This window comes from Lissotriton helveticus, chromosome 2_1 (genome assembly GCF_964261635.1).
Source record: "Lissotriton helveticus chromosome 2_1, aLisHel1.1, whole genome shotgun sequence".
NCBI classification, from domain to species: Eukaryota; Metazoa; Chordata; class Amphibia; order Caudata; family Salamandridae; genus Lissotriton; species Lissotriton helveticus.
The window spans coordinates 891303397-891375485 of record NC_136059.1 but is presented as its reverse complement, the minus strand read 5'-3'; positions in this window follow the sequence as shown (position 1 = coordinate 891375485).

Below are 72089 nucleotides of genomic sequence, written 5' to 3'. Positions count from 1 at the left end.
GGACTTCATGGTCTTGTGACTTAGGTATGTCTCTACTTGTACATGTATTTTCACATGTGTTATGCATTTGAAAATGCTAGATGTATAAAACACAGGTATGCATCTATTTGTATGTTTCTTTTATGTATGATGCCACTAGCAGAAGATACAAACACATAAATACATACATGCTTTTAGGTATATGGTGAGACTGACAACAGTGACATGCAAAGGGTTACTGCTTTATATTTGGCTAGGCCCAACACTCTGAGTAGTTGCTGAATACTGAAGCTGCAAGAGAAAAGTGAGGTTTAAGACATGTTGGCAGAGAGATTAGCGATTAGGCTACTTTGTATGAGTCTGTGCAAAAGTAGACTTGAAGTAAGACGTATAAATTTAGCTGTCTGCTTCGAATGGGAAGTGCAGTCTGGCAAGTTTAAAGGACTACATGGTCTTATGCCTGAGGTATGTCTCTACTTGTACGTGTATTTTCAGATGTGTTATGCATGTGAGGATGCTAGACATGTGAAACACAGGTATACAACTATTTGTCTGTTTCTTGTATGTAGAACGGCACTAGCAAAAGCCACAGACACACACATGTAAGTTTTCCGGAATATGGTGAGACTTACAGCAGTAAAATGGGAAGGATTGCTGATTGAAATGCGGTAGCTGTAACATTCTAAGTAGTCGCTGAATAGTGAAGCAGCAAGAGAAAAGTGAGGTTTAAGACATGTTGGAAAAGGGATTAGTAATTCGGGTACTTTCTATAAGTCTCTGGAAAGGTATAGTTGAAGTACGCCGTATAAATTTAGTAGTTGTCTGCTTGAAATGGGAAGTGAAGTCAGTCAAGTTTAGAGGACTTCATGGTCTTGTGACTTAGGTATTTTTCTACTTGTACATGTATTTTCACATGTGTTATGCATCTGAAAATGCTAGCTGTATAAAACACAGTTATACATCTATTTGTATGTTTCTTTTATTTATGATGCCACTAGCAAAAGATACAAACACATGCATGCTTGCTTTCATGACTATGGTGAGACTTACAACAGTGACATGCAAAGGGTTGCTGCTTTATATTTAGCTAGGCCCAACACTCTGAATAGTCGCTGAATAGTGAAGCTGCAAGAGAAAAGTGAGGTTTAAGACATGTTGGCAGAGGGATTAGCGATTAGGCTACTTCGTATGAGCCTGTGGAAAGGTAGACCTGAAGTAAGATGTATAAATTTAGCTGACTGCTTGAAATGAGAAGTGCAGTCTCTCAAGTTTAAAGGACTGCATGGGCTTGTGACTGAGGTATGACTCTACTTGTTCATGTATGTTCACATGTGTTATGCACGTGAAGATGCTAGACGTGTTAAATACGAGTATACAACTATTTGTCTGTTTCTTTTATATATGATTGTACTAGCAAAAGCCACAGACACATGTATACATGTTTTCAGGAATATGGTGAGACTTACACCAGTAACATGGGAGGGATTGCTGATTGAAATTTGGTAGCTGTAATATTCTGAGTAGTCGCTGAATAGTGAATCTGCAAGAGAAAAGTGAGGTTTAAGACATGTTGGCAGAGGGATTAGCGATTAGGCTACTTCATAAGAGTCTGTGAAAATTTGCACTTGAAGTATGCCGTATACAGTTAGCTGTGTGCTTGAAATGGGAAGTGCAGTCTGTCAAGTTTAAAGGACTTCATGGTCTTCTGACTGAGGTATGTCTCTACTTGTACATGTATTTTCACACGTATTTTGCATCTGAAGATGGTAGACGTATAAAACACAGGTATACATCTATTTGTATCTCTCTATATATATGATGCCACTAGCAAAAGCTATAGACACATGCATGCATGCTTTCAGGAATAAGGTGAGACTAAGAACAGTGACATGCGATGGGTTGCTGTTTTATATTTGGCTAGGCCCAACACTCTGAGTAGTCACTGAATAGTGAAGCTGCAAGTTGTATGTGCATTTTATCTAGCTCTAAATGTGTCATATTGGGGAGCCGATACAGTAAGGGCCATTTAATGTTGATTTGTAATTATGTAACTTGCACTTGCATTTTATATTTAGGACCACAAATAAGAATATTAGTGTATTTGTATGATATTCTCCAACAGCACAAACACTTTCTTTGGTACAAGCACTGGTACTTTTTATGAAACAACCATGTAGTAGGTGAGTACCATAATAATTTTCCCCGAATGAAGACTCTATAATATGTTGAACAGGAGCACTCGCACTTTAATCTGCAAGAATGCATATGCACTTTAGTATCATCAGTTTGGAGAAGGTAAATGGAAAATGGAGTAGAGAAAATACCAGATAATATGACATATTGCATATCTGCACTTGCACCTTAAACTATTGGATAGCACTTGCCTGTTATCTAGCACTAATTAGAGTTACGGGTATAATGGTAATAAGACAAAAAGAAAACAAGTTGCTTTGCACTCATGGGGAATTTGGAGAAACCATGGCACAGTGAGATGGTTAATAACCAATATGACATCGGGTGATTGTGGAGAGAAAAAGAGTTTAAAGTGACTTTGAAAAAATCTTTCCCGTAGAGTTTTTATAGCATTGATGGAGCACAAGCATGCTTCTGACATTAAGGTTTTGCTGATAGATGCACTTGCGAACAAATAAAACGAATGTTAATGCTAATCCAATGAGATAAACTGTTTTCCTAGAAGAATCAGTGAAATTCAGAGAGTAATGTTTCACATGGATGTATGCTGGCACATTAAGAAAGTATTTATATAAATTATAAAAAACTAAAAATATTGCAATTTTTAAAATGTAAATAACGGTAAAAAAAATTTCAAAAATGGTATTAAAAAAAATGAATGGCTAAAGAAACAAATAGAAAAAACTGTATGATATTCGAAAGGAAATTAGCACTAGGAGGAGCATGTCTATTATGCAATATACCTTTGTGTCCCATGTACGCAACTGTAAACCAAGCACTTTTGTAGTATGGTGTCTATATCAGTGGTATCACGTGACGCAATGCTCCCAACAAAGAACAGGAAGTAATGACATGCACTCATGAGCAGCCGCGGTCGGTAGTGGGAGTGCCTTCCGGGCGGTGATGTGGGGAGGGGGAGGGGCAGGGTGGGGGGTAGTGACCTATGGATTACGGAGGTTTACAGGTAAGTAAACATATAAATAAATAAAACACATTAGTTTGCGCGCTACGCATTGCATTTGGGTTGCAGTGCACACAACAAATTTTTGATTTTTTTTTTATGTTTACTTACCTGTAAACCTCCGTAATCCATAGTTCACTACCCTCCACCCTGCCCCTCCCCAAGTCACCGCCCAGCAGGTACTCCCTCTACCGACCGTGGCTGCTCATGAGGGGTTACAAATTCTTCGGGTTTTTTTTCAAATTCATGAAATGCTTTTCAGACAACATATACCATGGAAATGTGTACCCTACACGTTTCGGTATAACACACATATCCATATGTGTATATAAAGTTGGAGACGTTTACCATTGGCGCAACGTGTGTGTGTGTGTAAACCTTTCCATGGTGTATGCTGTCTGAGAAGCATTTCATAAATTTGAAATATATATATATATATATATATATATATACATATATATATGTATATATATATATATATATATATATATTCCAAACAGTCACACTCACGTCCTTTAGATGCAGGGACAGTGCGAAGTACGGACACCAAAATAGCGTGTTCAAAGTTTGTTTAATCAGCAATGGCAAACAAAAACAATGTCTCTCGATGCGTTTCGGGGCTCCTCCCCTTGGTCACGAGTAGTTGAAAGAATGATAGGAGCAAACATGTTATAGTGTGAATCACATGGTGTGCTACAAAAATAAACATAAACAAAATACTAACGCGTTCCCCGACGCGAAATAAAATTAATTTACCTTGGGACGGTATAATGTAGTTACATATTGTCATGGAGCAAATATAATTCAATCGTGCTTCATAGAATACAATTTATCTCATTTGCAATCACCGTATCTTTCTAAAAACCTTAATCAGGTCTAAAGACATAAATGACAGACTTGGATTTTCATATGCATGAAAGAAAACAGTGTACTTGACTCAAAATATAGCTCATTGCTCCTCGTAAATTTGTACATTCTGACATAATTCGCAAAGGAGGTCACTCCCCATGTGGGCAAATTCACCATAAATTCATCCTTTCAAAAAATATATATTAAAGCATGTTTGTCCAATATGTTTATGTTCTGGACTTCAATTAATCCATTGCCCATGTGGGCTGTCACGAATCTACTGTGGTCTAAATATGAAAAGAACAACAAATTCAGCCCAAGTGGGCTTTTCATTCGTACGTGCTGGTCAATAATCATTCAGTTCCAAATCTGATCATTATTTTATATATTAAAGCTGGTACTCCCATTCAGTCAAAAAAGATCTCATATAGGCCGTCCCTGTAAAAAAGAGAAAAGAAAAATAATAATAATGACATGTGATTCTTAATTAAAAATTCCCTTGTACCCTTCACAACTCATGTAAAAGGACACTAGAAGTTAAAAACAAGCTAGGGCAATACATCTTAAATACATATTATCATTTCATACATTTCCCAAACAGTTCTCTTACTAGACAAGGACTACAGAAAGCTCAATAAAACTTGTTATCCTCTGATACATAATCCTAGGTGCACTTCCATCTCTTCATCGCAGTTATGTCCATTAGGGACCATGGTTTTATATTGAATAATCATTCTTGACTCTAGTCTGCGCAAATTCTGTACACGATTGCCGCCCCTCTCATCAAATTTCACAGTACATAACACACAGAAACTTAATAAGTTCACATTCTGGTTGTGATGACTATAAAAATGTCGCGCTATAGGATAAGATTTATCCATGTTAGTGATAGCACGTAAGTGCTCAAGCACTCTCAGTTTGGCTGGCTTAATGGTACTGCCTATGTAGGCTTTATTGCAGGGACAGAATAGTGCATAGTCCGCATGGTCACTGGTACATGAAGTGTGTTCTTTAATAACCAGAATTTTGGATGAGGGTGAGAGTCGTACTTTTTTCAAATTACGACTGTTTTTGCAAGCTTTGCAATTTCTGCAGGTGAAAAAGCCTTCTACCCCTGTCGTTTTTGTTTTTTTCGGAATTACTGCTGTACACAACTGATCTTTCAAGGACCTCGCTTTCCTGAAGGAAATTTGGGGGGAGCCATTAATGTATTCTGCTAAATCAGAATCATTTAACAGTAAAGGCCAAAATTTATTAAGGCTCTTCCTAAGTAGACCTGCTTGGCTACTATAGGTAGTAATGAAACGTGTCTTGTTATCATTCTCATTGGATAAGTCATTTGCTGTTGGCTGCAGCAATGACTCCCTTGAGCGTTTCTCTACTGCTTCCCGGGCATCAGCAATTGTCTTGGTGGAATAGCCTCGTTCAGAAAATCTTCCAATCATGTTTTGTTGTTCTAGCATAAAAGCTTCTTTTGTGCTGCAATTCCGCTTCGCTCTTAAGAGTTCACCCATCGGAATACTCCTAATTAGGGAGTTGGGATGACAGCTGCGCGCGTGGAGTATACTGTTCCCTGCGGTCTTTTTTCTGATCAGAATTGTTTCCAATTTCCTATTCTCCACTTTAACATATAGATCTAGAAATTCTAAGCTGTCTTTGGACCAATTACTGGTGAAATTTAAATTGAAATCATTGAGATTGAGTTCGCTCACAAACATGTTTGCCTCTTCTTCTGTCCCTCTCCACACTACCAATACGTCATCTATGTACCGCATCCACTTGATAACGTGTTTGCGATACATAGGTGACCTGTATGTCACTGTTTCCTCCCAGTACCCCATATAGAGACCCGCAAAGCTCGGAGCAAAGCAAGTCCCCATAGAGGTACCAAGAGTCTGCTTATAGATCTTACTGTCAAACAAAAAATAATTCTGTCTGAGACATAACTCCATCATAGTAATTAACATTTTAGTGTGGTGTAGGTACGACACAGATCTTCTGGACAGAAAATGCATACACGCATCAAGTCCCAATTGATGAGGGATCGAGGTGTACAAACTTGTCACATCCAGTGAGAGAAGAGAAAATTCTTCATCCCACTTCACAGTCTCGATCTTCTTCAAAAAATCTCCCGAATCTTTAACATAAGATGGCAACTGGTGGACAAAAGTCTGCAAAAAATAGTCTACATATTGAGAAGTGCATTCAAAACAGCTCCCATTGGAGGAAACAATGGGTCTGCCCGGGGGATTAGTCATGCTCTTATGAATCTTGGGGAGGAGGTATAAAGCTGGTAATTTAGGAAATTTACAAAATAAAAATCTGTATTCCTCCTCCTCAAGTAGCCCCTTAGTTTTCCATTCCATGAGTTGTGTGTGGAACAATCTTGTCGAATTTTCGTACTCCATCCGATTACTTCTACAATAGCTGTTTGTATCAGACAGTTGTCTCAAACCTTCTGCTATGTAGTTCTCCCTAGATTGAATCACTATATTCCCACCTTTATCACTATTTTTGATTACGATGGTATGATCCTTTCTCAGATTTTCAAGTGATTTTAACTGTACTTGAGTGACATTTCTCCATTTTTGGTGATATTTCTTATTCTCAATCTTGATCAATTCATTTGTCATGCATTTCTCAAATACCTCAATGGTATCATTACGAATTTGGGGTAAGAATATTGATTTCGGTTTGAAATTAGTGTTAGAACTCATTTCCAATGATACATTAGCAGTAACAAGATCTTGGTACGGGTCATGGCTCTCCTCCCATTCCCCACTTAATACATTAAGGGAGTGTGCTAAATTGACCTCCGAAATACTCAAATGATGTGGTTGATCTCTAGTAGTAGCGTTATCTTTCCCTGCTTTAGTCGCATACCACTTTCTTATTTTTAATTTTCTTGTAAAGAAAAACAAGTCAATCTTACTCTGGGTATGATTAAAAATCTTGGATGGACAAAATGTCAGTCCCAAAGATAACAACTCTACCTCAGTGTTGGTCAGAATACGATCTGACAGATTGATCACTGTATGAAATATGCAAGTCACAATGAAATGATCTTAGAGTTCACTGAATTCTGTCTGACAAGGAATATTTTCCTCTTTGAGGACCAGCTGTATATACAAACATCTGGGACGGCGATGGGCACCTGCTTCGCTCCCAGCTACGCGAACCTTTTCGTTGGCTGGTGGGAGGAGCAGGTGCCCAGGAGCTGCACGGTTGGTACAGACACAGGGCAGGTAAAATGCTGGTATCGTTATATTGACGATTTGTTTATCGTCTGGGATGGAGGTATGAATACAGCAGAAGAATTTATCAAAATTCTTAATACCAATGACCTCAATTTGCGCTTTTCGGGATCAGTTAGTCCGGTGGCAGCGGAGTATCTGGACCTGAGGGTGTATATTGTGGGTAATCAACTACATACCACTCTATACAGAAAAGAAACTGCTGGCAATTCGACACTCTTTGCCAGCAGCAGCCATCCCATCCAGCTGAAAAACAGCATTCCCTATGGAGAACTACTTAGAATCCGTAGGAACTGCTCTAAGGACTCCGATTTCGAGGCGGCTGCCTCGGAATGCCTAGTGAGATTCTCCATGAGGGGCTATGGTAACACCTTACTGAAAAACACTCTGAAGAAGGTAAGGAAGATGCAGAGAGATACATTGCTGGCCATAGAAGATCCTACCGTGGGGAGAAATAGAAAATCCAACAAAGAGACTGGGAAATTTAGACTAATCACCCCGTATTCCAGGGGAGCGAAAGATCTGAAAGCCATGCTAAATAAGAACTGGCACATACTGAAGACTGACAATGTATTGAAGGATGACCTACCCGCTCATCCTCTAATCACGTTCAGCAGGGCAAGGTCATTAAGTGACATGTTGGTCTCGAGTCATCTAGACAAACTACCTCCTAAAACCAATTCTTTAAAGCGTATGGCAGGCTTCTTTCCCTGCGGCCACTGCAAGGCTGGTAGTGGCAGTAGACGTGTGCTGTCTTATGATATACCAGACACCGGTAATAAAGTGCAGATCAGGCACTTTATTACATGCAGCACCCAGTTTGTAGTTTACTGTTTAGTCTGCCCCTGTGGCCTGTGCTACATAGGCAGTACTATCAAGGAACTCAAACTGAGGATCCTGGAACACCAAAGGGCTATCGAGAAAGTAGACATCTCATATCCGGTGGCCCGGCATTTCGCAGAAGAGCACAACAAAGATCGCACTAAACTCCGATTCTTTGGATTGGACATTGTTCCACCCAATGTAAGAGGAGGCGACCGGCTAAGGAGACTCCGCAGACTTGAGTCTAGATATATCATAGACCTTTCCACCAAACACCCGGGAGGGATGATTAGCGGAGAGGAGTTATCATGTCTCTTGGGAAAATAAGACCATAGGAGCAAGTAACTCCGACAGGCGGCTCTGCCTGCAAACTGTCAGTCTAATGACCACCTGTATATATTGTGTATACCTTGTACATAAGTGTGAATACTGTATCTTGGCAACACTGAATTTCCCTAAATCTTGACTTTTGATGTTGGAATGATCTATCGAATGAAACTGCGTTGAAGAACACTCTTCTTTTCTTTTCTTTTCTTCCCTTATCTTTGATATCTACCTCTTCTTCTCTCTTCTCTTTCTTTTTCCTCTACTCCCTCTTTTTCTCTCCCGTTTTTTTCTTCCTTTTTTTTTTGTCTACCCCCCCGCCTGAACCGACAGGTTAAAGGAAGGATGTAATTATGTAGATATGTATATAGAAAATGTGTAGATATAGTAGTAGAATAGGCCAATACGGAATCTCGACCGGAAGAAAAAATTATGTCTTATGATTAGCGTTCCTTATTATGGGTTTTGCTAAATTTAAATGAAATGAAATCCAGAGTAATCTAGATCTGTATTGCGACAGACATACAAGTTTCTGATATATCTTAGTTATGAGTTTTCGAGGTTCCCTTTGGACATCCGGGCTACACCATCCATATATATCTACACATGTCATTATTTTGTCTACGCCCTTTCTTTGAATGTTTATTTTAAACGTTTACTGTTTTTTGCACTGTTTCTTGCACTGTTTTTTGCACTGTTTATCTGTAAATATGACATTGTACATTCTATCATAGGACACCAGCCGATCCACGGCTTTATTCTAACGTAAATACTCACGGGTGAATCAGAATGTTGCCCCACAGGGATAGAACACCTTTCCAACATGGCGCCCATAGAGGCACATAGGGGTAGAGTCCTATGTTGATGTCAATGTCCACTGATCTTTATAATTATATGGGATGTTTGAAACCAACAAATGACACACTGACGAAGGCTAACGCCGAAACGCGTCTGTGCTTTTCTGTTCCCTAATAATTAATAAACTGGACACCTCTAAGGCTGTGAGTGCTGCCTCTTTCTTACAAAAATTGAAAAGAGTTTCGAGCGTAATATATATATATATATATATATATATATATATATATATATATATATATATATATATATATATATATATATATATATATATATATATTTCATATATATATATATATATATATATATATATATATATATATATATATATATGAAAAACGATGGTTTGGCTAAAGCCAACTAAAGCTGTCTTAAAGGTCATACTGAAAAATGGTGCACTGTAAACAGTGTAACCATTTTCTTACATTTTGTAAACCGGGTAGTACAAAATAAAAAATGAAAAATACCTGATTTGTTTCTATTTCTGTCTGACCCACATTTGGCACCTCACAGCCTCTGTAACAGTACATACAGTACCATGAGAATGTTCTCTTGTTTAGAACATTGTTTTATCAGAGAGGAGCCCGGGATCTTGGAGCCTGACAAAAGACATCTCCTAATTGGTTTCTTCTTCCGGAGCTCTAACCTTCCGGGTTTAGAGGGTGAATGCCAGGTTGTTTGTGACTACACTGTCTGTTTAAGTAGGCCTCTTGAGGATTTTGATTAAATCCCGACAGAAGCGACCTCGGATGCTTCTGTGGAAAAATTGGGCGACTTTGTGTCTTTTATAAGAAATGCTTCGTCTCCAGAGGGGGTCGGCAGTCCTATTTCAGAAGCAATATTATCGGTCTCTCTGAGACTTTAATAAAGTTATCCGCAGGGAGGCATCATTGCACCGTGTTTGTTTAACTAGCCCTTCTGTGTTGTATTCAAAGGATCAGTGTAACACTTGCATCAATCTGACTGAATGACATTTTTCTATGTTTAAAGTTAGTTGTGTTGGAACATGCTCTGTTTTTATGATTTTTTTTATTGGGTTGTTCAGTTGTACAGACATTTTTATTCCCACTCCACCAAAGCAGAAATTGTTTCAATACTTCATTTTACTCTTGAAATGGTTATGCGCCCGCATTCAGATTTCAGGCATGGCCGAGTTCGACAAACATAAATACTTCCACGAAAAAGAAAGTTAGATACGTTCAATAATTAAAGCTGAAGATACATTCTAAAATCATACATCCCTTGGCATAATAAGAAATCCTATGAGGTCAATTCCAAATAATAGTGCCTTATCACTGTTGTTTTTCTTGATATTGGAATTGTTGCTTTGCATCCAAATGGAAAGATGAAAGAAGCACATTGTGGTTTGTTTTTGTTCTTATTGCCTTTGTCTGTTTTTGTCATACTCAAACAAATGCACACCGAACATTTACAAATCAAGTATGTTAAAAGATTCAGACACATCACAAAATGAATGTTAAGAAATGGGCTTTAATTCAGACTTAGAGTCAAAGTAGCCGGCACTACTCGCCATTAAAGGCCAGGTCCAGCGTCACCGGGCCGCGCTGAAGGCGAGGGCCTTTAACAAGTGAGCGGTCCTTTATGGTCAGTAGACCAGGTGCGGTGACTCTATCCATAAACATGGTGCCTAGACGGTGCACATGGATTGGCAATTTGACCTTTAAGTGTGTCCACTGTAAAAATGTGCAGACTTGCAAACTTTTATAAAAAGAAAAGGTCCTTTGTGAGCTTCAGTGTGGCCTTACACTATCCACATGGGAAAGTTTAAAAACAAGGCAGTAAAGCTACTCACCATTTTCTTACCATGCCCATCTAAGCTTCATCACTTACATGTCCAAGTGAAACTGTTTTTGGCATGTTTGGGTCTACTGCTATCATTAAAGATATAAATAAAGTGTGTATTGGACATGTGCAAAGATTTTAAGTACAAATGGCACTAAGATGATTTCTAGAAAATGTATCTCTGCTTAAGTCCTGAAAGCCACCGAAGTGGATATACTAGGCTGCCTCCTCCTGCAGTGTCTAAAATTAGATCCACCCAAAGAGCGCTTCATGATAAACAATATGAAACACAATCACTAAGTACCTTGTCTGGAGGACACTAGCCCTTTTGGTGCACCAGTCCTGCTGGCAGTAAGGCAGTTGAGAATTAATTACTAAACATCACTGTAGGGTGCAGTCTATTTCATGGTGTAACCCCAGGTTTCTGCCCTGTTTTTGCCAACCGTAGAATAGTTAAGCACCTATGCTCCCACTTTTAACATGGTTGAATTGGCATAACCTTAATTGGCATATTGAACTTACCAATCATTTTCCAGTATATTGTATATAGTACAAGGTGTACCCAGGACCTGTAAGTTAAATGCCATTTGTGGCCTGTAGCACCTGTTGTGCCATCCACTACAGCGGAAGTGCATGGCAGTGCAAACATGTCTTTAATACTTTTTATTGTAGTCTGACTAGAGCAGTTTAAAAACTGCAATTCGACCTGTCAAAATAAAACCTTTTGACAGGTATAAACTTCTATTTGACATATTGTTAAGTCACCCCTAAGTAGACCTTATCATCCATGATATTTAAAAGTAGTACATGTAGAAATTTAATTTTAAATATGTCATTAAAGTGACTAGCACCCACAAGCTATTTTCACTGTAGCAATGTTGGCTGATCCATAGAGAAGCACTGGGATGCACTATTAAATTTAATAATGCTATCTTTTGCTATGAAACCTCTAGAAACATGATTCTCGGACTCCAAGTGTCATTTATTACCAGGCTAATTCAGTATTGAAGTTAGATTTTTTAATAGACATAAAAAGGTACTTTTAGAAATGTATCTGTCCCAGCCTATACCGTCTGAAAGCTAATTTACATTAGCCTCCAGCTGCAGTCCTCTGAGTACTCAAGTCCTAAAGAGATGTGAAAATTGAACCCAGATCAGAGATAATGGCCTGGGTGTGGGTAGATGTCTTGCTCCTCTGGCTGGATGACCATTAGAGCAGTGTTCAGAAACCTATTTAACTTCAAAGGGGCCTCCCCTGTCACAGGCAGATGTCAGATATGTTGTTTACTCAGTAAGACAGGAACCAATCCCTGAACCTGTTTAGAATGACCACAGAGGAATATGCTGCTCATTTCCATGGCCACAAATCTGAGTGGGCACACAGGCTATGCACAAGGGGCGAATGGTGTTACCATCCTGTATTTAGGTAAAGAGAGAGACATTGTGGGATTGTTTGAAGTAGGTTACACAGGAAATGTTGCAAAAGTGGGTAGGTTAACTTCTGGTCAGCTTTTTTTTCCATTGATTAGGGAGAGGCCAGGAGTCTCCACCACCCACCAGCTGGTGTCAGGCTTAAAGGGAACATTTCCAGTAGCCTCCTTAAAACACTACTGGACCTGAGAAGGTCTGAAAAGGACTGAGCCTGCTGTTTGTGAAGCAAGAAAAGCCCTGAAGGACATGGCCCGCGCTCTCTCTTGCATCCAAAGACAAAGAAGTGGACACCAGGGGTCATAAAGACAACCTAATTCTCAAGCTGCAGAGACACAAGAAGCAACAAAGTACCATTTCTGAAGATTTTCAACTGCCCAGTTCCAACTGGCCCTGCCCTGGTTCCTTCTGTTTGCCCCTGCTGGAAAGATTCCTGACCCTGAAGTGCTGTTCCTGAGTCCCTATAAGTCTTGGCTGGGTCTGGGTGGACTTCACCTACCATTCCTGAAAATCTGGGACTTGAAAATGCTTTGGTTCCAAAGTCCTCTGGACACCCAAGACTAACATGCCAAGCCGATCTGACCAAGGTGTGTTGCTACTAGGCTGAGGCTTCAGTATTTTCTGCTTGGAGCTTTTTTTGGAGTGGCAAATCCTCATTGGAGCTAACTTGCAGAGATGGCATCTGGCCTAGTGGAACCCTCTTTGACTTCAACCTGCAGGTTTGTCCAGCTGGTGGGATTCAAGCTCCAAAGAGTGATTAAGGGCCAAACATTTATTTTGTATCCAATCCACACTGCATCACGGTAGGCCTCAAATCGCTACCACAACCAGTTGATTGCAGTTGGCTCTCAACTCGTTTGGGCAATATTTTTCATTAAAACTTAGTAAATTCATATCTTTAGTTCCCCTTATTGGATTTGTTTCACTTTGCTGTGATTCTATTTACTAATATTCATTCTATTGCTCAAAACTGTTTTGGGATTTTCTTTCATTCTGTTTTGACTTTATTACTGCTCTGGTACTGCATGAATACTGTACTTATTGCCTCTCAGTTAGGCTTGTATGCTATTTGCCAAAGCTACCAGGAGGTTGAACTCAGGTTAATTTAGTGACTTTAGTGGCTCACCCTGTCAATGTTTGTATTTGTTGTTTAAGTTGAATAGTCACACCCTTTTAACTAAGAACTCATTTCTTATGATGACACTCTTAAGAAACATCAGCTTGGACTTATCAGACAATATGAGGCGAAGGAGGAAAGATGAGACCAACTGACCCCACACAAAGACGGAATGGCTGTGTTAAAGGAAAAACACAGTATGAGCAAACGTTTGAAGCAGGCCTTCCCATAGACTTACTGGCTGCTCTCACCCAGGGTGATACAACAGAATGTACCACGCCCTCTGCAGCATCTTTGAAAAGTATAGCCTCACAGTATACCATTGACCTTTAGGGGCCAAATACGATGTTGTTAGGAAGGGCTCCGGATGGGGTTTAGTATTGTCGAATTTGATTCGGAACCCTTGTTTAGTACCATATCGGTGACCTTTCTGGATGTCCGAGTATGATGCAAAGAAGCTCTCCGGGCTGTCCAAATTGGTTCCGAATGGGACTGTGGCAGCCTGAGTCATTTAGAGCTGAATTGTGCAGCCCAATGACGACGGTTTCTGAATGAGTGAGTACGATGACCAATTCGACAGCCGTTCTGAATCGGTTTGACCTAGGCAAAACAGCTTTTGGAATTGGTCATTGGAGGCCCGTTGTGGGCCCTCCTTCACCTGGAGGCGACCAAATGTTGCCTGTGGGTGCACCCGAGGGACCCCTCTTCCCAACCATGCACAATGTGGCAGTCACCATGGGTGCACACCACAGGGTGCAAGGTTTTCCCACCCACCCCTTTTTCTAATGGGAGCCAAGCTCCCATTTAAGTCAATACGAGTCCGCCCAAACCGAGTCCGTAAGCATCCGGACACATCGTAATCAGTCGGTAGGACTCCCCGAATACAAATCGTTCGGAAAGCATTCCTAACCGGATTGAGTGGGAATGCTTTCCTAACGATATTGTAATGGGCCCCTAAGTGTCCTAATTGTTTGTGGCCACTTTTGTCCTTTCTTTAAAAAATCATAACTACTGAGTCCTATAATTAGTTTGTGTTCTTTTGATGCTGTTTCGATAATTCGTGTTTTCCATTTTTTTTGGTATTTTTAAATTTTATTAACATTTTCTTTGCAGCGTTTCACTTAAGTCACAGATAATTGACGGGAGCGCAGGCATTTTCATTGAATCTTGCATTTACTCTAAAGCACTAGGGGGCATATTACCAAGGAATTGCGATATTTATCTCAAAATGCGCTTAGCGCATTTATTTTATCACTGACTATCGCTCGATATGTTAGCGGAGAAAACATGCTATTAGCAACGCTTTTCTCCATTGTGCTAACATATCCAGCGATATCAGCGACATGCGTGAATATCGCTGAGAATACAGCGATATTCACGCATTAGCGACAAAATGCTCTTAGCCATGTTATCCACCTCCCATTGGATAACATGGCTAAGAACTGGTCTGAGCAGGTGTTAGTAGTTGGAGATATTCGCGCTTAGCGCGAATAATTCCATCGCTACGCCTGCCTTGCTGATAGGCGGTAGCAACGTTAGCGACTGCTTTCAGTCGCTAACTGGTTGGGTATGCCCACTTTGCATGTCCTTAGCGACAAACATCGCTGACATGCAAAGAGGGCCCCAAACCGCTCGCTATCGCCTAAAAGCTGTCGCTAGCTTGCTAATAGGACGATAGAATTATCGCCGCTTAGCGGGCGAAAACGGCCGCTAAAGCGGCGACAATTGCCTATCGCCCTGCTTGATAATATGCCCCCAGATCCTTAACTTTACGGCGGTTCATCCACTGCTATCCTCTGTGGTTAATATCACAGATTCATAGAAATTACAATAGTGCAAAAAGTGGGACGCAGTAGGCCTGGAACATTAGTCATATTTGCTGATGCGTCATCATCGGTAGGTATGTTGTGATTTTTCCCTTTAAAATATTCTGCTTGTGGCTGGAGGGTAGAGAAGCTCCTGCATCAGAGGAAGCTGATGTGTGCATGGAAGAGAAACAATACTTTAGATAAAACTGTCTTTAGATCCTTCTTTTCCCTGTGCAACTTACCTGCTATTTCTGGAGGGTGCAGAGGATCCTGTGAATAAAGGACATTGTTGCCGTTGCAGAGAAATATAGATGGAAATCGACACTTTGCTGTGGGCCTGTACTGGAGTTGTATGTGTGGGGGGGAATAGAACTGAATGTTATGGTCTGAAGATTTGCAAGCCCATATTGAAAATATGATACTTTTCATCAAAGCAGCACTGCCACAGAACATTAATTGTGAAAGTTGGGGCTGAGAAAATCTTTGTCATTTAAGGTCTTGGAAAAGGTGCAAACATGGCCAAAAAGATTTAATTTAGGCAAATGTTCTAGCATGTGTGTTTTCTGCGGGAAGGTTTGAGTTTACAACGGACACATCTGAGCTCGTGGAATCTTTCTCAACTTGAACCTTCGACCTTTGACTGGCCCAAACTGCGACGGTTTACCTGCCCAAAGTATATTGTAATGGAGCCAGGTCACAGTCTACCTAACCCTATAAATTAACATTGGAATTATGGTTTCCTTTTATTTGGATTGTGCAGTTTTTGTTGTTACCGTAACCTTTGATCTCAGCATCAGCGTCCATTTTCTTCAGCAATGGAGCATTATACTGTTTACATTCTGGGTGTCTATTTCTAACCTGTATTGTTAATTTGATGAATTGCTGCTCATGTACCGCACGCATGTCCCAGAGAAAAATATTGTCGCGTGTCCTTGTTACTAACAGTTGCCAGGGATGTCTCACTGAAATTAGTTTACCTATTAGAGGTCAGATCGTTTGGCTCCTTTGGGAGCTTGGTCTCAGCTCACACCAAAGCTGGAAACGCTTTCCTTCATAATTTAGCAATCTGCTTCTCTTCTTCTACTTACATCTGTAGCAGTAAAGGCAGCTTTGCTGTACACCACTCAGATAGACTGCAGTTCATTCTTCCTAAATACTTAAGGAATAATATGTTAAGGAGGTCAGAGGATCTTTTTCTTGGTCTGAATAGTGTCAGACATGGTTTACAGAACACTTCCAATCTCTATATTCCCAGTCCTGAGTTTTTTCTAAAATAATTCATTATTTTCATGTGCTTTACTCCTTTTAGTTGGAATGGAAGCAAAGCAAGTATGCAACTCACATAATTCATTGGTTTCTGAAATGAAAGGGGAGGACTGGCAGCATAAGGACACTCAATCTGATTCTTGCAGCAACTGTTGTTATGCATACTATGCAAGTATCAAAAAAGCATGTGCATTTTGGTGCACAGCAAACTGTAAGTGTCATAAATTATATCAGCCAACCTGTTGGCTATGTTTTGTGCTTCTCATGTCATTGCAATACTAACTTTGTGGTCCCAGTGTCAATACCTCTTGCCACACCAACTATGCATTCTGTGGGTAAGGTGACTATGACTTTCTCCATCAAGTCATCAGGACATGAAATCCGAGGGACCACCTACCAGTGGCTCGGGCATACTTATAGGAATTTGGCAACAAGGAAATAAAAATGGCCGATCAAATCATTTTACTTTCTGTTCAGGGAAACTGTAAATTCAAACAGCACGGTAATCTCGACCTTTCTCCCAAAATTGTGGGTATACACATTAATGAGCTCATCACCTACTAACTGAAGCTCATTTTCATTTCCATAAAACATGGGTGCTCAGGCCTTCTGGGATAAATATTCTTGCTCTCCTTCCTATGCCAAGGCTTAGGGCTATTGGATCATTCCAGTTGCAGCATGGGGCACTGCTTCTTTGATGTGCTTTATTACTTATAAATATTTGATTTGTGAGGGATTTCTACCACTGGAGCAAATTCTACCATAGTGTAGAGGCTTCATCATCTGTAAACCCTTGGCTGGTAGTAGTACCACCATGCAATTGCAGTTAGACTCCTGATGGTGTGGAAACATCAGTACCATGATGTGTGGAGTGCCAACTGATTTGTATTTATGCAATGGATAATGCTGCCCAGAGGTAAAGGCAGCGACACAATGGATGACAAATAGACTCCTGATGTTCTGCTACAATTGTGAAGAGCTGTAATTTCCACCACAATGATGTATGGAGTTTTTTACACTCAATCTTCATATCAGTCTACTGAAGCTAACTTTGGTTACCCCACCAAGCTGAAAAACACTATCCAACTGTTGCCTTTGTGAACTTTGTCGTTTATTGTCCAGCTGTGTAAAAACAAAATTTTACTTTGCTGAACAATGTACACACATAGCACATGGCCTCACTTATTACATAATTCATGACATGGTTATGATATCAACAATGACCTCAATGTTGACAACTCAAATGACTTATTTGATGACATCCTGGAAGACATCATCCAAGCTAGAGCTATTCAATTTATTTTACAAACCAGTACAGCTCTTAAAGAAGAGACCACTCCCTCATGACACCCAAGCCCAATTAGGTGGCCAGTCCCATACTACCCACAGCCTTCACCCTGTGGACAGCTCTTCACAGAGAGTCTAATCCACTCCCTTCAGACACCCGAGCAACATTAGGTGGCCAAACACCTACAATGCACTGGGATGGTAGGCCTTCGGATAGCCATGTGCTATACAAAACAGTAGACTACACTAGACTATGCACAAGCTTTACCCTGTGCACAACTCTTCACAGAGAGCCACTTTCTCTAGACATTCAAGTTTCATTATCTGGCAAAGCCCCTACTACACACAACCCACAACTCCCTTCAGGCTCCCAAGCTCCATAAAATAACAAAGCCCCTACTATTCACAATATTTGCCCTGTGCACAACTCTTCACGGAAACACACTTCCTTCAGACAGCAAAGCTCTATTATGTTGCCAAGCTCCTATTATGCACAGCGTTAACAGAAAGCCACTTTCCCAAACAACCAAGCCCCATTAGGTGGCCAACCATGTTTCAAAAACTTACACCTATTAACAGTGTAAAAGGTAGAGTAAATTTGCTCTAAATGTAACTTACTCAATACATTTGAGGGTATAGCAAACATCAAGCTATCAATCAGGATTTGTATAGCGTGGCTAATCATCCGTGAGTGTATGCAGGTGCTGAGAACACTGCTGCGAGGGGGATGTATGACGTTACAACGCATACTTTTACAACGCATGCCTTTACAACACATTTTTTACAACGCAAAATCCTTTACAACGCATTCCATTACAACGCATGCCATTACAACAAATTTTCTAAAAAATACCATTTCAACGCATTCCATTACAACGCATAATACCTTTACAACGCATACCATTACAACGCATACCATTACATTGCATGTATGGTAAGTATTGGATAGTATAGGGGTAAAAATTACTATTCTAACTCCAGGGGGTGCAACAGTAGGGTAAGTGTTGGATAGGGTAGGGGTAAAAATTACTATTCTAACTCCAGGGGGTGCAACAGTAGGGTAAGTGTTGGACAGTGTAGGGGTAAAAAATACTATTCTAACTCCAGGGGGTGCAACAGTAGGGTAACTTTTTGATAGTGTAAGGGTACTATGCGTTGTGATGGTATGCATTGTAATGGTATGCGCTGTAATGACTGCGTTGTAATGGCATGCGTTGTGATGGTATGCATTGTAATGGTATGCGTTGTAATGACTACGTTGTAATGGCTTGCGATGTAATGGATCTTGCATTGTAAACGTTTTGTTGTAATGGTAGAGCGTTGTAAAAGTTGCGTTGAAAGGTTGTTTCCCCTGCGAGTGTGGTCCAGTTGAACAACCAGGTTTTGAGTACTTTCCTGAATTCCAGCAGAGAGGATGAGGTCCGGAGGTGAAAAGGGAGGTGGTCCCAGGACTTTGCAGCAAGGTAGGAGACTGCACATCCTCCACTGTTGCTGCAACATATGGAGGGGTGTGGACGAGTCAGAGGGAGGTGGAGCACATGTGTCTGGAGGGAAGGTGGAAGTTCAGGTGGTGGTTGAAGTATGCTGGTCCCTGGTTGTGTAGGGATTTCAAGGCGTGGGTCAACATCTAGTACTGACTAGGGATTCTGTTGGGCTTCTTGAGGTCGGGGTGATGTGGGTCAGTTTTGGGAGGTCTAGGATGAGTCTGGCCACTGAGTTCTGTATGGTTTGCAGTCTCTTGATGAGGTGCAAGGTGGTTCCTAAATAGAGTGTATTGCCATAGTCCAGTCAGCTGGTATCAAGGGCATGGGTGATGGTGTCTTGTGTTGATGGGGAGCAACTTAAAGATCTTATGGAGTGCAAAGTGTTAGGAAGCTGGTGGATGAAACTGCATTGATCTATCATTTCATGGTGAGCTTACTGTCCAGCATGATGCCATGGATGCAGACATGGTCAGTCGGAGTGGGAGAGGGTCCTAGTTTGGTAGGCCACCAGGCATAGTTCCACAGGAAGGTGTTGTTCCTGAAGAGCAGCACTTTGTTCTGTCTGTGTTGAGTTTTAGGCAGTTGTCAGACGTACTGGATGATGTAATCAGTGATGTCATTAATGATATATTTTCAGATGTCATCAGTGATGTCATCAATGATATCATAGAACATGTCATGAGTGACGTAATATGTGAGGACATAACCAGATCATGGCAGGTGCACAAATTATAGTTACTTCACTTAATAATAGCTACTGAATTTCTGCATTTTTGTCAGTCTACAATGATATTTTTGACAGACATTTTCACCTAACTATTACATCACTTCAACCTTTGTTTTTTTTCTTGCGACCAGATCCAACACTTGCTGGCGCCCAACTCACAACCATGCATAGCTTCCAACCTATGGCCATGTGCAGAGTGGGTTGGGTGCATATTGGAGCTAGCCCTCTCACCAGGGTCACCCACAAATATTTTGCCTTTACCCTCTAAGTTTTGCTGAATTTGTTTTTGTTGGCCTTAAGGACTCTGTGTACTTTCCCACTGCTAATCAGTGCTAAAGTGATTGTGCTCTCTTCTCTAAACAAGGTTGGATTGGATTACACCCAATTGGCATATTTTATTTACTTGTAAGTTCCTAGTAAAGTGGTACTACATGTGTACAGGGCCTGTAAGTTAAATGCTATGAGTGGACATGCTGCACTGATTGTGCCACCCACTTAAGTAGCCCTTTCAACACATCTCAGGCCTGTCCTTGCAGCTTATGTGTGGGGGTGTAAAGTGCCCAGCCAACCTGGCAAAATAAACCTTTTGCCAGTCCCAAACCTTTATTTTTAATACATATACATCACCCTTAGAATAGGCCCTGTACAGCCTAGCGGGCAGGGTGCAGTGTATTTTAAAAAAGTAGGACATGTACTTTTAGATTTTACATGCCCTAGTAGTGAAAAGCTATTATATTCATTTTTCACTACGGCAAGGACTCCCTCTCTCAAAAGATAACATTGGGTTACCTTATTACATCTGATAAGTGATAATTTCCAATTGGGAGCAAGCAGCTGGTTTAGTTTGATGTATAAAGAATGTAGATTTTCCTAGTATGTTATGACGGAAAGTCTTAATTTTTATTAAAGACACAAGGCTACATTTTATGGCAAGACTAGAGGCTCATATTATGCTTGTTTAAAGCATATCAACAACTAAAGAATCAGCATTAACAACCGGTTTACAATAAAACATTCGAAAAACATTATCATTGGACCAATCTGCTGATCTCAGAATGTCCTCCAACCTGGAGCCTGCCCAAAAAACTTTAGAGGCTATGGATACCCTGGTGGAAAGGGCCCCAAAGACCGAAACATCAATGTCAGGGACATAACCCAGCGAACCCAACGATCAAGGGTGGCAGAAAAACAAGGGTTATGAGGTTTGCGGAAAGAAATGAGAAGCTGGGAACGAGAGGACGTTCTGAGATCAAGGGTTCGTTGTTCATATATTTTGAGACATTGACCTACACACAATTTAGGTTGGGAAGGGAAATAGGGATAAAAAATAGAGTTCAAATTTGTTTTTGTACGTTTGTTCATATGAAACATCACCCCAGAGGGGGTGAACTGACGAGAGGAAACATCCATCACTTTGACATCAGAAACACATTTAATAGAAACCAAACATGACAACAAGTTTAGCAGAGAGCATTTTTAGTGAAAGTTCTGAATTATCTGGCCAATCAGAAATGCGTTTGCGAACTAAATTCACATCTCAAAGATTAGAATACTTAGTCAACGGAGTTTTACATAATTTCACTCCTCTTAACAGACGACAAATCAAGGGATGAGCACCCGCCTCCTTGCATTCAATCAGAGAATGATTTAGTGAAATCGCTGATCTATATGAATTGACAGTTCTGTAGGACTTACCTGAGCTGTCTTCAGATGGCAGACAGTTCACAATATGATTTAAAGGCATGGAAACGGGATACATAAATTTTCCCGCACACCAGCTTCACCATAAAGCTCAAGCAGATTTGTAAGCCTTAGTCGTTCCTGGAGCCCAGGCCCTGCTGATGAAGAGCGAAGCTTCTTGCGAAATGAGAAGGTCAGGTTGGGAACCCCTGAGACGTTCCACGCGGACAGAACCAAGGGGTTGTCCAGAATGAGGCTGTGAGACTGACCCAAAGGATCCAGAAGAAGATGGTTGCGCACAGAAAGAAGGACTGGAAAGTCCACTGCCATCTCCAACAGAGATGGGAACCAAATCTTAGACTGTCAGAAGGGGGTCACTATCACTAGAGAGGCCAACTGGCATCTGACCTGAGCAAGGACTCTGTTGATCATGACAAAAGGGGGAAAGGCATAGTTGAGAAGAGGCGTTCAATCTTGGAGAAAAGCATCTGTTGCCAGGGCTAAAGGGTCCGGCGCCAATTGAAGAAACAAGGAAGTTGGGAATTGAGGTCAGAGGCAAAAAGATCGATCTGAAAAGGGCCCGATTTTTGACAAAGAGATAGAAAGCTGGATGGGAGAAGCTTCCAGTCGCTGGAATCCAGCGGATAACGAGAGTGCCAGTCTGCTACAGAAGTGAGATTGCCTGGGAGATTCTCTGCAGTGAGAGAGATCTTGTTGAGAAGACAATATTCCCAGAGACTCTTTGCCAACTCCACTAGGGGTTTGGATTTTGTGCCACCGCGATGGTTTTTGTAGCAGACGGCAGAAACATTGTCCATGCAAAGAAGAATGGAACAGCGCACTAAGGGTAATATTCACAAGGAGCTATCGCTGAATTAACGGCACTTTATCGCAGCCAAAGTTGTGATAAATGTACCCCCATTCAAAAGCTGGTGCTAACAGCCCACAGCACCAGTTATCCCGCGATAGCACCCACAAAGAAATCGCCATAGAGGAACACCGCAACTATCGCTAATGAGATGCAGAGTAGGCGATCCCGTGCAAATAGCCGCAACAACACGACACCTCAACATTAACAACGACCAGCCAGATCGGCGATAAGAACACAAAACACATGATAAGGTGCGTTAGCAGCAGGAAATTAACACCTGCTCTGACCTTGTGAAAAGTCAGACCGCAGTCTGCACCACGAAAGGTAGCCCAGCCCACAGCCACAGCTGAAGACAAACAGATGCCATGGAGCAACTGAACATGCAGCATGGACACCCAAGAGGGCCACAACACCCATCAACACTACATTCAGGACCACATCTCCCTGCCACCCCCCGACCAAATTTATTTATTTATTTTTGAGACTTATAAAGCACGCAAATGCCCAGGGGCGTCTCGGCGCTGCGGACAGTGGCAAAGTGATAAGCAGATTATTGATTAAACAGCCATGTCTTTATTTTTTTCTGAAGGCCAGCAAAGTTTGAGAGGATCTGATCTCCAGCGGGAGAGAGTTCCACAGTTTTACGACCTTAACAACAAAACGTGGATCACCCCAAGACACAGTTTTGGTCCGCGGCACTGACAGGAGAAATGCATTGGCGGATCGAAGTGGCCTATTGGCGGGATGTATGACGTTACAACGCATACATTCACAACGCATACCATTACAACAAAACTTTCTTAATGCAGGATCCATTACAACGCATGCCATTACAACGTAAGTATGGGTAAGTATTTTTTTTTTAATTAATGGGAATGTAATAGTAATGTAAGATAATGTAGGGGTTTAAATTACTATTCTAACTCCAGGGGGGTGTAATAGTAGGGTAAGTGTTGGATAGTGTAGGGGTTAAAATAGTGGGGGAAGTGTTGGATGGTGTAGGGGTTAAAATGTAATTAAATACCCATACTTACGTTGTAATGGCATGCGTTGTAATAGCAGCTGCGTTATAATGGCATGCGTTGTAATGGCATGCGTTGTGATGGATCCTGCGTTGTAAAAGTTTAGTTGTAATGGTAGTGCGTTGTTTTAGTTGCGTTGTGATGGCTGTTTCCCCTATTGAGGATGTGGATGGCTTGGCATTTTATTAGGAACTGAGGACCTACATTTCGGGAGGCTTTATAAGCAATACATAATGCCTTAAATTTAATTTGGTTCGTCACCGGGAGCCAGTGGTATCTTTTAATTACATGTGGGATGGGCTTGAGTTTAGGGGTTCCTGACAGCATTCTAGCTGCTGCGTTCTGCACAGATTGCAGTTTCTGAATAACCCTTTTCTGTGCATTGGAGAAGAGTCCATTACAGTAATCCAGGGATGACATCACCAATGCACCGACCAAAGTCCTTCCTGCATTAAGAGGGAGATATGGTAAGATCTTTTTAATTATTCGAAGTTTATGAAAAGAGGCTGAGACAATTGCTGGCCATCCAACTACTGATGGGGCCAGCATGCCTTTTTGGAAGCTGGCTGCAACCCTTTCTCCGTTGTCATTTATAGCGAGCACCAGCTGTGTGTCGTCAGCGTACGATGTTAGGCCCATCCCATGTGCCTTGATGACTCTGGCGTCGGACTTAGGGATGAGCCCTGCGAAACACCGCACAGTCGTGTCATCTAGGCAGAGTGGAAGTTGCCCAGTGTTACAGTCTGGGTACGGTTAGTGATAAAGGAAGACAGCAGGTCTCTTGCTTTGTCCTGAATGCCCCTCGCAGTGACACGGTCGATCAGAGTGTTATGATCGACCGTGTCAAATGCAGCGGAGAGGTCCAGCAGATAAGAACTGCCGTCCCTCCCTGGTCAAGGCTGAATCTTATTTCCTCTGATGCCTTGATTAACGCAGTCTCGGTACTGTGACTTTTGCGAAATCCAAACTGGTTATCATCTAGCCATTGATGATCCTCTATAAATTTAGAGATTTGATAGTTCATTACTTTTTCATGCACTGTGTCCGGGAAAGGCAAACTGGCAATAGGCCTACAGTTTTTGGTATCCTCCGGATCCAAATGGGATTGTTTCAATACAGGTTTTAGTACGGTGTTTTTCCAGGCGGTCGGATATATCCCAGAGGAAAACATTGCATTACATATCTCTGTTAGTACAGGGGCTATTATTTCAGTGACGGGTACAAGAACAACTGGTGGACAGGGATCATTAGCTGAGCCGGATTTGATGGTAGTCATGGTATTAGTGACTTGGGCTATACTGACTTTTTTAAATTGCACTAGGAGGGGATCTGGAGCATTTGAGGATACACGTTGAGCAGACGAATTTCTTTTGACAGAGAAGTTAGCATAAATATTATTTACTTTGTCGTAAAAATAGTCTGCGAAGGAATTACACAGTGTTTGTGACGGTGCAGGGATAGCTTCTGACACTTGATGCGATATGTTGGTGACTACTTGGTAGAGTTGTTTATTTGTATTCTTAGCCAGTTCAATCTGCGCTGTAAAATATATGCTTTTTTCTTGAATGATCATTAATTTGTATTTTGCTAATTCATTCTGATACAGAAGTTTTTCTTCGTTGGCATAAGATTTTCGCCAGTGTCTTTCCTGATTTCTACACTTTTGCTTTTGTTCTCTAAGTGCGTTAGTGAACCAGGGAGCTGATGGAGAGCTTCGATGTTTAGATATAATTTCAATTGGCACTAGCTCATTCATTCCATTGAGAAGCCAAATGGTATAGGCTGTTGAGGCTATGTTTGGGTCGTCCAACACCTCAGGTGGAGGGAAGACAGATGTCTCATTAGCTGTTGATATCTAAGTTTTTCCAAGCCTTAAATGCAACCGTTCCATTCACAGATGCATTAGTGGGCAAGTTGTTATCAAGTAGTATGTCAAATATAACAGCATGGTGGTCAGACCATGCTAAGGGTAGAATGTATTTTATAAAGATATTTTTGGAATTGGAAAAGAGACCGTCTACTATATGACCGGCAACATGAGTGCTATCTGAGACTAGCTGTGATAAGCCCACCGACTCAAGATCTGCTAATAAAGTTTTAGTGTCCTTGTCATATAGATTTTCTAGGTGAAAGTTGAAGTCACCTAAGATTGTAAAGGTGCGTTCAACTGCTATAGACTCCAGCACATCACTCAATGTGGTCAGAAATTCCATCCTAGTTCCCAGAGGTCGGTAGAGTAGAATGCCGTATGAAGTATCTTGGTGGGGAATTTGCTGCGCGAAATTATTGTTAACCCACCCCCTTGACATGCCACATCAGCTACACCTAAACATGTACGAAATAATCCACCTGATGTCACACAATCACAACTGGTGACATGCATGTGTCGTCACAGAAATGAGCATCACACATTCACTTTCGAAGCAACCAATGAAACTTTATTGGAATTAACACTGAAATGAAATGAAGACACATGGCGGCTCCCCTCGGGACAATCCGTAGGTCACAGCCTGCAAGACAAAAAACATGATGACAAGGTGTGTCCTGCGCACATCAAAGGGCAGAGAGAGAGCGAAGGAGAGAGAGAGAGAAGAAGAGAGGGGTAGAGAGAGAGAGATGAAGAGAGGGGGAGAGAGAGAAGAAGAGGGGGGAGAGAGAGAGAGAGAGAAGAAGAAGAGAGGGGGAGAGAGAGAGAGTGCCGCCCCTGCGCACCCAGGCCACACTGCTCACCTGCTGCCACTGGTGTGTCTCCAACCACTTGCCGGTATGTATAGCAGTACACCAGGTCACACATGAGAGTCAGTGCCGTCATCTGAAACAGAGTCCAGAAACATGACTGGTGTAGTACACACACTTGCACAAGACAGCATCGCCTGCCCGCCCATGCACACCCAGGCAGAGGCATCCCAGTGACTCCGGCCGCCCATCGGAGCATTCCCGCCCATGCACACCCAGGCCTCACTGCTTACTTTCCACCACTGGCGTGTAGACAGCAGGTCCCACCACGTGCCTCTGCAAGCCGTGGACATGGCACGTCCACACCATGCAGCCACACTGGGCATGCCACCAGGTCTCTCGTCTGGTGCTGGGTCTTGATTACAGCCCAAAGGGTGCCACTAACTCTGTGATCCCGGAAGCGAGGCCACATGGTGGTAGGCCCGCCCAGCCCGCTGGCTCATCCTACACTGCGGTCCAGCAAGACACACAAATCCTGAGCAGTCCGGAATGCCGGGATGGGGCATCATCGCAGGCTGCACACCCGCTCAGCAGCTTAAGGTGCCAATGACTCAGTGCACCCAAAGTAACCGTCCCATGGAGGGCTGCCTGTGTCGGCCCAAATGCATCTTATGCCACAAACTCTGTTCAACCCCAGTCAGCGCCACGTGGTGGTAGGCCTGTGCCAGCCTCAAGGCCTTGGGTCTATCATCTAGTCACCACCGGCAGAGGGGTATGTGACATTGTTGGGCCCTTATATTTGTGGGGTCACATGGCCTGTGACGCCTGTGCCGGATGGGTTTGATGTCTGTGCAAACCTGCTCTCAGGGAGTGGCTGTGACAGGCTGACAACTAGACCATTTATCTGCACACCACCAGCGAGTACGCCTGCGACGGGTAGCAATTAGGCCCCCACTCGGAGCGTAAGTAGAGTGGTCTGGCCTGGCACACGCCATACCAGTAAAGGGCCTGCAACATTGACTCGGGGGCTCTGGGCATGGTTCAGCCCAAGTCCGGACAAGAAAGTGGCTGATGTGTGTGTCCCTGTTGTGATGTCCATGGCACCCGTAACACAAATTGCTATCTAGCACCCTCTGACTGGCATCCCATAGGATGAGCATCATTGACGCAAGGGAAATCACTGTCCCTACATTCATCCACACATACATACATGAATGATGAAAGACATGACACAGCAGTGCGTCACTGGATGTTTATTGCACATCCAGTGCAGTTCTGCAGCTGGAGCGGTACAGAATAATGCCGAACACACTACACAATATGGGCCCATGAAGGGCCAGCCAGAGTCCATCTGGGGATGACAAGTACTGTGGAAGAGGAGGGGTGCAGTCCGCTGTCTGGTCGCCGTGTCATTGGTCATCAAACAGGATGTGGCAGTCCATGTCGTAGTCCAAGGTGAGTGCATCTGTGTGAATCGGGGGTCAGTGGAAGGTCATGAGGCGATGTGCAGGACCGTGGGAAATGAATGCTACTGAGTCCTTCTGATCACAGGCACATCCACGTCCTCATCCCCGGATGTGTGCTCTGCCCCACCTGGGGGTGTTGCTGTACCGGCTGCGGCACTGTGTGCCACTGACATATCAGGGGACGGAGGTGGATTGTCGGCCGCACTGTGTGCCACTGACACATCAGGTGCAGGAGTAGTTAGGCCAGTCGCACTGGGAGGCAGAGACACACCAGGGGGCAGAGATGTGGATGGTGTAGGGGCAGCAGCATTCATCATTGCCACGCCTTGAGGCAGCAATGCCATGTGTTGGACTTGGCCCTTTTGGCAGATTCACCCCTGAACTTTTTGCCTTAAACTCTGACATAGTGGTAGTGATTTTTGGTCTCGGCGCACTTTAGCACTGTGGCCCAGTGTAAAGTGCAAGGGCTCTCTGAGTGTGTGTGGTGAGATTGGCCTGCCCTCCCTTAGGAATGCATGGGGGATATGTATGTCCATGGTAATTCCTGATATGAGAGGAGTGCATGGGCAAGTTTAGTATGTGTGAACTCGCAGATTTATGGTGACTGGTGGAGAAATGCTACTTTTAGAAGTTGGCATCTCTGTGTACTGTGTGTCTGCCTGCCTGATGTGAATTGCATGTCTGGCTTGTGATTGACAGGAGCTGGATGGTGTGGTTGGCTCCAGGAGCCAGGATGAGTCTGCCCAGTGGTGAATAGGGAGATCTGCATGTAAATGGGAGGAAGGAGTTGCTCCTGGGACCTGAATAGGACTGTGCCTTCCCTCCACAATGCCGGCTCCGCCTCCTGTGGTGCATCTAATCCCTGAGCCCCCACATGACAAAGGAGAGAGGAGCTAGCTGAACAAAACAAAGTGCTCCAAACTCCCCTATACCAGTTCTAACTGGTATCCCTAAACCCTGTGCTGTGACACAAAGGGAGTTGCTAATATAAATATAGGGGCTGTGTCCCAATGAAATTGTTCAGTTGTTCACTTGACCGGAGGGGGGCTCGCTGTTGCTGGGGCCCAGGAGGGACCGCCATTTGGGCTGCCTCCCTGCTGGAGGGTCCTGTGTGCTGGCCCCTGGGCCCAGCTCTGCCCCTGAACCCCTTCCTTGGACTTTGCCTGTTCCTGTTCTGTTCTTAATGGAGGGGGGAGCTTGCTGCTGCTGGGGACCAGGAGGGACTGCCATGGGGGCTGCCTCCCTGCTGGAGGGCTCTGTGTGCTGGCCCCTGGGCCCCGCTCTGCCCCTGCAACCTCTCCTGGACTTTGGCTTCATCTAGCACCTGGGAGCGCTGAAATTGGGCTCCTGAAGGAGCACTGGAGCTCTGCAGCGCGCCGCAGCATATTGCCTGAGGTAATCCCCACTGAAGGGATTCCCCCGTGATGCTGCTGTGAGCGGGTGCCCACCCCACCTATTTTTATATTTTACTCGCGGGTGCCCACCCCGCTTACACTTTTATTTTAATAGCAGGAGCCCACCCGGCTTTATATTTTAAACCACGAGGGAGCCTACCCCTCATTACCGCCGAAAACAAATTACCGCCGCCGGCCTGATTCGGAGCAAAAATCGGAAGTCAGGCTCCCGCACCTGACTATGGGCGGGGCCTGCAGAGGATGTCTGGTGATGCGGGGCTCCCGTGAGGAAGGAAGAGCCCCGCGGTATGAGGAGTGATGATGCCCCGCCACATTTAGGAAGAGTCCCGGGTCCCAGGAGGGGGCCCGGGTGAAGCAAGGCAGAAGCAGAGGGGGCTTGAGGCACATTGCCAGTGCCTGTGAGAAGACCTGCCCCCCAGGAGCGGGAACCAGCCACGGCCGTGGAGGGAGTTTCGGTGGGGCAGAGAGGTGGGGCGGGGGAGGGGCAGGGTGGGGGTATGGATAATTGGAGGTAAGTAAACAATTTAATGAATAAAACGAATTTCGTAGCCCACCCGGCATCACATTTTGCGATGCAGGGCGCACTACGAAATGTGTTTTAATAATTAAATTGTTTACTTACCTTCAATAATCCATACTCCGGTTTTTAGCACCACCCACCCTGCCCCTCCCCCACCCCGCCTCTCTGCCCCACCGTAACACCCTCCACGGGCCGCGGCTGGCGGGAACGGGTGAAAAGGAGACCGGAGCCACACTGAAGACTGGAGTCCTGCTACGAGGTCCCGGTGAGTGGGGGCTCCATGATGTTGGTGCCCTTTGAGGCACAGTGCCATTTCCACATTTTGAGCGGTCCGGCTTGCATCGGGCCATTCCAACGAGGGGTGCATCATTGTTTTTAGAGTCCCGTGTGGCTCCAGCATGATGGGCCTGTTTATTTTCATCAGGTCGCTCAAACGTGGGGTGCAGTTGTTTTCAGAGCCCCGTGTGGCTCCAACGATGCCCATAATTGTTTTAGGAAGGCTCAGAGGGGCCCATGCTATTATTGTTTGGGAACATTTGTCTTCAGGGCACAGTCGATGCCAGCACCCCCCCTGTTGACATTCACAGTTGTCGCATTTCTGCCCATTTGTTCCAAGGGCACATTGAGTGCCCAAGCCCCATTCGAGTTTCCCAGCTGCCCAGCAAGTAGTGGGCAGCTGCATCGTTTAGGCCTCAGTGCTTTGGGGGGCATGTCTTTTTAGTTAGGAGTGAGTGGGATGCACTCTTTTGCCCCTGACTTTTCCAGCTAACCAGCAAGTAGAGGGCAGCTGCCACATTTAGGTCTGCGCCGTGGCGCAACCTGGACTTCCGCTGCATTGGCAGCGTGCCCTGACATACAGGGCATTTGAGCCCCTTTTTGAGATGGTCAGTTGGCCCGGGGGACTATTAGGTTTGTAGGGCGCCAGGCCCTACTGTGATTATGTGGTGCTAGGAAATGTAATATATGTAGTATGATTGACGCACCCTGTGTTATACCTCTACATGTGTTTTTTATGATATGAGGTTGTTTTACATATTATGGTTTAAGCCAGTGAGATTATGTTTCACTGTGTGATTTATGACCCTAATGTGAGTTATGCTTAGGAGGTTAGGGTCTAATGTATTTAGACTTAGGAGAAGATTGCATAATGTGTTTATGCTGGGGAGTTTGGTGCAGAATGTAATTCCCGCCTGATGTGGTACTGTGCATAATTTAGTTCAGGAGGAGTGTGGCTCACTGATTAGAGCAGCAGACCCTGATGCAGAGGACTGGCCCGGGACCAGGGTTCAATTCCCGACGCGGCAGGGTCCTGAGCACAAAATGTCCACGGACTCGATAATTCTCGCCTCGGTGCCTATTCTAAGCATGGGGTCCCACGCTGCAACTCTGGGCAATAGTTGCTTAATCTCCACTACGGCAGCCCACCCGCTGCGGGATGCCTGGCTTTCACCCTGAGAATACCCAGTAGGGGTTATCTCACAGGGAAAAGCCAGGACGGGTTCCCAAGGCAAGCGCCTTGATGCCTTCGGGTGATACGTGCGCTATATAAGTCGCAATACATTACATTACAGGTGGATGCTAAGTACAGTGATTACCAGTGGTTACTGGTCGTACGTTTATGATCTGTTTTACTTTTACTAAGTTTGCTTTGTGATGATTCTGACAGTGGTCCAGTGGGCCCTGTCATGTGTAAATAATTCCCTTGTAGATATGACCTAGTGCCAAGTGTATTAGGTGTTTACTATTCTAATGTATCTTGAGAATACAAAGGCTATTTTTGATATAACCTTGTGTGGAGTTCCTTTTGTAGTGTGCCTGGGATGTTGTTGCTGCGTGCGTGCGCAAATGCTTTACACCTGGCCACCGGGATAAGCCTGACTGCTCGTGCCAAGCTACCAAGGGGGTGAGCAGGGGTTATCTTTGGCATGTAACTCCCTTGCCCTGACTAGAGTGGTGGTCTCGGCCTGGCTTTGGCGAAGCCTTAGCCAACCAGAGATCCCATTTCAAACACCATGATGAGGATCTGCAGGACATGGTAGATCCCAGCTACATTCTGCTGATGTGCAGCGGTGGCTGCCATCCTTTCCGCCTCCAGACACACCATTTCCTCCATGAGCCTCTGTTGGTTTCGCTGGAGCCACTCTGAGCGGACAGGTGTTCTTCTCTTCGCGTCATTACTTCAGCAATGTCAGTCAGGGCATTTCTGTGAAGGAATGTTTTGGACTCTGTGGGGAGCCACAAACTTCCACCCACACAGCATTCCCCCAAGTTTCCCAATAAAAATGCCACCTCACATGTGTCTGTAGGCCTTGTGCCAGTGACAGGAAATGGCCAAAAACACAACATGTGCACATCACCTTTCTCCAGTGAAAACAAACCCTTTTTTGCAATGTGCCTAGCTGTGGAGTTTGGATCTCAGCTCAGCCGGAACCTGGGGAAACCCAGCAAACCTGTAAATTTTTTAAAACTAGACACCCAGGGGAATCCAGGATGGGGTGACTTGTGTGGCTCCCACAAGGTTCTGCCACCCAGAATCCCTTGCAAATCTCAGGCTTTGTTAAAAAACCAACATATTTTCATCATTTCTGTGATGGAAAGTTCTGGAATCTGTGGGTAGCTCAAACTTCCACCCACCCAGCATTTAACCAAGTCTTCCGATAAAAATGGTACCTTACTTGTGTGGGTAGGCCTGTGCCCGAAACAGGAAACAGTCCAAAATACTACGTGGACACATCAGATTTTTCCAACAGAAAATGTTTCTACCTGTGGATTTTGGGCCCTAGCTTAGCAGGCACCTAGGGAAACCTAGCAACTCTGTATATTTGTTTTTACAACAGACACTCAGCGAAATCCAGGATGGGGTGACTTGTGTGGTTCCCACCAGGTTCTCTTACCCAGAATCCCTTGCTAACCTCAAACTTTGTAAAGAAAAACACATTTTCCTCACATTTCTGTGGCAGGAAGTTCTGGAATCTGCAGGGAACCACACACATCCACCTACCTAGTATTCCTCCAATCTTCCAATAAAAAAGGTACCTCACTTGTGTGGGAAGGCCTAGTGCCATCGACAAGAAATGGCCCAAATCGTACTGTGGAGACTTAAAATAATGGATCAATATCCCCTCAATCTCTACATTTTTTACCTTTCCCAGTCACAGGACCTTGGCCCACCCAAATATGTGAGGTATCATTTTACTTGGGTGACCAAGGAGAACACTGTTTGTTAGGAAATGTGTGCCAGCACAGCAATTCCCCACATAAATGTGAGAAAAATATGATTTGTTTTAGCAAACTTTGAGGTTTATAGGGGATTCTGGGTAGGGAAACATTGGGGGATCCACGCAAGCCACATATCCTTCTCCCCAAGTTGTCTTGTTTTCAGAAATGTCTGGGTCTGATAGGTTTCCCTGCATGGCCGCTGAGCTTAGGACCAAAAACCAGGTGACTCCCTCGCAAGACCATGTCTTTTTGTGATTGATAATTTTCAAGTCTCCACAGTAAGTTTTGGGCCATTTCCTGCTGCGGGCACTAGGCCTATCCACAGAAGTGAGGTACCATTTGTATTAGGGTACTTGGGGGAATGCTGAGTGATAGGACATTTGTGCTGGCCTGGTGATTTCACAACTTTTCCGCACACAAATATGAGGAAAATGGGATTATTTTAACTAAATGTGAGGTTTGTTGGAGATTCTGGGTAGGAAAAAGTTGGAAGATCCACTTAAGCCACAGATCCTTGGACTCTCACCGGGTGTCTAGTTTTCAGGAATGTCTGGGTTTGGTAGGTTTCTCTACACTGAGCCCGGGACTAAAAACGCAGGTGACCCCTTTGCAAAACCAGGCTGTTTTGTGATTGATAATTTTTGATGCCTCCATAATATGTTTTGGACCCTTACAAAGCAGACACTTAGCCCACCCACAAAAGTGAGGTACCATTTTTATTGGGAGACTTTGGGGGATGGTGGGTGTTAGGACATTTGTTTTGATCCAGTGATTCCACAACTTTACCGAACAGAAATGTGAGGAAAATGAGATTTCTTTCAGCAAAATCTGAGGTTTGGAGGGGATTCTGGGTCAGAAACCTATGAGGGATCCATGCAAGACACACATCATTGGACTCCCCCGGGCATCAAGTTTTCAGAAATGTCTGGGCTCGGTAGGTTTTCCTACATGGCCGCCGAAACCGGGATGAAAAACGCAGGTTACCCCCTTGCAAAACAAGGTTGTTTTGTGAATGATCATTTTTTATGCCTTCACAATACTTTGTGGGCCCTGCATGGTGGCGGACACTTGGCCATCCACACAAGTGAGGTACCTTTTTTATCAGGAGACCTAGGGGGAATACTTCTGGAAGAATATGGCACTGTAATGCAAAGGTAAATGTGTGACTGTAGACACATAAAGGGTTGGAGGTCATTTTGGGTAAGAAAACTTGTTGGGATCCAGGCGATTGACACCACCCTGTACTCCCCAAGGTTTCTACTTCATGAAATGTTGAGAATTGGTATATTTTCCCCAGAGACAATGTACTCCCTGGCAGATAAAGCCAGAAAATGCAAATACTACTTCACAACTAACTATTCCTTAAGTACGAGGGTGAGTTAAGGTTCAGAGCTTAACGTTTTATTAACAAGAGATTTCACAAAAAAGGAAATGCACTGTTAATAGTTAAAAGATTTAAAACCTGAACCAATAACTTAGCTCGGGAGATGTAAAGCCATGACAAGGCATCAACATCTTTAAAGGCCATTCACAAACGTTTCATAAGTGATGCATACAAGACCATTCACACTGACAGCCACGGGCCCAGCACATTACAACACTTACATCAACAGGCAATGTAGAGACAATGTACACCCTGGCAGAGAAAGCCAGAAAATGCACATTTTACTTCACAACCCAGTATTCCTCAAGTACACACACATACTGGTTGGATTTGGCAAGCGGGTAAGTGAACGTTCAGAGTGTAAAATCTTATTAACAAGAGATTTCACACAAAAAAATGCACTGTTAATCGTTAAAATATTAAAAACCTGACCAAAGACAATGCACCAATCTCTTTACGGGTCATTCACACACCTTTCATTTGTGACATATACAAGACCATTCACACTGCACAGCACATTACAACTCTCACATCAACAAGCAGCACCATTCAAGGGCCCATCACTTTCATACACCCACATGCTTGACTCAGAAACCTCACTGGCTGACGGAGTGTGTGGACTGGCATTTGGCTAGCATTGTGTGTAGTGACCAGCAGCAAATCACTACTCACACACTTCCAGCAAAGCGTCTGTCCACCCACACTGTCAGCCAAGCACCAGTCCATGCACACTACCAGCCAAGTGCCAGTCCAGGCGCACCACCAGACAAGCACCAGTCCACACATACTGCCAGCCAAGCACCAGTCCACACACACCACCAGCCAAGCACCAGTCCACCCACACCACCAGCGAAGCGCCAGTCCACGCACAATACCAGCCAAGCACCAGTCCACACACACCCCCAGCCAAATTCCATTCCATGCACACCACAAGCCAAACGCCAGTCCATGCACTCTGCCATCAAATTTTTTATGCAAAAAAGAAAGCACATACCACGTGGCAATAGATAAAATGCTATAACTACAAACACAACAGCTCTAACTAAATACATCACACTTATGCCAACCATGAAATCTGAACAAAAAATATAAAACAATACAGAACAGTCAGTTGACTTTTAAGCTCACTTTTGCAACCAAAAACTCTGTTGTGTGTGGTACAATTTAAAAATGTGTGGCTACACACAGTCCAGGATAAGAAGGAGAATAGGGGAAGTACATACGCTTCTCCTTCCGCACACCACTTCGGGCACAAACTCTACATTTCTTAGCAGAAAAGTCTTTTTTGGCTGTGGGAGGAAGGTGATCAGGAAAGTGGCTATCTTTCAATCTAGGCACATCCTCCACCACTGCTTCTTTAGGAACTCCTGCCGGTTCCACTAAAACAAGCCTGCCTATCAGAGACTGTGGAAACTGAAAAAATGTCATCTTTGACTCAGGAGAGCAATCCTTAAATACAACAAAGGCATTGCAGCCTACTAAATGGAATAAATGGATAGCCAACTTCTTATACCAAACAGACGCCTTACAAACAGTAGTGTAAGGTTCCAATCTCTGATCTACTTAATCTACACCACCCATGTGCTTCTTGTAGTGTAAAATGTACACAGGTTTGCACACCTTAGCAACCTGACCCCAAACAGTCACAAGTGAAGTACTTTCATCATGGTTGGTAGTTGGCATATAGACAACTATCCTGTCAGAAAATTTCACAGATAGAAGCTCATCACTACACAAGGCACTTCACAAGTTTATTACAAAGCAGCTTTATGGGTACACTTAAAGGTTAGAGCGGTTTGTGCCACAAGCAACAGTGTCCACTTTGAACAATTTCCTGAACAATAGTACACAAGTGTTAAAGTTATTCACATATAAATGGTGACCTTTGTTAAAAAGTCCTCTAGCAAGGTCCTACACAATTTTCTGTGTAACTCTTAAAGTGGACGGACAACCAGGAGGGTTAATACTGGAATACCTACCAGTGTAGACCCTAAAAATTATTGACATATCCAGTACTACTCTCAGACAGCATATATATCTTAATTCCATAACTTGCCCTCTTGCTAGGAATGTACTGCCTAAAAGCCAATCGGCACCTTGAACAGGACCAAAGACATATCCACATCTATTTCTCTCCCTGGCACATGGATCTCTGAAAATAAATCGATCTACAAAGTGATCAAGAACAGGCCAAACCTTAAAAAGACGGTCACATTCAGGGTGATCCTAGGGCAACACTAAAGCATTATCAAAAAAATGCATCATCCGAAGAAGAAGCAAATACGATTACAACTCTTGGTTGCAGGAAATATAGCTGCTGCCATCAAACGATTAGTAGACCAATATGAACCCATTGCAGCTTCCTTATCAGGCACGTCAAAAAAGTTAAACCCAGGAACTTCTTCATTTCATCCAGATTTGTGGGAGTCCACCAGGTAGCTCTAGAGTGGGGCTTAAGTCGGGCACCGTTGTCCTTCAAAAACTGTTACAAATTAGTCTGCTCAACAATCTCAGTCAAAAATACATTGTCCATAAACAACTGAAAGAAATGTATAGGCAAACAATGTTCACAATTCACTCTACACCTTGCAACACCCCTAAAGACAGGCAACACTGGCTGAGCCATGTTTGGGTCAACCCAGAGTCCAGCACTTCCAATGGAAAGCCCTGGGCTGCAATCCAGATGCCTCTTGCTGCACTATCGGCACATCAGTGTCCTCCTCTAAAACAGGCACTTGTACCACACTGAGAGTAGCTTCATCCACACTGAGAGAAGGTTTCTCATCAGGCAATTCATCTCAGAATGAAAATTCACTGTCTGAATCCTGGCCTTCCTCCACGGCCTCACATGCAGAGTCAGTCCCATAATCATGGTCAGAAGATGCACGCAAACACCTATATACTAACAAACAATACAACTCACTTGCTAAAGACAGCTAGACTTACCAGCACCTACTCTGCACAGACACAGCAAGCACTAACAAAAACCCACTAGAAAAGAAAAACAAAAAGAAATTTACACACAAGGCAACACAATAGACATTATGCACAAATATAAGGAACATTTCACACACATTCAACAAGAAACTAAAGAGGTAGCTGCTATTACAGCATTTCCCAAAAACACATTCATGCAGGTCATCGATGCTAATTTGGAGTAAACAGTATGAAAAAAAAGAATTCTTACCAAACACTTGCAACTACACAAACTGCAGATCAACCAATGCCGAAACCGCAACAATGATTAAAAAAAAGCTTTGCACTAGAATAGAAAGGAGAAAAAAAACATTAATGATGACAAAAAGTAGTTGTTAACATTATCAAACACTATGAAGCCTGTCCATCACCTTTCAAGCGTCAGCCACACACACTGCCAGCCAAGTGCCAGTCCACACAGATCCAGCCAAACACTAAAACGCTCATCAGCCAAACTACATATAACACACAAACGTTCATTGGTGGTCTAGTGGCTTCTGCAGATGAGCCGAAAAAACCCTTGCCAGAGGGGTCGCTCCAAAAACATTTTGCATATATAAAAATAATCGTTGGTGGTCTAGGGACTTCTTTCCCCCTTGGGGGCAAATGGGCCTAAACATAAACAACTGATCTGCCCCCAAGGGGGCCAGAAATGGCCAAATTATCAATGCCCCAAAAGGGGGAGCAACCTTTGCCCAAGGAGTGGCTTCCCCTAAACATAATACACAAAATCCCTGGGTTCTAGTAGGTCTCAACCACCCCCAGAGGCTAGATCGACCAAAAAATGGCTGATCTAGCACCAGGGGGGCAGAGACACAGGGAAACATGCTACCACTAGGGCAGCAACCCATGCCCAAGAGGTCGCTCCCTTCAAAATATATTTTAAATAAATCCCTGGTGCCAAGTGGATTTTGACCCCCGGGGGGCAGATTGGTAAAAAAAAAGGCTGATCTAACTCCAGGGGGGGCAGAAACACAGGAAAATATGCTGCCAGCAGGGCAGCGACCCTTGCCCAAGTGCTCGCTCTCTTAAAAATATAATTTAAAAAACTCCCTGGTGCCTAGTTGGTTTCGGCCCCCGAGAGGCAGATTGGCCAGAAAAACAACAGAGTCAGCCTCACAGGGGGCACCGAAACATGGATTATTATGCCCCTGAGGATCAACCCTTGCCTAATGTATTGCTCCCCCAAATTCCCGACCCCAAAATAATCTAGTGGTGTGGGTTCCTGCTCCACAATCGTGGCCCCAGGCGTGTTCGTGGAGCAGGAATCCACTCTGTACAGATTGGGGAAGTCCTTTCCCCCTGCTTCTGTGCTCCTGAAACCCACCAACCCCCAGGGAGAAGGACCTACCAAACACATCCTCACCCTGGACACGCTGGAAGGAAATGGTTTCCAGTGCGTCACCGACTGCACTTGATGACTTTGGCGCACCGTGAGAGCGCCAACGTCATGAGATCACCTGGGGGAGGGTGGGGTGGCAGTGGAAGCACTTCCGCAACCATCCCCATTGGAGCCATGTGGGTGGGTACCCAGTGCCCACCCGTGGGGCAGTGCCAGGACGTAATGGTTACATCCTCAGCACAGAAGAACCGCTGCCGAGGTCATAACCAGTACATCCTCTGCACCGAAGGGATTAAATAATCCCGAAAACTTAAATGTTCAAGCATTTACCTAAAATTCCTGTAATGTGGCTCCTGGCTCCAATCTCTTGGGTACAATGTAGTGCATTATAGACCCCTGGATCTTTCGGTGGCATTTGAGTGACTTGGTGACATGAACTTCAGTTGGAGGGTCAAGTGTGAACGGGCAAAGCTGAGTTCCCTGGATGGCAAACAGTGACAAGATAACGTTTACAGATGGCATTTTACCTTGCCACAAGAAGCCTTGCTCATGGCAATGAGTATATTTAGTGTATTGCTTACCTCAACTGGACATCAATGGAGAGCATTTAGAAAATGTTTCATGTGGTCACATGGTTTTAGTTAAAGCTATTTCTGGCTGTCTGGTTCTGAACTTGACAACTGTCACTTTTTGGTTTAAGCACTTCAAATGTTTTTATTGGCTTAATTGAAAATAAACTATAACAACGAAAATGCAGCAATGAGCCATTGCACTAAACTTTAGGTGTGACACACTGCTCCAGCTGTCCACGGTGAAATACTCAGGATACAAAGCTGGCTCGGACATTATTTTCGAACGCAAGTAAAAAAATATGTTTTCATATTGGTCTCATAGATCAAAAGCAAATTTGAGAAGCTAATCTATAAATAGCATTTGATCTTGTAATTAGGATAACATCTTACCTTCGAAAATGTAAGAAAACAACATTACTGGTTACATGATAGGCAAGAAGCAAAATCAATCTTTTAATGAACAAGGGTTTGCAAAACAATTGGTAAGAACAACTTTTGTATTTAGTGTTTTATACCTTTCTTGTAACAGAACAGCGTTCGCAATAGGAACACTTGTAATTCAATCAATAATTCAACTGCAATACATTTCTGTGGCAAGCATTAGAAACAGACCAAAAAGAATCGCCACTAGAGGATACATAACTAAAAAGCGGCCTATGGAGAGCAGAAACAAGTCAGTTTTATTTTGGAGACTTGCTGTGCAAAGGCATTACGGACAATTCAATGAATAGAGGCAGTTACACATATATTCAAATGCTCTATTACTTACAGGTAATCTTCATTACTCCGGGTCCCGTTGTCCACGTCCCATTCATTACAAAGTGGAGATGATCATATCCCGACAGAAAAAAACAAGAGGAATGCTGGGACACTAATAATGCCCCTACCCCCGGGAGTACATAAGCAGTACTTACCCAGCAGCCCTCCTGTACTAACAAGCCCAGACAGGAAGGCCAGCCGTCCGGGAGGGAGGGGCATATGAATGGGACAAGGACAATGGGACCCGAAGTAATGAAGATTGCCTGTAAGTAATAGAGCATTACCCCCAGCTCCCTTATGTCCTCGTCCCATTCATTACAAAGTTGAGAATACCAAAGCAGAAAAACCGGCCTTCCGCACGCACAAGCACACCCAGGAAACCACAACAAAACAGCAACCCAAGGGAGCACTGAGAAGGAGGAAAGGAAGACCACAGGAAACGGGGAACATCCATTACGAGGAAACTTTAACAATGCGGTACTGTTACCACGCTACTTTTACAACGCAAGTCGTTATGACGACTTGCGCTGGGGGGCGCTCCAGGATAGTAAATAGTTTAATTTACTATCCAACTCCTTCCCTAGAGTCCACGGGGACTGGAGTTGGAATAGTAAATAAAACTATTTACTATCCAGCGCCCCTCAACGCAAGTCGTTGTAATGACTTGCGTTGTAAAACTAGCGTGGTAACGGTATGCGTTGTCAAAGTATGTGTCGTATCATCATACATCCGCAGGAAACAACCGGCCCGCAACCCAGAACAAGACAGCAGGGACAAGGACCGGAGACAAAGAAAAAGCCAGGGCTCCAAAAGAAAGGAGGCCGCCAACCCGAGAAACTAGCAACCGGGACTGGGACCAGGACACAAAGGACCCGCCAAAACAAGCCACCGGAGAAGGCCGCCAAGCCCAGAACCAGGAGGAAGGCACACTGGACCCGGTACACCCACAAGGAAACCGAGACATCCCGGAAGAAAGCCAAAGAAAGAAACGGCCAATGGAGCGCAGGCACAAGCACCCAGACCAAAAAAGAAAGAGAAAGCACAGGCCAGAAAACCGGCCAGCCTCCCAAAACCAAAGGACACGACCCCAAGAGATCAGAGGTGGAAACCCGGCCGAGGAGGCCCAGGAAGCAACAACAACCCAGGAGCCGAACAGGATCGAGAACCCGTCCCGAAACACAGGGAGGGGGAAAGAACCCCAAAACCCAGCCAAAAGCCCACCAAGCAAGGAGAGGCCAACAAGACCGTAAACCAACAACAAATAAAGCCCTAGAAGGGCTGGTACAGAGACATCGACCACAACCCCAGACAACCCCAACCCCAAAGAGAGGGAACACAAGGCAGGAGGGAAGCACAGAGCAACCGGGAAACCCCAGCAGCCGCCCAACGAGGCACAGAGGGCAGCACAAAAAGAAGGCGTCCGCACGGCACAGGACCGCCCAGGAACCCCACACCCAGGCCAGGCAAGCAGCAACGGCAGGAGCAGCGGAAAAAGAAAGCCCCAGGGAGCACAGCACCCAGACCACAACTACAAGGCCCGAACCCAGCAACACCGGAGAGGAGCCAAGCAAACAGCAAAAAAACAGGGCAACAAACACCAACAGAACCAGGAAGCCAAGACCAGAGCCAAGCAACCCGACCACGCAGGAGGAACAGCAGACCCAAGCAAACCCCAGAAGGAGAGCAGAGGACCAAGCAGCAGGAAAACCACAGACAACCCGCAGCCAGGAGGGAGGGACCGCCGAGGCAAGAGCGCCACAGAACCGCACCACAACCAGAGAGGAAGGGGGGTGGGGCACCCAAATAGACCCACACCGGGAACAACCCCGGGGAAGCAAGGGAGGAAGAAGCAAGCCAGGACCGCAGAACCTGGAAAGAACCAGGAAAAATCTGGCAACAAACCCCCAGATCAGGCCGAAAAAGGACAGCACAGCCCGTAAACCCAGGAGGCACAGACCGAGGCCAGGAGCAGCACCAGCACACCATTCAATCTGTCGACAGTTGTTTTTTTCTGTCGGGAGATGATCATCTCCACTTTGTAATGAATGGGACGAGGACATAAGGGACCTGGGGGTAATGCATGTGGTACAGCAGTCAGTGTCACAGTAATAGTTGCAGTAGAGCAATTTACAAAAACAGGTAATGTGCTACTTTTGCTTACCTCGAGATTCAAATATCTCTGGGTGACTAATTGGAATAGCAAAACTATCTCATGTAAAAAAGATTGAGTTAAAAGGATATGGGAAAAAGGGAAACTTCAAAAGTGAGGGGAGTTATGCACACATTCCCATTATGTGTATATAAAATTAATTTAAATTAAATACCATATAGCGAAGTGTAAAATAAACTAAGCATTGGCAAAACCAATATGTCTCACCTTTGAGACCTGTTGGCTCTGCTAGTGCCTTTTGTTTATTCTGAACAGCATTGGCAGAAATGCAGAAAGGATAAAGCAAGAGTAAAAGAAAAGTGTAATGTCTATTTGTAGGTACACATGCCTCATGGTGTATGCAAGTGCATGTGGCATGAGATGGATAAGTGAACATTTTTATAAAAATGAAGTAGTACGAATGTGCTTTTATTTATAAAGAAGAAGGGCCGGTTGCAGTTTGCAGGCTGGCCCTACTAAATAAGCTAACAGTAAAAAAACATAGGGTAGCGGGGGGGGGGGAAATGGGACAACTGAGTGGTTAAGGTAGTGGGTTGTGAGCAGGCTGAGAAAAGAAGCACATGATGGAGGGTGCAATAAAGACTGCTGGGGGGTGGAAGGGAAAGATTAGCAAGGGAGACAAACATAGAAGAACACGGCCTACTGCAACATGGAATGGGGTGAAGAGAGAAGCACACTGGCAATGGAGCAACGGAAAGCGTGTGAGAGAGAAGCACCAGATGAAAAAGATCAAAACAGAGCACCAGGGGTAGAGAAGCACACAAGAGAGACAACTGGAAAGCACACCTACTTTAATGGTGTGCTTAAGCAAAAAGATACAAGTAGTTCTCTTAAAGTGAGAAATGGAGTGACACAAGCAGCTATGGTCCAGGGAAGGGACAAACACAAGATGGACAAGGCAACTCATTCAAACAGGAAGCAAGCACATGAGAGTGACAATAAAGCCAACCAATGTTAAGCAATTATCGGCTTTAAGTTCATACGGAGGAGACACTAGGGGGGATATGTACAATAAATGTCAGAGCACAGTGTTACTTCAAAACTGGTAACGCCACGCTCCAACATTTTTTAAATGCAGGGATGCGCCGTATTTACAAAAACACTGCGCTCCCCTGGTATCCCCTAGTACTAGCGCCAACAAAGGCACCCTTGCGCCATGTTGCAAGGGTGCCTGCACTGCAGAGGTTATTGTTCAAGTGTAGGAAGGGAACCTCCCTGCACATAAACAATCTTTAAAGGCGATTTGCTGTTTCTATGTATGCTGCAGAATGCAGCACACATAGAAAGAGAAAAATGCACCTTGTATCGCAATCCTAAGATCAGGTTTTAGCTGGCCTTTATTTTTAGCGTGCCCCATCCATGTAAATTTAGGGCAGTGTCAAAAAAGAATGGGTGTTGCGGAGGAAGGCCAACAGCAACACTCATTGCATGCCTCTTTCACGCTGTGAAGCGTGAAAAGGACCTTATTTACAAGGAGGTGTTATCCCCTTGTAATATGCCCCTAGGCTTGCTGTTGTAACCACTAGTAGGCATGACCTAAACATGGGTGCAATAACAAACACCAAATTATGGCTAGCTCAACGCTGCCATCTACAATGTAAAAATACATTGCATGAAGACAATTACAATTATCCAACATTATTACAAAAACAGAATAAAACATAGGGTCCCGCAATCAAATACCTTCAGATTAATATCACAAAGTTAATTTCAAAGCGATTAATAGCACAGAGAAAAACAAATGAAACGCACACAACTATATAAATCAACTCATTTAAAATAGAAACAAACTTGTTAGACAGACATTTACTTTGATACACCATTTCTTTGGTATATTATGTCAGTGTTTCAATCCTATACAATACTTTGACACAGTCCTCCTCAGGATAGGTAGTATTCAGTAAATGACGATTACCATTCTATTACAAAACCACACAAAGAGAGTTAAATTACAGACCTCAGCTATGAAGAAATAACCTAAAAAACACAATAAGAAATGTGTACAATATGCTCTAATAGTGGTGGATTAACTTCAGTGGTATATAGAGGATATACAAGTATACTGGTCACCAATGTTACCCACATTTCAAAGCATTTAAACTTTGGCCAAGAATGATGAGTAGTAATATTAATATAGCATAAGAGAGGTATATCCTTGCAAAAAGGCACCACTATTGAAGTGCTTTGTGCACACTGCATTCATTATACAAATCTGATAAACCATTAGGAATAAAAAGTGAAATGAAACTTTGCTAACTATTTCGGACTGGAAAGAAGAACCGAGTCCTATAAATAACCACATGACACAATTGTGTCATGTCAAATTATCAATGTAAGAGTTGGAGGGAATATCAACTGTTGTGGGCTATACACACAGCGATGACACATTTACAAGCCCCTATTGCCACCACAAAATCACTTTCAGTGACGTTGTGATGGTAATAGGGGCCTCGTCCCATTTACAAGGCAGCGAGGCTTAACGCTGCCTTGAGGCTCAACGCTGCCTTGTAAATTAGACACCCTTTCACGCTGTTTTTAGCGTGAAAGGGGAGGGTAATGGGTGTTACGGTGGGCGTTCCACAGCAACTCTCATTGATTTTGACAATGCCCCTATTTACCAGGGCACTAACAACCACAGGGGCAACCCACCGACCTGAACCAGGGGTAGTAAATGAATAATCCTAACAGCAGTTCAGGAGACAATTAACAAATAACAAACACTGAATAACTTATTGTAAATGAATTAACATTAGTAGTAAAAAAAGAGGGGAAAAAAGAGAAAAAGCAGATGAGAATAAAAGGGAGGGAAGAAACTAAGGGAGGATACATAAATCAATTCAAATACCACTAATGTGTAAAAAAATATATTTCACATTTATTATAAATATACACGCTCAGGAAAAGAATAGCTGGTTTACATAACAGTATATCACATAAAAGACCAGACAATGGCAAACAACAAGTAGATATGTTGAAACATGGGGGTACAACATATACTGAGATTATGTGTCCTCCTAGAGCTTTAAAAGCCACATCTGCGTTGACGGCATTTCAACCGCTAATCAATTGCGCGGTCATCATTAGGACCAGGTAAGTCACTGAGCATCATAACAGTCTTTCAAGGACTCTTTCCATAAAAAACGGAAATTCGAGGAATTCGGCAGAAGGTATAAAATTCAAACCATATTAAAAGCGGTATCAATTCCGCTCACACAAGGCTGGCTGAAACCATTTAAATAGGTGCCAGAAATAAAAAATTTGAATCCAATCTTCAATAATGGATTGTAGTGGCTTGGCAGGGGGATATGATACACCCTGCAATAGGCTATCAGTGTCCTGGTGTACTACCGAGTTGAAGCAGTGTCGGTAGTACACCAGGACACTGAAAGCCTATTGCAGGGTGTATCATATAAGACACTGCATTGATACATCATATAAGACACTGCATTGATATGCGCCTTCCCAACCAGGCCATTCAGCGTGAACGTCACCTAACGCCGACCATGGACAACATACTAGCCGATTTAAACGGATCCATTGGTTTTTGAAGTTTCATTTGAATGTGTGGTACCATCAGCTCGTGCTTGCAAAGGAGGGCCGATATATCACCACCTTCAGCACCCACCTCGGACTCAGGAGGTACGAGCGCCTAAATTTTCGCATATCATCTGCCGCCGAAATCTTTCGAAACACAATCAAAGAGATCTTGGTCGGATTACCAGGGGTGTTTAATGTGAGTGACAACATTCTCATTCACTCACAAACAGTGGAAGATCACTACAGACATTTGAAATGACTCCAGGACCACGGTGTCACCCTACACAAGGAGAAATGCTAGCTATTCCAACAGCAGGTAGAGTTCTTTGGGTACACGTTCACGCAGGTTAGAATACATGTCGACCCAAGGAAGTCGCAAGCCATCAAGAATGTGCCAGCACCCTTCACAGTAGCCGAAGTCCATAGTTTTCTAGGAATGGCTACATATTGTGGACGTTTCATTCCAGACCTCGCCACCCTTGCAGAGTCACTTCGCAACCTCATGAGGCTAGACGCCCGGTGGCAATGGGGCCCTGACGAGGAGTCAGCATTCATAGCAGTCAAGAGTGCCCTCCTCGATCTCACCATGCTGGTATACTTTAATCCCGCCAGATGGACTGAAATAAGTGTGGATGCCAGCCCGGTAGGGCTAGGAGCTGTCCTCGCCCAAGAGCAAGAGCCCGGAAGATGGGCTGTCCTGGCATATGCCAGCAATGCCCTCACACTGACGGAAAAGCGGTATGCCCAAATCGAGAGGGAGGCCCTAGACATCCGATGGGCGTGCCGGCATTTTCACTTGTATATATGTGGACACCCATTCAAAGTAGTCAAACATCCCCAACCCCTGGTACCACTATTCAAAGGATCTGCACCACACCCTCCACCCCGTATTGAGAGATGTGCCATCGGACTCCAACAGTACGAGATGGACATCACATATTGGCCAGGCACCAAGAACCCGGCTGACTTCCTGTCAAGACACCCTACCACACCAACAGACAGAGAGGAAGGTAAAGAAGAAGAACTCGCTGAACCCCATCTAGACATAATATCTGCGCTCACATGCCCGCAAGCCCTCACCCATGAGGAAGTAGTGGAGGCCGCCGAAACAGATGCCGTGATTGCCAAAGTCTGAACTGCTGTCCAAGGGGGCCATTGGCGCCAGTTCCTACAGTCATACAATGCCTGGTTAGGCCCTGAGAGGGAAAGTCTAATACAAATGTGGAGAGTAAGAAACGAACTTAGTGTCACCCAGGGAGCCATCCTGCTTCGAAGGTCCCGCATCGTTATGCCGGCATCGCTCCAATCACGAGCGACACAGCTAGCCCACAGAGGACACCAAGGGATGGAAAAGAGGAAGACCTGCATGAGGGAGAAGGTCTGGTTTTCAGGGATGGATGCCCGAGTTGAAAAGACCGTCCAAAAGTGCCCATATTGCCAGGTAACGAGCTGCCCTGAGAGGCCTGCACTGATCCTCACCGAAGAATTCGGAGAAAGCCCCTGGGAGAAACTAAGCGCCGACTTCAGGAGCTTCCCCGACGGCTGTGTGACACTAACCCTTATCGACAGCTACTCAAAATAATCTCTGGTGGAAGTTGTTAGCTCACCGGCTTTCTCACATGTGGGCCCTGCCCTGGACAAGATCTTTGCAATGTTCGGATGTCCCAATGAACTCAGAACTGACAATGGGCCCCCATTCCAAGGGCACGAGTTCCAGGAGTTCATGCAACATCAATGGCATCCGACACAGACGCATCACACCGCAATGGCCCTCAGGCAAACGGCAAGGTAGAGCACTTTATGAGAACCATCAATAAGGCACTCCGCATCGCCATAGCTGAACAAAGGGATCCCGAACAACACCTCCAGAAATTCTTGAAGGAATACTGAAGCACCACCAAAGCTCCACATGCCACGCGCCCTGGGCGTTAATGTTTAATAGCAACCACCGGGATGGCCTCCCCACTGCCCCAGGATGGACACCACCTCCATTTGACAAGGATGACGCCCGCAGGAGACAGGCGAGATGCAATGACACCGTCAGCCAAGCCAGGAGAGCTGTGTCTCACCGACTGCATCGGGGGGACACCGTCATCATCAGAGACCGGCGGTTAGGAGGGAAGTTTCGAACTCGCTACGAACAGGGATATTGGACAGTGATTGACATAAAAGGAACCATAGTGACCATCTGCAAAGACGGGGAGACTGTGACCCACAATGTCTCATGGTTCAAGCAAGTGACCAACCCCGACCCCCCCCACCGAAACTGCCATCAACCCCGAAGAATCAAGCAGTAGCCCAGCTGAGCCCCCGGAGCCCGAAGGTCTGCATCAGGAGCCCTGCCACCACCGAGGGCTCTAGAAGCAGCTCAAGGACCTCCTGAGGTGGTCACCCACCCCAGGGTACCGACTCCTTAATCCAGCTCCAGCATGGCCAACCCAGGTATGCGCTGAATGGCAACCCCCAGCAGAGCACTCATCTGTTAGATACAGCACATTTCTGTCCTTCTCCCCAGTGCCGGTGCACAATAGGCTGCCGTGCGCCAATAAAGGCACCTTTGCACCATGGTGAGAGGTACCTGTGTTGCGGGGATGATCATTTTGTGCAGGAAGGGAAACCTTCCTGCACAAAAACCATCACAAGAGGATTTTTCCTCTTTCTATGTGTGCAGTAGCACACAAAGATAGAGGAAAAACGAGGAGAAATAAAGATATTTCTCCTCGTTGTGCCTCCCTCAAGCCTCCCCTGGGAGGCGTACATTTTTGGCAGTGCCTCAGACTTCCAATTTCTCATAAATCTGGGGCAGTGTCATAAAGCCATGAATGTTGCTGGGAACTCTCCCAGCAACACCCATGGAACCGCCCGTTCATGCAGTTTTCTGTGTGAAAGGGGCACATATTAATAAGGCCATGAAAAGCCACGTCATGTGGCTTTACGTGGCCTTATAAATATGCCAGTTGCACAGTGTGCCAAAAAAGTGACATTTCTTTGGCGCAATAGTACTAGTAGAGCCTCATAAATGAAGCCCTTAATGCCTGCCACCCGATTGTTTCCAATGCCCTCTTCTTTCTTGCTCTTTCATAATCATGCTCATTCAGTGGTCATTTTACTTATAGGTCGTGAAGGTGGCAGTCAGTCACTCCTGTTTGTATCAGTCAACAAATCTATGCATGCTTAGACTTAAAGTTTCAATGTATGTACTCTAAATAGTTCTGCATCCTCAAATCTATGAATTGGATAAGCCTCCCTTGCGACAAGAGGCATTTTGACAGTTGTAAGCAATAAACAGTTAGTAAGAACCAAAGGGAATTTTTAAGACCAAGCTCCAATATGTTCCCTATACACTTATAACAACATGTATATCAGAGGGTCTATAGGAAGGTTTAACGCACAATATATCCTAAAAGGGTCCTCTAAGACAACCTCAACCTATGTGTGTCTGGCAAGGTTCATCCCCAAAGATGGTCAAAGACGGATGCCCATCAGTCACCACACGGAACCGCCCTTCATCATTTGGGATTCCGTCAAGACCACCACTGGTATAGCCAGTCAACTATCACGGTCGGGGGTCCAGATGTTGGAAAACAACTCCACCGCCGGTCAGTAAGGTCTAACAGTGGTCTTGCTACTCAAGTTCTGAGGATTTAAGTATCAAAATGGAGGGACTGATGTTGCAGTGCTCAAAAAAGTTATAAATTAAACAAATTAAGTGATCATAAAATAAGATGGGGGGGTTACTCATAACTTTATTCAGGTGTTACCCACCCTCCCAGAGTTAAAAAGTAGTCAGTGGCAGTCGCACAAATATATAGACTGTCTGAATGTTCTATGTGGTCGACATGTTTCAGCAATTTTCTGCCATGAAAACCGTGGCTGAGCGGAAACTCGTACTAGGCTTGGCAGGACCGCAGAAGTCTGCGAAACATATTGCGGCATCAGGACTGCTATGTTACAGCCAGGGAACAGCGGTTCCCTGGCAGTTTTGGCGGTCCCAGGTTTTCCCGACTGCCACCTTACTCATAATAAGTCCCTAAGGCACTCCTATCAGCCTTTAAAATGCAGCTCCGCGGGCCAGCCGCCGCAGGACTGCCCCCCTGATTATAACTTGTAATCTAGTGGGCGGTCCACGGTAGAGTTTGGTGGTGTGGGAGCGGGCGGTGGGGGCCCCCCTCTCCCACACCACCAAACTCATAATCAGGCCTGAGTCTAAAGTACATGTTCATTGTAGGAGCACACCCGGTCCGTACCCAGAGCCAGAGGACTTCAATGGTTGATTCTCTGTGAGCATGGGATCCTTCTCCTGCCAGCTGTTAGCACAGTGCACTCACACTCCAGGAAGCGAGAGATCAGTGAGTGCAGTGTATTCTTCCAACCGGGGCATTATTAATTTTATCAGCATGGCTTTATATTGCGTCCTAACACCTGGACAAACACTGACATGGTAAACACTGAAACTAGTTATTGGTTTATCATTTACAATGCATGTCTGTCCTTTTATTTTAAATTGTTGTGCATGTCTCAACAATGAAGGATGTTCCTGGAATGTTACAATTAAAGTTCTGTGTAACTTACTTTGAAAAACGTCATCATTAAGCAAAAGTGTTCTCGTGTGAGCAAAGCAGAATGGGTCCGAGAGAAACCACAGATAGTATTGATTTCACCTTATCAGGCCTTTAATATATATTAATGACACTTTTAAACGCACCTCTTCTATTATTGTTTACAATGTGTGCACATCCCCTTTAAGAGTGCCAGCGATTTATCTAGGGAAAGCAGCAAAATCCCTGTGTATACGATGGCTATCTGTGTGTGCCTCAGAAATGATTGCAACAGTATGTACAGCCTCATGTGCTGCAGCAGTTGCATTCTCACGACATCACTATTTTATACCTTATCACCAAAACCTTAACAGAAAGTCAGAGGGCACAATGTAAAGATTTGTGAAATACAGGGAATTTTACAGCTCATCCAAACAATGGTTAATGCAGAACAATAGAATGAAAGCAATCAAGGGACAGACAAAAACCCACTCTCTACTCCTCTTTTTGTAGTTTTTGAACAATTGATAACATGAACTCTGCCAAAAGCCACAGCTCTAAGTGGCCAGATATAAAAAAAAAGCTAGGGGGCTTACTTACAAGCCCCTTGCCCCACCATGCACCGCAAATGTGTCACTTTTTTGATGCAATGGTGCTTCATTTGCTCCATATTTACATGGATGCAGATACACCACTTCTGTTAACGCTCTGTTGGTTTTTACCTGCGTAGGAATAGGCTGCACCAAGTTAGATGTTAAATTATGCAAGGTTTGCGTTTTATCGGAAACGGCTACTGCAAAACTGCCGCAGTGGTATTCCACTTTCTATTTTTCCTGATTCGGGCCGCTGTGCTGCCAATGTGTCTCAATCCCTATGCCTGCTAAACCCAGGCATAGGGATGACGCATTGGCTGTGCCCAAGGCACCAGACCAGCTGTAGTGACTTGATTGCAATATACAATCAAGTCACGAGGTAAGTGGGCCACACAAGGTAGGTATGTGCACGTAATGTCACAATTTGTGACATTAGCTGCTGATGTCACACATACAAGGGGGCACTATGCCCACTTGTATGTATCACATCCAGAACCAATATGTTTGAGCGCAGGGTGACTTTGTCACCTTTGCACAATCCAACACATTGGTCTCCATTTAATAGGTGAAGTATCAGTGAAAACTGATGCATCACCTCTGTATTGCTGGAGTTCCATTAATTTTCCCACCAACCCTAGAAATGTGCCTAAAAACCATGTGCCATGGTGCGCCGTTGTGTAAATACTGCATATATATGGTGGCGCAAGGGTTTCTGCTGCAGGTGCAAGTAAACAGGTGCATTGCTGCTTTAACCCCACCATGCATCAGTTACTTGTAAATGAGACCCTAGGGGTATATGTATTTAAAATGTATGTGTGTTGTTCCAGTTTGAACCAGATTCGTCATTTCGAGGCAATTACTTCTTACAAAGTCCTTGCTACTGTCCATAGAGTTGAGAGAGCGCCATTTATAGTGCAATTTGTAGGGGTGCAGCATATGTACAAGTGGTCAGCACCCGCATATATATAGAGGCCTGTTAATCATAGTTAGATGCAAGATGTGAAAAGTGCTAAAGTGAATTGGTATCAGAATATGTGCAGAGCCAACGTTACAAAGTGCAATCCATGCCTGCTGACATATATAGATGCTTTAAAATGAAACCTTCTCCTAATGCAACGTGTGTTTAACAATGCAATAGAACTTGAGATCTGCTTTATCTGAAGCGTAACGAATTACATACATATATATATATATATATGTTTTGCTTAAAGTAGAAGATGCATTTATTGTTTAAGGTTGATGTCTAGTGAACTAAGAGAACAAGTTAATGTAAAACGTTGGGCCTATAACACAAGCAGAGGCCTAGTTAATGGAAGCAGTGCAGGCCTGTTGAGAAATGTCTTGTTTAAACATTGAGCTGTAGACAGGAGGGATAGATGTGACATTTAAGAAATGTTGCAATAATCATAGACTGCGAGTTATTTGCGTGTATTCCTTTGCAGGCGCCTCATCAAGCAGATAGTAGAGTAGAAGGGCCCATTGTGTGAGTATGTTAGGATTCTAGACTCAGACATGGAGGAGTAGACCAGGAATTTACAGAAGCAACTTGAAAGGATGAAGAGCCTGAGACCCAAGGACGGCTGAACGGACAAAGATGGATCCTCGCCATGTGGAATTTTACAGAACTTAACACCTTCTAGAGGGCGTACCTATAGGCGTGTCAACAACATTGTGGGGTTTTGTATTAGGGACAGTGCCCCGAGGGTGGAGGCAGAGCAGATGGCTGAGGGACTAGAGAGAGCGGTCGCATGGGCAAGGAGCTTAACAGCAGTGATGGAAATTTTAGTCTAAGAGAGAAGGTGGTGAACTTCTTAGGAAGTCTCCACGACTGACACCTTTGGTTAGGTTGGGCTATTGTTTGAGTAGGGATGTCATCTAGTCTAGAGTAGGGACAGATTAATCTGAATTGATGTCTTTTATCCTGATGAGCACCAGAACACAAGTTATAGCTATCCTGTTTAGTTTAATGGTTCTGGAATTGATTCTCGTTCTTTTCATTAGTCGATTGAGACTTTTCCGTAGGATTATGTTTGTACTAGTACCTGTTTATCTTCTGAACCTCTTGTTGAGGTGCCTGTATTTTCAGTTATTTTTGGTTATGTAGTAAACCCTTTAAATTCAGTCTTTAGTCAGTGGTTCTTTGGGGAAAGCAATTGGGTATTCTGAAATTGATTTATTTAGTTGTGACTAGATTGCCGAAAATTACTCTATGACAGGTAAAAAGGTTCAGTCGACCTGTGACGGGATTCTGGAGAATGGTAAGCCGACTCTAGAAGTTAAATCCCGCCTTTTCAGTTGGTAGCAGTGTAGGATGGTTACCTTCTAGAGAAAGGGTAATCTAGAAGTAGGTTGAGATTTCCCCGAGGCCCATAGAGAAGAACATGAAGAGTGTCCAGAGAGCCACGGACGGAGGATGGCGTTCCATGGAATCTGACGGAGAGTAACAGTGCGGCGGAAAGCAGCAGGTCGGAGGAGAGTGAGTATGAAAAGGGTCATGCGTTGCTAGATTGCGGTGTTATGTTGTGTCATTGTGTTGTAATGTCTTGCGGAGTTGAATGCCTGTAGTGTGAAAGGAGATCAGGTTGTGAGCGCGCGCAACCGGTGAAAATCTTAAGCTCAAGGAGAGTTTAAGTGGTTGGGGTGTATCGAACATCCAAAGTAATTGTCGACTGTTGTGAGAGGGGGTCATGAGGTACCATTGATCGCCCGAAGGACTGTGTGGGTAACGGACGCTGGTCGGAAGTTACCGGAGGTTAAAGAGGTGATTGTCCGTTCGCTCGCGGACAGGCATTCGCCGGGAAAGGTGACAATTACAGTTAGACTGTGGCCGTACAGTCAGGGAGGTGGTTGCTTGATCGGAGGTTATCATTTCTAGTGTATGATTGGGACGCATGCATGACCGACGAGACATCGGAGAAAGGAGGGGAACTGCTGCGAAACGGAGGCGAGTGACGTCAGAAGGAGCCGCGCTGTGATAGGGCGGTTGGTGTGAAGCCGCGCTGTGATAGGGCGGTTGGTGTGAAGCCGCGCTGTGATAGGGCGGTTAGTGTGAAGCAGCGCTGAGGTTGGTGGATTGTCATCAGGAAGTAAACAAGGGTTGTAAACAAGGAAACGTTGTGGGTTTCATCATGAAATGTTTTAAAGTATTGCGGAAATGTTTCAAAGGAGAAAACAAGATAGAACCTCGGGGCGGGGAGGAGGCTCCACCCGAGGATACTCCAGCTTATTACATGGCAACGAATGTTGGGTTGCATACCATATTGTGGCTTGATAATTGGTGTAAGATGACAGATGGAAATGAGGAATTGACCTTTCCTAAATATGGAACGTTTAGACTAGAAGTGTTATACCAGTTGAAAGCAATTATGGCTGCATTGCGACCTTTGCCCAGACCAACACAGTTTGACGCGCTCAATGCATGGATCAGGGCAGCCCACGACAGGAACAGAGACAGGAGACAGGAGACAGGAAAGAGTGAAGCGATCGCTAAGGGCGGTTCAGGAAGCGAGATGGGATGCCATGGAAAAGAGATGGAGGGTACAGACCATTACAGTAGATAAGTTGTATCCGTTACTGGAAAGTACAGGGGATGGGAAGAAAAAGAGTACAGAAGATGAAGACAGCGAGACAGATGACAGCCTGATAGAGAGGCTGTTGTCAGAAAGGCCACCCCCATACAATCCAGAGCTAGAGGGAACACAACAATCGAGAAAGCACTGGGAAGCCCCAACAGGGGAAGGCGGAGTTCCAATGGGGAACGGATGGGACACCTCAGGGGACAAGTTTACCCCAGATAAGGGAGAAAAGGCACCTCCACCCTCACCGGTAAATAGAGTAGTGAGAAGATTTACATTACAGAAGGTACGGGTGGAAGAGGGTGTCCATTCTCAGAAACTTCCAGACGCACTTACAGTACCGGTTACTATAGGTCCTATAGTATCAGTGTACAATCCAGAACAGACACATCATGAGAATTTACCCCAGATGGGGAGTGAGAGAAGTGCAAGTGATGGTAGAACTCATGTGGCAGATGGGTGGAAGACATTACCTCGACCTGTAGAACGGAGCACCCCATTGGTAACGTCGGCAGACCCTTCAGAAGACAGAGGGGGTTGGAGGGGATCGATGGATCTGAGAGGACCAAGGCCGAAGTCGATGAGGGAGTTGAGGCCAGATTTGAGAACCTGGGAAACAGTTGTGGATACCCAGAGCGATAGGTCGAGGAATGTGTTTGGGTCGGAGAACGAGGAGAATAGAATGGTCTCTCACTGTGCAGCTAGCGAAAGCAGACAAGAATGGGAACGAGAAGGTGTGGGAAGTAGGGGGACGTCCCACCACACCTCTGGAAACAGCAGACAGGAGTGGGACTGCGAGACCTGTGAGGGTAGAAGGATTCCCCCTAACACACCTGAAGAGAACAGGGGAGGGAGTCAGAACGGCAGCGGGAGGGACTCTAAGGAAACTTCTAGCCAAGGCACGTTGAGAGCGGCAATAAAGGCAAGAAGGTTAGATGTGCTGAGACTAAAGTCAGAAGTAGAGGAGATTGTGGAAGGTACACTGCCACTAGAAAGGATTGAATTATACGAACCAGATGAGCTATTGTTTGTGGCAAAGGATGTCACTCGGAAGGCTAGGACTGCTCATGAGAAACTCTCAGAATTAGCGAACAAGTATGAGGTGGATTTGACAAAAATGAAAGCCCTACAAGGGGGCCATAGGTTACAGTACTCAGATCAAGACCTGGAAGAAAAGAGGGTGATCGGGTTAAAGACCCATATCAGGGAACTGATCATGGGAATCCGAACATGGTCCAACTTGGAGAGATGGGAGGAAAGGTGGTCAAAGAAAGTTAGGCGGAGTGTTATTGGGACACCCCCGGGAGGAGGGTTGATGCATGCTGAAGCGTACCCCTTGAGGGAGGTGGCCCATGGGGGATATGTACATGTACCCTGGAGCAGGGGAGACCTGGCTGCCTTTACTAACACTTTCCCAAAGTTGCGAGAGAGCCCAGTGGAATGGTACAAGCAGGTAGAGAGGTTCGTTAAAATCTCAAACGTGCTGTGGATTGATTTAAACACACTGTTTGACATTGTGGTTCCAAGTGATTTGTGGATAGCGTGCAAAGTCAGTGTCGAATGGCCCACAGCGGAGCCAGAGCGAGATAAAGCCACAAACGGGCCGTCACCTAGGGTAATGGCAAAGTACGAGCAGGCGGTCACGTGGCTGAAGACTAAAGTACCGCCACAGGACATAGACTGGGTAAAAATTGATCGGACTAGGGAGGAACCAAAAGAGACGGTGCATGAGTACTATGAGAGGCTATTGCTGATTTTTAAACAGTACAGTGGATTATTTGTGATGGATCCGAAGGATATGGGACAGTTTGTATCCAAGTTTGTGCTGGGATTGAGGCCTGATATCTGCCTCATAATACAGCAACATTTGATCTGTTGGCAAAACAAGCCTTTAGGCGAGATTTTGAGGTATGCAAGGTACTGCAGTGATGAGATAGATTCGAAAACGAAGAAGCTTAAGGACAAACTGATGCTAGTTCAGATGCAAGCAGGAGGACAGGGCCAATCAGGAAATGGCACCTTGGGAAGGAAGTCAGGGGGACAGAAAAGAGACAATGAGGAAGGTCCGAGACCTAGGATAGATATAGCGACCCTGAAAAAGACGACCAAGTGCCATCAGTGTCACGAGGTCGGGCATTGGAAACGCGAGTGCCCCCATAATCCGGACAACCAGGTGCAGGAGGAGGAGGAGGAGGAAGTCGAGGAAGTCGAAGCCCCTCCGAGGCGGAAGGTGACAGTGACTAAGCCCCAAATGACAAAAGGGGGGACATCGGCCCCTAGGGCTCCGGTTCCTCAACCACCTAAGATTTCAGTAGGGAACAAGGTTTACAAGCAGATGCCCTTCATAGTCGAGGGAGATGAGCATTATTACTTTGATCCAGTGTCAGGACGGTGCGTGAATGGGGAGGAAGACTGTACCCTTGGAGCGGTACTAGAGGTAGATCAGAGGGGACCCTTTGTAGAGGCTGACGTAGACGGACACCCCACCACCTTCCTGGTAGATACTGGAGCTTCCAGGTCTACTGTGCGGTCCGCAGTGGTCCCCAATTTGCCCCTTTCAGGACAGACTATTCAAGTGGTGGGGGTTGCAAACAGAAGAATGACAAATCCCCTGACAGAGCCAGTTCCGGTAAAGATCGGAAGTTTCAGAGATAGACATCAGTTTGTGGTGCGTGATTCTAGCCCCGTATGTCTGCTAGGAAGAGACCTTCTGTGTAAGCTGAATTGCACCATCTATTGTACCCCCAAGGGAGTAGAGTTGCAGACTAATGATGATGATGCCGATTTCAAGGTTGCAAATTCGCATGTGTTAATTGAACTGTACCCTGCCATAACTGTGGAAGAACTTCCCTGGGATTTGAGAGACTCAGTCGCACCGGAAGTGTGGGACTTTACGGGGGAAGAGATCGGACTGATTAAAGGAGTAGAGCCTGTTAGAATACAGATAAAGCAGAATGCTGACTTCCCTAGAACGCCACAGTACAAGCTGACCCCAGAGACACTTGAAGGTATAAAACCTGTGATTGAGTCCATGATTAGACAAGGGATCCTGAAGGAGGTTATGGGCAGCCCTTGTAACTCTCCGATAATGGGCTTGCAGAAGCCAAGCGGGAAGTATAGGATAGTACAGGATCTATGAAAAATTAACAACATAGTTGTCCCATGTTGTCCAGTGGTACCGAATCCAGCAGTAATACTGTTTCAGATACCGTTCCAAGCTGAGTGGTTTTCTGTGATTGATTTGTGTCAAGCTTTCTTTTCCATCTCACTGCATGAGGAAAGCCAATTTCTTTTTGCGTTCAAAATAGAGAGTCGCGTGTTAACATGGTGCCGTATCCCACAAGGGTATACAGAGAGCCCATCGATTTTTAATCAGTTGCTGAAAAGGAATTTGGAGAGTCTAGTACTGCCACAGAACTCAGTTCTCGTACAGTACATAGACGACCTCCTTGTTGCGTCAGACTCCGAAGACGCTTGCAGGATTGACACCATAGCCTTGTTGAACCATTTGGGAGAGAATGGGCACAAGGTATCACCTAGCAAGTTACAGTACTGCCTGCAAGAAGTGCAGTATCTGGGTCACAGAATAGAGCAGGGAAAGCGGAAAGTGTCACCAGACAGAATAGAAACGATCATGAGAATGACTGTGCCCTCGACCCAGAGAGAGGTTAGAATGTTCTTGGGCATGGTTGGCTACTGCCGACAATGGATTGCAAACTTTTCTCTGAAAGCAAAACCCTTGCAGAAACTGACGCACAAGGACGTAATAGATCCGGTACCATGGGACACAGACTGTATGATGGCTTTTCTCGAGCTGCGAGAGGACTTGTGTCGAGCTCCGGCTCTGGGAATGCCAGATTACCACAAATCATTTGCATTATTCTGCTGCGAAAGGGAAGGATGTGCTTTAGACGTTTTAGTGCAGGATCATGGAGGAGTCCGTAGACCAGTTGCCTACTTTTCGGCTACCTTAGACCCAGTAGCCGCAGCGTTGCCCGGATGTCTCAAATCCGTTGCTGCAACAGGTGTCAGCATTGAAAGATGTGAAAGCATTGTAATGGGATATCCACTGACAGTGCATGTACCTCATTCTGTGGAATTGTTGATGACCAGTGAAAACAAACCCTTTTTTGCAATGTGCCTAGCTGTGGAGTTTGGATCTCAGGTCAGCCGGAACCTGGGGAAACCCAGCAAACCTGTAAATTTTTTAAAACTAGACACCCAGGGGAATCCAGGATGGGGTGACTTGTGTGGCTCCCACAAGGTTCTGCCACCCAGAATCCCTTGCAAATCTCAGGCTTTGTTAAAAAACCAACATATTTTCATCATTTCTGTGATGGAAAGTTCTGGAATCTGTGGGTAGCTCAAACTTCCACCCACCCAGCATTTAACCAAGTCTTCCGATAAAAATGGTACCTTACTTGTGTGGGTAGGCCTGTGCCCGAAACAGGAAACAGTCCAAAATACTACGTGGACACATCAGATTTTTCCAACAGAAAATGTTTCTACCTGTGGATTTTGGGCCCTAGCTTAGCAGGCACCTAGGGAAACCTAGCAACTCTGTATATTTGTTTTTACAACAGACACTCAGCGAAATCCAGGATGGGGTGACTTGTGTGGTTCCCACCAGGTTCTCTTACCCAGAATCCCTTGCTAACCTCAAACTTTGTAAAGAAAAACACATTTTCCTCACATTTCTGTGGCAGGAAGTTCTGGAATCTGCAGGGAACCACACACATCCACCTACCTAGTATTCCTCCAATCTTCCAATAAAAAAGGTACCTCACTTGTGTGGGAAGGCCTAGTGCCATCGACAAGAAATGGCCCAAATCGTACTGTGGAGACTTAAAATAATGGATCAATATCCCCTCAATCTCTACATTTTTTACCTTTCCCAGTCACAGGACCTTGGCCCACCCAAATATGTGAGGTATCATTTTACTTGGGTGACCAAGGAGAACACTGTGTGTTAGGAAATGTGTGCCAGCACAGCAATTCCCCACATAAATATGATTTGTTTTAGCAAACTTTGAGGTTTATAGGGGATTCTGGGTAGGGAAACATAGGGAAACATTGGGGGATCCACGCAAGCCACATATCCTTCTCCCCAGGTTGTCTTGTTTTCAGAAATGTCTGGGTCTGATAGGTTTCCCTGCATGGCCGCTGAGCTTAGGACCAAAAACCAGGTGACTCCCTCGCAAGACCATGTCTTTTTGTGATTGATAATTTTCAAGTCTCCACAGTAAGTTTTGGGCCATTTCCTGCTGCGGGCACTAGGCCTATCCACAGAAGTGAGGTACCATTTGTATTAGGGTACTTGGGGGAATGCTGAGTGATAGGACATTTGTGCTGGCCTGGTGATTTCACAACTTTTCCGCACACAAATATGAGGAAAATGGGATTATTTTAACTAAATGTGAGGTTTGTTGGAGATTCTGGGTAGGAAAAAGTTGGAAGATCCACTTAAGCCACAGATCCTTGGACTCTCACCGGGTGTCTAGTTTTCAGGAATGTCTGGGTTTGGTAGGTTTCTCTACACTGAGCCCGGGACTAAAAACGCAGGTGACCCCTTTGCAAAACCAGGCTGTTTTGTGATTGATCATTTTTGATGCCTCCATAATATGTTTTGGACCCTTACAAAGCAGACACTTAGCCCACCCACAAAAGTGAGGTACCATTTTTATTGGGAGACTTTGGGGGATGGTGGGTGTTAGGACATTTGTTTTGATCCAGTGATTCCACAACTTTACCGAACAGAAATGTGAGGAAAATGAGATTTCTTTCAGCAAAATCTGAGGTTTGGAGGGGATTCTGGGTCAGAAACCTATGAGGGATCCATGCAAGACACACATCATTGGACTCCCCCGAGCATCAAGTTTTCAGAAATGTCTGGGCTCGGTAGGTTTTCCTACATGGCCGCCGAAACCGGGATGAAAAACGCAGGTTACCCCCTTGCAAAACAAGGTTGTTTTGTGAATGATCATTTTTTATGCCTTCACAATACTTTGTGGGCCCTGCATGGTGGCGGACACTTGGCCATCCACACAAGTGAGGTACCTTTTTTATCAGGAGACCTAGGGGGAATACTTCTGGAAGAATATGGCACTGTAATGCAAAGGTAAATGTGTGACTGTAGACACATAAAGGGTTGGAGGTCATTTTGGGTAAGAAAACTTGTTGGGATCCAGGCGATTGACACCACCCTGTACTCCCCAAGGTTTCTACTTCATGAAATGTTGAGAATTGGTATATTTTCCCCAGAGACAATGTACTCCCTGGCAGATAAAGCCAGAAAATGCAAATACTACTTCACAACTAACTATTCCTTAAGTACGAGGGTGAGTTAAGGTTCAGAGCTTAACGTTTTATTAACAAGAGATTTCACAAAAAAGGAAATGCACTGTTAATAGTTAAAAGATTTAAAACCTGAACCAATAACTTAGCTCGGGAGATGTAAAGCCATGACAAGGCATCAACATCTTTAAAGGCCATTCACAAACGTTTCATAAGTGATGCATACAAGACCATTCACACTGACAGCCACGGGCCCAGCACATTACAACACTTACATCAACAGGCAATGTAGAGACAATGTACACCCTGGCAGAGAAAGCCAGAAAATGCACATTTTACTTCACAACCCAGTATTCCTCAAGTACACACACATACTGGTTGGATTTGGCAAGCGGGTAAGTGAACGTTCAGAGTGTAAAATCTTATTAACAAGAGATTTCACACAAAAAAATGCACTGTTAATCGTTAAAATATTAAAAACCTGACCAAAGACAATGCACCAATCTCTTTACAGGTCATTCACACACCTTTCATTTGTGACATATACAAGACCATTCACACTGCACAGCACATTACAACTCTCACATCAACAAGCAGCACCATTCAAGGGCCCATCACTTTCATACACCCACATGCTTGACTCAGAAACCTCACTGGCTGACGGAGTGTGTGGACTGGCATTTGGCTAGCATTGTGTGTAGTGACCAGCAGCAAATCACTACTCACACACTTCCAGCAAAGCGTCTGTCCACCCACACTGTCAGCCAAGCACCAGTCCATGCACACTACCAGCCAAGTGCCAGTCCAGGCGCACCACCAGACAAGCACCAGTCCACACATACTGCCAGCCAAGCACCAGTCCACACACACCACCAGCCAAGCACCAGTCCACCCACACCACCAGCGAAGCGCCAGTCCACACACAATACCAGCCAAGCACCAGTCCACACACACCCCCAGCCAAATTCCATTCCATGCACACCACAAGCCAAACGCCAGTCCATGCACTCTGCCATCAAATTTTTTATGCAAAAAAGAAAGCACATACCACGTGGCAATAGATAAAATGCTATAACTACAAACACAACAGCTCTAACTAAATACATCACACTTATGCCAACCATGAAATCTGAACAAAAAATATAAAACAATACAGAACAGTCAGTTGACTTTTAAGCTCACTTTTGCAACCAAAAACTCTGTTGTGTGTGGTACAATTTAAAAATGTGTGGCTACACACAGTCCAGGATAAGAAGGAGAATAGGGGAAGTACATACGCTTCTCCTTCCGCACACCACTTCGGGCACAAACTCTACATTTCTTAGCAGAAAAGTCTTTTTTGGCTGTGGGAGGAAGGTGATCAGGAAAGTGGCTATCTTTCAATCTAGGCACATCCTCCACCACTGCTTCTTTAGGAACTCCTGCCGGTTCCACTAAAACAAGCCTGCCTATCAGAGACTGTGGAAACTGAAAAAATTTCATCTTTGACTCAGGAGAGCAATCCTTAAATACAACAAAGGCATTGCAGCCTACTAATTGGAATAAATGGATAGCCAACTTCTTATACCAAACAGACGCCTTACAAACAGTAGTGTAAGGTTCCAATCTCTGATCTACTTAATCTACACCACCCATGTGCTTCTTGTAGTCTAAAATGTACACAGGTTTGCACACCTTAGCAACCTGACCCCAAACAGTCACAAGTGAAGTACTTTCATCATGGTTGGTAGTTGGCATATAGACAACTATCCTGTCAGAAAATTTCACAGATAGAAGCTCATCACTACACAAGGCACTTCACAAGTTTATTACAAAGCAGCTTTATGGGTACACTTAAAGGTTAGAGCGGTTTGTGCCACAAGCAACAGTGTCCACTTTGAACAATTTCCTGAACAATAGTACACAAGTGTTAAAGTTATTCACATATAAATGGTGACCTTTGTTAAAAAGTCCTCTAGCAAGGTCCTACACAATTTTCTGTGTAACTCTTAAAGTGGACGGACAACCAGGAGGGTTAATACTGGAATACCTACCAGTGTAGACCCTAAAAATTATTGACATATCCAGTACTACTCTCAGACAGCATATATATCTTAATTCCATAACTTGCCCTCTTGCTAGGAATGTACTGCCTAAAAGCCAATCGGCACCTTGAACAGGACCAAAGACATATCCACATCTATTTCTCTCCCTGGCACATGGATCTCTGAAAATAAATCGATCTACAAAGTGATCAAGAACAGGCCAAACCTTAAAAAGACGGTCACATTCAGGGTGATCCTAGGGCAACACTAAAGCATTATCAAAAAAATGCATCATCCGAAGAAGAAGCAAATACGATTACAACTCTTGGTTGCAGGAAATATAGCTGCTGCCATCAAACGATTAGTAGACCAATATGAACCCATTGCAGCTTCCTTATCAGGCACGTCAAAAAAGTTAAACCCAGGAACTTCTTCATTTCATCCAGATTTGTGGGAGTCCACCAGGTAGCTCTAGAGTGGGGCTTAAGTTGGGCACCGTTGTCCTTCAAAAACTGTTACAAATTAGTCTGCTCAACAATCTCAGTCAAAAATACATTGTCCATAAACAACTGAAAGAAATGTATAGGCAAACAATGTTCACAATTCACTCTACACCTTGCAACACCCCTAAAGACAGGCAACACTGGCTGAGCCATGTTTGGGTCAACCCAGAGTCCAGCACTTCCAATGGAAAGCCCTGGGCTGCAATCCAGATGCCTCTTGCTGCACTATCGGCACATCAGTGTCCTCCTCTAAAACAGGCACTTGTACCACACTGAGAGTAGCTTCATCCACACTGAGAGAAGGTTTCTCATCAGGCAATTCATCTCAGAATGAAAATTCACTGTCTGAATCCTGGCCTTCCTCCACGGCCTCACATGCAGAGTCAGTCCCATAATCATGGTCAGAAGATGCACGCAAACACCTATATACTAACAAACAATACAACTCACTTGCTAAAGACAGCTAGACTTACCAGCACCTACTCTGCACAGACACAGCAAGCACTAACAAAAACCCACTAGAAAAGAAAAACAAAAAGAAATTTACACACAAGGCAACACAATAGACATTATGCACAAATATAAGGAACATTTCACACACATTCAACAAGAAACTAAAGAGGTAGCTGCTATTACAGCATTTCCCAAAAACACATTCATGCAGGTCATCGATGCTAATTTGGAGTAAACAGTATGAAAAAAAAGAATTCTTACCAAACACTTGCAACTACACAAACTGCAGATCAACCAATGCCGAAACCGCAACAATGATTAAAAAAAAGCTTTGCACTAGAATAGAAAGGAGAAAAAAAACATTAATGATGACAAAAAGTAGTTGTTAACAAGATCAAACACTATGAAGCCTGTCCATCACCTTTCAAGCGTCAGCCACACACACTGCCAGCCAAGTGCCAGTCCACACAGATCCAGCCAAACACTAAAACGCTCATCAGCCAAACTACATATAACACACAAACGTTCACTGGTGGTCTAGTGGCTTCTGCAGATGAGCCGAAAAAACCCTTGCCAGAGGGGTCGCTCCAAAAACATTTTGCATATATAAAAATAATCGTTGGTGGTCTAGGGACTTCTTTCCCCCTTGGGGGCAAATGGGCCTAAACATAAACAACTGATCTGTCCCCAAGGGGGCCAGAAATGGCCAAATTATCAATGCCCCAAAAGGGGGAGCAACCTTTGCCCAAGGAGTGGCTTCCCCTAAACATAATACACAAAATCCCTGGGTTCCAGTAGGTCTCAACCACCCCCAGAGGCTAGATCGACCAAAAAATGGCTGATCTAGCACCAGGGGGGCAGAGACACAGGGAAACATGCTACCACTAGGGCAGCAACCCATGCCCAAGAGGTCGCTCCCTTCAAAATATATTTTAAATAAATCCCTGGTGCCAAGTGGATTTTGACCCCCGGGGGGCAGATTGGTAAAAAAAAAGGCTGATCTAACTCCAGGGGGGGCAGAAACGCAGGAAAATATGCTGCCAGCAGGGCAGCGACCCTTGCCCAAGTGCTCGCTCTCTTAAAAATATAATTTAAAAAACTCCCTGGTGCCTAGTGGGTTTCGGCCCCCGAGAGGCAGATTGGCCAGAAAAACAACAGAGTCAGCCTCACAGGGGGCACCGAAACATGGATTATTATGCCCCTGAGGATCAACCCTTGCCTAATGTATTGCTCCCCCAAATTCCCGACCCCCAAAATAATCTAGTGGTGTGGGTTCCTGCTCCACAATCGTGGCCCCAGGCGTGTTCGTGGAGCAGGAATCCACTCTGTACAGATTGGGGAAGTCCTTTCCCCCTGCTTCTGTGCTCCTGAAACCCACCAACCCCCAGGGAGAAGGACCTACCAAACACATCCTCACCCTGGACACGCTGGAAGGAAATGGTTTCCAGTGCGTCACCGACTGCACTTGATGACTTTGGCGCACCGTGAGAGCGCCAACGTCATGAGATCACCTGGGGGAGGGTGGGGTGGCAGTGGAAGCACTTCCGCAACCATCCCCATTGGAGCCATGTGGGTGGGTACCCAGTGTCCACCCGTGGGGCAGTGCCAGGACGTAATGGTTACATCCTCAGCACAGAAGAACCGCTGCCGAGGTCATAACCAGTACATCCTCTGCACCGAAGGGATTAAATAATACCTAAAACTTAAATGTTCAAGCATTTACCTAAAATTCCTGTAATGTGGCTCCTGGCTCCAATCTCTTGGGTACAATGTAGTGCATTATAGACCCCTGGATCTTTCGGTGGCATTTGAGTGACTTGGTGACATGAACTTCAGTTGGAGGGTCAAGTGTGAACGGGCAAAGGTGAGTTCCCTGGATGGCAAACAGTGACAAGATAACGTTTACAGATGGCATTTTACCTTGCCACAAGAAGCCTTGCTCATGGCAATGAGTATATTTAGTGTATTGCTTACCTCAACTGGACATCAATGGAGAGCATTTAGAAAATGTTTCATGTGGTCACATGGTTTTAGTTAAAGCTATTTCTGACTGTCTGGTTCTGAACTTGACAACTGTCACTTTTTGGTTTAAGCACTTCAAATGTTTTTATTGGCTTAATTGAAAATAAACTATAACAACGAAAATGCAGCAATGAGCCATTGCACTAAACTTTAGGTGTGACACACTGCTCCAGCTGTCCACGGTGAAATACTCAGGATACAAAGCTGGCTCGGACATTATTTTCGAACGCAAGTAAAAAAATATGTTTTCATATTGGTCTCATAGATCAAAAGCAAATTTGAGAAGCTAATCTATAAATAGCATTTGATCTTGTAATTAGGATAACATCTTACCTTCGAAAATGTAAGAAAACAACATTACTGGTTACATGATAGGCAAGAAGCAAAATCAATCTTTTAATGAACAAGGGTTTGCAAAACAATTGGTAAGAACAACTTTTGTATTTAGTGTTTTATACCTTTCTTGTAACAGAACAGCGTTCGCAATAGGAACACTTGTAATTCAATCAATAATTCAACTGCAATACATTTCTGTGGCAAGCATTAGAAACAGACCAAAAAGAATCGCCACTAGAGGATACATAACTAAAAAGCGGCCTATGGAGAGCAGAAACAAGTCAGTTTTATTTTGGAGACTTGCTGTGCAAAGGCATTACGGACAATTCAATGAATAGAGGCAGTTACACATATATTCAAATGCTCTATTACTTACAGGTAATCTTCATTACTCCGGGTCCCGTTGTCCACGTCCCATTCATTACAAAGTGGAGATGATCATATCCCGACAGAAAAAAACAAGAGGAATGCTGGGACACTAATAATGCCCCTACCCCCGGGAGTACATAAGCAGTACTTACCCAGCAGCCCTCCTGTACTAACAAGCCCAGACAGGAAGGCCAGCCGTCCGGGAGGGAGGGGCATATGAATGGGACAAGGACAACGGGACCCGAAGTAATGAAGATTGCCTGTAAGTAATAGAGCATTACCCCCAGCTCCCTTATGTCCTCGTCCCATTCATTACAAAGTGGAGAATACCAAAGCAGAAAAACCGGCCTTCCGCACGCACAAGCACACCCAGGAAACCACAACAAAACAGCAACCCAAGGGAGCACTGAGAAGGAGGAAAGGAAGACCACAGGAAACGGGGAACATCCATTACGAGGAAACTTTAACAATGCGGTACTGTTACCACGCTACTTTTACAACGCAAGTCGTTACGACGACTTGCGCTGGGGGGGCGCTCCAGGATAGTAAATAGTTTAATTTACTATCCAACTCCTTCCCTAGAGTCCACGGGGACTGGAGTTGGAATAGTAAATAAAACTATTTACTATCCAGCGCCCCTCAACGCAAGTCGTTGTAATGACTTGCGTTGTAAAACTAGCGTGGTAACGGTATGCGTTGTCAAAGTATGTGTCGTATCATCATACATCCGCAGGAAACAACCGGCCCGCAACCCAGAACAAGACAGCAGGGACAAGGACCGGAGACAAAGAAAAAGCCAGGGCTCCAAAAGAAAGGAGGCCGCCAACCCGAGAAACTAGCAACCGGGACTGGGACCAGGACACAAAGGACCCGCCAAAACAAGCCACCGGAGAAGGCCGCCAAGCCCAGAACCAGGAGGAAGGCACACAGGACCCGGTACACCCACAAGGAAACCGAGACATCCCGGAAGAAAGCCAAAGAAAGAAACGGCCAATGGAGCGCAGGCACAAGCACCCAGACCAAAAAAGAAAGAGAAAGCACAGGCCAGAAAACCGGCCAGCCTCCCAAAACCAAAGGACACGACCCCAAGAGATCAGAGGTGGAAACCCGGCCGAGGAGGCCCAGGAAGCAACAACAACCCAGGAGCCGAACAGGATCGAGAACCCGTCCCGAAACACAGGGAGGGGGAAAGAACCCCAAAACCCAGCCAAAAGCCCACCAAGCAAGGAGAGGCCAACAAGACCGTAAACCAACAACAAATAAAGCCCTAGAAGGGCTGGTACAGAGACATCGACCACAACCCCAGACAACCCCAACCCCAAAGAGAGGGAACACAAGGCAGGAGGGAAGCACAGAGCAACCGGGAAACCCCAGCAGCCGCCCAACGAGGCACAGAGGGCAGCACAAAAAGAAGGCGTCCGCACGGCACAGGACCGCCCAGGAACCCCACACCCAGGCCAGGCAAGCAGCAACGGCAGGAGCAGCGGAAAAAGAAAGCCCCAGGGAGCACAGCACCCAGACCACAACTACAAGGCCCGAACCCAGCAACACCGGAGAGGAGCCAAGCAAACAGCAAAAAAACAGGGCAACAAACACCAACAGAACCAGGAAGCCAAGACCAGAGCCAAGCAACCCGACCACGCAGGAGGAACAGCAGACCCAAGCAAACCCCAGAAGGAGAGCAGAGGACCAAGCAGCAGGAAAACCACAGACAACCCGCAGCCAGGAGGGAGGGACCGCCGAGGCAAGAGCGCCACAGAACCGCACCACAACCAGAGAGGAAGGGGGGTGGGGCACCCAAATAGACCCACACCGGGAACAACCCCGGGGAAGCAAGGGAGGAAGAAGCAAGCCAGGACCGCAGAACCAGGAAAGAACCAGGAAAAATCTGGCAACAAACCCCCAGATCAGGCCGAAAAAGGACAGCACAGCCCGTAAACCCAGGAGGCACAGACCGAGGCCAGGAGCAGCACCAGCACACCATTCAATCTGTCGACAGTTGTTTTTTTCTGTCGGGAGATGATCATCTCCACTTTGTAATGAATGGGACGAGGACATAAGGGACCTGGGGGTAATGCATGTGGTACAGCAGTCAGTGTCACAGTAATAGTTGCAGTAGAGCAATTTACAAAAACAGGTAATGTGCTACTTTTGCTTACCTCGAGATTCAAATATCTCTGGGTGACTAATTGGAATAGCAAAACTATCTCATGTAAAAAAGATTGAGTTAAAAGGATATGGGAAAAAGGGAAACTTCAAAAGTGAGGGGAGTTATGCACACATTCCCATTATGTGTATATAAAATTAATTTAAATTAAATACCATATAGCGAAGTGTAAAATAAACTAAGCATTGGCAAAACCAATATGTCTCACCTTTGAGACCTGTTGGCTCTGCTAGTGCCTTTTGTTTATTCTGAACAGCATTGGCAGAAATGCAGAAAGGATAAAGCAAGAGTAAAAGAAAAGTGTAATGTCTATTTGTAGGTACACATGCCTCATGGTGTATGCAAGTGCATGTGGCATGAGATGGATAAGTGAACATTTTTATAAAAATGAAGTAGTACGAATGTGCTTTTATTTATAAAGAAGAAGGGCCGGTTGCAGTTTGCAGGCTGGCCCTACTAAATAAGCTAACAGTAAAAAAAACATAGGGTAGCGGGGGGGGGGGGGAAATGGGACAACTGAGTGGTTAAGGTAGTGGGTTGTGAGCAGGCTGAGAAAAGAAGCACATGATGGAGGGTGCAATAAATACTGCTGGGGGGTGGAAGGGAAAGATTAGCAAGGGAGACAAACATAGAAGAACACGGCCTACTGCAACATGGAATGGGGTGAAGAGAGAAGCACACTGGCAATGGAGCAACGGAAAGCGTGTGAGAGAGAAGCACCAGATGAAAAAGATCAAAACAGAGCACCAGGGGTAGAGAAGCACACAAGAGAGACAACTGGAAAGCACACCTACTTTAATGGTGTGCTTAAGCAAAAAGATACAAGTAGTTCTCTTAAAGTGAGAAATGGAGTGACACAAGCAGCTATGGTCCAGGGAAGGGACAAACACAAGATGGACAAGGCAACTCATTCAAACAGGAAGCAAGCACATGAGAGTGACAATAAAGCCAACCAATGTTAAGCAATTATCGGCTTTAAGTTCATACGGAGGAGACACTAGGGGGGATATGTACAATAAATGTCAGAGCACAGTGTTACTTCAAAACTGGTAACGCCACGCTCCAACATTTTTTAAATGCAGGGATGCGCCGTATTTACAAAAACACTGCGCTCCCCTGGTATCCCCTAGTACTAGCGCCAACAAAGGCACCCTTGCGCCATGTTGCAAGGGTGCCTGCACTGCAGAGGTTATTGTTCAAGTGTAGGAAGGGAACCTCCCTGCACATAAACAATCTTTAAAGGCGATTTGCTGTTTCTATGTATGCTGCAGAATGCAGCACACATAGAAAGAGAAAAATGCACCTTGTATCGCAATCCTAAGATCAGGTTTTAGCTGGCCTTTATTTTTAGCGTGCCCCATCCATGTAAATTTAGGGCAGTGTCAAAAAAGAATGGGTGTTGCGGAGGAAGGCCAACAGCAACACTCATTGCATGCCTCTTTCACGCTGTGAAGCGTGAAAAGGACCTTATTTACAAGGAGGTGTTATCCCCTTGTAATATGCCCCTAGGCTTGCTGTTGTAACCACTAGTAGGCATGACCTAAACATGGGTGCAATAACAAACACCAAATTATGGCTAGCTCAACGCTGCCATCTACAATGTAAAAATACATTGCATGAAGACAATTACAATTATCCAACATTATTACAAAAACAGAATAAAACATAGGGTCCCGCAATCAAATACCTTCAGATTAATATCACAAAGTTAATTTCAAAGCGATTAATAGCACAGAGAAAAACAAATGAAACGCACACAACTATATAAATCAACTCATTTAAAATAGAAACAAACTTGTTAGACAGACATTTACTTTGATGTTATGTTATGTTATGTTATGTTATTAAAATTTCTAGAGCGCACAGCTGCCCCAGCAAAGGGGCGTCCTGGCGCTTTGACAGATGCTATAACATAACACACTAAAAAGATTAGCCAGAAACTGGAAAGAGGAAAGTTTTAATGGCCTGCCTGAAGGCAAACATATCCTCAAGAGCACGAATGTGGACTGGTAGCGAGTTCCATAGGCCAGCCGCTAGAACCCTAAAAGAACGGCCACCCATCCTGCTCAACCTGAAGCGTGGGCAGACAGCCAAATGGAGACCCTCCGATCTTAAAGATCTCGATGGCACATAGGGTGTAAGCAGAGTAACAAGTGCCGGTGGCGAAGAAGTTTTCAAAATTTTGAAGGCCAGACACAGCGCCTTGAACTTGATTCGCTGTCTGACCGGGAGCCAATGCAAGGCCATGATGGTGCCCGACACCGAACAGTGTCTGGGAAGGCCCACAATGGCTCGTGCCGCGGCATTTTGTACTCTTTGGAGCCTAGAGGCCTCCGCTTGATTCACCCCTAACAACAGTGAGCTACCGTAGTCCAGCCTAGATAGTATTGAGGCCTGAACTACGAGCTGTCTGGTAGGGGGATCAAAGTACTTCAAGACTGGCCTAATACCACGCAGTATTCCATAACATGTGGCAGCCACCTTCATGGTGTGGTCCTTGAAGGAAAGTGCAGAGTCTACCCAGACTCCTAGATTTCTCACTCCAGCCACTGGAATAGGTGTGACACCAAGCTCTGACGGCCACCACTGATTACCCCATAGCTCAGCTTGCTTCCCAAGAACCAATACCTCCGTTTTGGTGGCATTCAACTGGAGGCAGTTGGTGCGAAGCCAGCTTGCTACTGCCAAGAGACCCGCACGGAATCTCGAAGCTGCTACCTCGGGGTCTCCGCTAAGTGTCACCGCTAGCTGTGTGTCGTCCGCATATGAGGCCATCGTAAGGCCCCACTGTTTGACGACACCAGCCAACGGTTTCACATAGAGATTAAATATAGTCGGGCTCAGTGAAGATCCCTGAGGAACCCCCGTCTTCAGGGGGTAAGTAGTGGATTGGCCAGGTGGTATAGCCACTTTAAAAGTACGATCAGCCAGAAAGGACCGGAACCATTGGAGAGCGACATCCGTCACTCCCGCCTCCTGTAAGCGCTGGATAAGTATTTGGTGGGACACAGTATCGAAAGCAGCGCTTAAATCTAATAATATAAGCGCTGCGGTATGACCCATGTCAAGTACCTGGCGAAGATGTTCCAAGATGTAAAGTAGTGCCGTCTCGGTACTGTGTCCTGACCTAAATCCATTCTGGCTGGGGTCCAAGATCTGGTTGCAAGCCAGATGCTCGGACAGAACCGAGTTGACATGCGCTTCTGTTACCTTGGCAATCCACGGCAACAGGGAGATAGGTCGGTAATTTTCTGGCAGTCGGGGGTCAGAATTTGCTTTTTTTAATATGGGGGTAACCACTGCCTGCTTCCAGGCCGCGGGTACAGTTCCAGAAGACAGGGACATATTAATGAGATCCAGTATGGGATTACGACACAGCGGGGAGAGTGTATTAATGAAGGCAGGCTTCAGCGGGTCCGCCGGGGAACCTGATTTGACCTTGAGGCTGA